The sequence below is a fragment of the Elephas maximus genome, chromosome 20 (assembly GCF_024166365.1).
Source record: "Elephas maximus indicus isolate mEleMax1 chromosome 20, mEleMax1 primary haplotype, whole genome shotgun sequence".
Lineage (NCBI taxonomy): Eukaryota > Metazoa > Chordata > Mammalia > Proboscidea > Elephantidae > Elephas > Elephas maximus.
In genome coordinates, this window is record NC_064838.1 from 43,520,971 (window position 1) to 43,593,059 (window position 72,089).

Here is a 72,089-nt window from a genome sequence, read left to right on the forward strand (position 1 = left end):
AGATCTGCTGCAAAAGACCTCTTTCAAGTGTTAAAAAGCAAAGATGCCACCTTGAGGACTAAGGTGTGCCTGACCCAAGACATAGTATTTTCAATGGCCTCATATGCATGCAAAAGCTTGACAATGAATAAGGAAGACTGAAGAATTGATACCTTTGAATTATGGTGTTGGGGAAGAATATTGAATATACCAGGGACTGACAGAAGAACAAACAAACCTGTCTTGGAAGACATACAGCCAGAATGCTCCTTAGAAGTGAGGATAATGAGACTTTGTCTCGCTTACTTTAAACATGTTATCAGGACGGACCAGTCCCTGGAGAAGGACAGCATGCTTGGTAAAGTAGAGGGTCAGCAAAAAAGAGGAAGACCCTCAATGAGTTGCAATGACATAGTGGCTACAACAATGGGTTGAAACATAACGGTGATTGTGAGGATGGCACAAGACCAGGCAGTGTTTCTTTCTTTTGTGCATGAGGTCGAGTCAGAACCTACTTGACATGAGAAGGGTTGAGTTTAGTTAAAATGGCATTTTTATTCCACAGTCATCATCGTCAGTCCGTCACAAAATAATCATTATAAGGACCCACAGGGTCAGGTACTGCTATCTAAAACACACACAATAGATACCTACGTGCAAAAAATGGATCTAAACAATCTCAGACTCTGCTGAGATTGGTTTTGAGTAGGTGAATCCAGAAGTAACTTCATATATTTATGTGTGTGTGTGTATATATATATATATTTATACACACACACACTTTGTTGTTATTAGGTACAGTTGACTTGATTCTGACTCATAGCGACCCTATGTACAACAGAACAAAACACTGCCAGGTCTTGCGCCATCCTCACAATCGATGTTATGCATATATATATACCCATGATTGTGAGGCTCGCAGATCCAAAGTCCATAGGTCAGGCAGCAGGCCAGAGACTCCACAGGTCAGGCGACAAGAAGCATACAGGATCAAAAGAAAGAGAGCTCTGTCAGAATCTTTATTTATATTCTGGAGGCAGACCACACCCCGAAGAAACTCTCCTTTCAACTGATTGGTTGATCATATCAGATCACATCATGGAAGGTGATTGATTACATTGTTACATTATGTTCATTACATTACATTACGCTGTGTAAGAGCAACCAGTCCGGTATCTGGCCAAACCACTGAGAATCGTAGCTTAGCCAAGTTGACATATAAAATTAACCATCACAAAGTGTTTTAAGTAGGGGATTAACATAATCACACTGTCATTCTAGAACCATCACTTGGGCAGCAATGCAGATGTGCGATCAAGGAGGGCAGAAGCGGAGGTAGGCAGTCTTGTTAGCAGCTTCAGAACAGACATGTGGAAAAGGATGGGTCAGACTTGCACTTTTGGAGGACCAGTCTGGTGGCCAACCTGGGCCATGGACCAGAGGGGAAGGAAAACCATGATCCCATGGTTTGGAGGGGTAAGGCAAATCCAGCCCCCAGACCCCCCATCACTACCCCTTCCTTGGGTCTGTAGTGTCAAAAATCTAAATTTTCAGGAAAACACCAAAAATTAGTGTAACAGAATATATTTACCATGAGTAGATAGGATTCGAATCAGGGAGCGTCAACCTGTATCAGGAAGGTGTTACAAAGACAGGACAGTGAAAGCGGGTTATATAGGTCATTGTTACATTAATTTCTCAAGAAGTAACATCAAAGCATGAGCGGGGTTTCAGGATCCGTGGGTTACAGAAACAATCTGCAAGGACATGCCATACATCCTAAAACACAGCCTCTAATCAGACCCTGGAGTTCCTATTTCTTGAAGATGGCTGCACGTAGATCATTTTCCAAAAGAATCCAACGCCTAGGCCCAAACGTCTCCACTAAGCTATTGTTGGATGTGAAGGTGACTCCAGGGAAGCAGTTCCTTCAAGGTTCAAAAGAACATCTAAAGGTGGATGGCCTGGGTGGGCCACCTCAACCCCATGAACCCAGAAATCTGGATTCCAGAAGAATCAAAATGATTTTGTCAGTAGCTTTATTTCCAAAGGTGCCTGGAAGCCAGCCTGACCCCTCCTGTGCACTATGGGGCCACCTGATTACAGATCTACTATCTGTCCCCACGGAAGAAGATACAAAACTCTTTTACCTCCATCTTTTACTTGATCTCCAGCCCCATCAACCCCAAAAGTATTTTACCCTTTCCCTTTTTTAGCTCAGAGAGGGGAAGTGGCTTTCCCAAGGTCACACAGCAAGAAGATGGCTGGGCTGTGGCTAGAATCTAGGTCTATGTCATTCTCAGGCCAGCGGTCTTTCCAGCAGCCTCCTTGGAATTGGATAGGAATTCCAATCCCAGGTGTGTTCCTTGCTCCACCTTTTGCAAGCTGTGTAGCCATGAGCAAGTTGCTGAATTTCCCTGTGCCTTAGTCTCCCCACCTGTACAATGATATGATAACATCTTTCACTCAGTATTGGTGAGATAATTAGATAATACCTAGTCCCACCTTCTCAGTCTAATAAGTAATTCAGACAAATAAAAGGCACTTGCCTTGGTGGCTAAACGCCCTGAGAGTTCCACAGTGAATTGGCCTCATCACCTCTCTTCTGTGGACTTCGTGTTTGAGGAAAAATGAGACATGTTGGGTGACTGCCTGTTGCCTCCACTGCAGAGGGTGCCCCATATCTGTCTTCTCACATCCACCCCCACAGGGTCAAGCCCCATCATCTCTTGCTTGCCTTGGTGCCCAAGCCACAAGGAGGGTGAGTCTGGCTGGAAGGTTGGGGCAGAGGTAGGAGGGAGCAGGAGATCCCTGCAGGGAGTGGTGGGTGAGATGGACAGGTGAGTGTTAGGGCGGGGGTCAGGGAGCACAGTGGACTGGCTGTAGTGAGCAAAGCAGGGCCCTGTCCCCATGGATTTGGGGCTTTTCAGGGCAGAACTGAGATCAGAGGGACAACAAACCCTTCCTGTTTCCTGCTCGTGCCTCTGGATAGCAAAGTAGAAGTTATAAAAATGAGCATGTACTGGTGCCATGGATCGCTGATGAAACACGAAATAAAAGCTGTCCCTCTGAGTTACGAAGATATCCAAGAAAGAAGCCGACAATAATCACCCAACTATGTGGTAGGGGAGGGGATGAGGATGGTGGGCAAGACCGGAGGGAGCAGGTCCTCCTGTCACAGAGCAATAGCTCAGTCTGCATCACTGGGGACACCCCAAGGCTGAAGGAATTAGGGGCTCCTCTGCAGGATGGGACATGGAGCAGAGTGGGGCCAACTACTCATAAGTCCTCTAACAATTTGAACTTATAGCTGTTTTACTTTGATAAAAACACTGAAGATTTTTTTTTTTAATGTTTTAGCAAATCATAATAAACAAAGGTGGAAAGGACTTTGTTTTAACATTTACTTCTCTCAAGCCCTGTCCTGCACCTGACAGCTCACCTTCTTTCTACTTTAACCCTCGGAAACCTCAGATTTGGGGAAGACCCACGGTACGGATGGGGAGACAGAGGCTCAGAGTACAGAAGCAGCTGCCTGAGGCACAGAGCTGGGAGGGACGGTCAGTTCCAGGGCCCAGTCCTCCTTCTACGCCCCAGATCCCTGGGAAGAAAAGAGCGATGACAGGGCCAGCAAGTCCATGGCCACATTCTCCAGGGATGTCAGCCCGAGGGGCAGGCCTCATCTGTCTCATCTCATTGTCCCCCAACACTCACAGCAGTGCCTGGATGCTGGGTAAAGATGAGCTGAGTGTCTGAGGGCCACCCTCTAAATCCGGCTTCGCCTGACGCTCCACCCCAGTCCTCCGTGCTGACCCTTCCAGCCACAGGAGGTCTCCCGTTTTCCAGCCTTCTCCCAGCTTTCCATGAGGCCACACAATTTACTGCTTTAATTACAGGCTGTCTGCCCAAGGTTTCATTCGCAGAAGCCTCACCTTCCCCAGGGAGAGTGGCATGTCTTTGGAGCCTGATGCTTCGTCTCCTCTCCTGTCTGGTGCACAGCAGGAAGCTAGGGCTCAACATCAGCTCCTTGACAGTGCAGGAACATTTTTGAGGTCCCCAGGCCAGCCAACAAGTCAACTGCTGAGGTAGAAGCAGGATTAGTACTCAGCTAGCCTTCAAAATCCCTGCTGGGCGGCACAATTGGGCCTTCAAACTCCTTCTTCAACACATGGAGTGGACAGCTCTGCAGCAGGCCTAGGCTGGGCTCTGCTCCTTTAAGAGAGGGAGTCAAGACCTCACCTCCCAGTGAGGAAGAGATTGGAAAGGAAAACCCAAGCTACCTTGCATTTCATTCTCTGAAATAGTTCTGTCCAACAGACATACGATTTTCTAGCAGTTCCATTAAAAAAGTAAAATGGAAGAGACGAAATTAATCTTAACAATATCATTCCAGTGTGTAATTAATACAAAAATTGTTAATGAGCTATTTTACATTCCTTTCTGTATACTTCAAAACCTGGTGTGTATTTACACTCAGTTCAAACCAGCTCCACATGCGCTTGGTGATGATACATCAGAGAACAGAACAGATAAAGTGTCCTCACGCTTTTGTAGGGGCAGACTCTCAAATATACAGACATGCAGAAAACTCTCAGGTGGTGATACATGCTTGTTGTTGTCAGTTGCCATCAGATCGGCTCTGCATTGAAGCCAACTCAACAGCAAACTTACATCTAACAGGACAAAACTTAGCCCAGGCCTGTGCCATCTTCATGACCAGTGGTATGTTTCGGTCCATCGCTGTGGCTATTGTGTCAATCCATTTCATTGAGACCTTCCTTCATTTTCACTGACCCTCCACTTTACCAAATATGATGTCCTCTTCTAGCCATCGGTCTTTCCTGATGATGTGTCCAGAGTATGTGAGCTGACATCTCACCATCCTCATATCTAAGGAGCATTCTAGTAATATTGCTTCTAAGACTGATTTGCTCATTCTCTGGCAGTCCATGGTCCATCCGACATTCTTCTCCAACACCACAATTTGAATGCGTCAGTTCTTTGGTCTTCCTTATTCATTGTCCAGCTTTTGCATGCGTATGAGGTGATTGAAGACCGTGGCTTGGGTCAGGTACACCTTAGTCCTCAAAGTGACATCTAGGGCTTTTTAGAACTTTAAAGAGGTCTTTTGCCACAGACTTGCCCAGTGGAATACATAATCTGATTTCTTGACGGCTGCTTCCATGGGTATTGATTGTTGATCCAGGTAGAATGAAATCCTTGAGTTCTTCTCCATTTATCATGATGATGTCCATCAGTCCAATGATACCTGGTATAAAGAAAAAATAACTAGAGTAGCTGGACAGTAAGCAAGAGGTGGAAGGGGATAGTAAGCATGTGGGTGGCCTCTAAGCAGAGATCTGAAGGGGACAAATGTGTGAGGAGGTGTGGAAAGGTCATTCCAGGCAGAGGGAAGAGCAAGTGCCAAGCTCCTGAGATAGACAAGCACTCAAGGACCCGTGTGACTGGGGCAGAGGAAACAAGTGGAGCGGGGTAGCAGGTGGGTACGAAGTTGCAGAGCCTAGCAGCACAAGGTTGGGTGGGTCCTTGAAGGCCAGGGAAGGACTTTCAGTTTCTTTTGATGAGATGGGAATCACAGGAGAGGCCTGAGCAGGGGTGGACAAGGGCATGGGCTGCCTGAAGTTCTGAAACTGTCACTTTGGCCACCAAGTGAAGAGTAGGCTGACAGGGCCAGGACGGAAGCAGGGAGGCCTATGAGGAGGAGGCTGCTGTAATAGTCAGGCTGGATCCCAGTCAGTAGAAGTGGAGGGGGTGAGGAGGTCAGTGCTCTGAAGATGGACTGGATGCAGGGAGAACGAGAAAGAGCAAAGCACATGACAGCTCCAGGAAGTGAGCTTGAGCTAGAGAAGGAGGACAACTGAGAGGAGCCGGCTGGGAAGGGAGGTGGTGCCCCACCAGGAGCTCAGTTTGGGCTGTGCTTACCCCCAAGTGGAGGTGACAGAGTCACCTGGGCACATAACTCCAGATTTCACGGGAGAACCGGGAGCTGGAGCAAGGCATCTGAGAGTCATCAGGTTAGAGGTGACAGTGAGCCTCAGGCTAGTTCCACCTTGTTGCTGTCAGAGCCAGGCTGGAAGGTAAGTCCCGTGAGAGAGAACAGGCCAGCAAAGCCTCAGACAGCCCAGCAGGGAGATGGAAGTGAATACCACCAGGTGATTCCTTGTCGGGCTGAAATGGCTGGGCCTTTATACCCCTCCTGGCTCAGCTACTGTACCCAGAAGGAGTTGACATCTGAAGGTTGCATGCTGACCACACCTGTAGCTGGGCAAAAAGTCCATCCTCTAAGATGGGGCAGGGGCACTGCCTGGCTATTGTCCTTGGGCAGAGCAGTGCCTTGGACACAAGTGAGTCCATCTTGTAGGTGGGAACAGACACAGAGAGGTTAAATGACCTTGCAAAGCCACCCAGGGCAGCACCACTCTCCACTCCAGCATCTGGAGCCATTGGCTGGGTAATGCCCCAGAGCGTTGCAGAGAAATGCCCAGCCCTGGGCTGAGTCCTCAAGATCCCCCGAGAATGGGATCTTGTCTGTATATTTTAAAAAATAAACAGATGCCTTTTAATAGCTAATATACATACCTGGTAAAATTTCAAACTACAATAATAATCATAAGTATTATTTTTATACCTAATATTTCCTGAATATGCAGCTAAGCTCTATTGCCAGTATTATCTCACGTAATGCTCACAACAACTCTGTGAACAAGGCACCACTCTTAGGCCCATTTTACAGATGAGGACACTGAGGAGAGAGAGATTAAGGTGCTTGTCTACAACTAATAAGGGCTGGAGCCGAGACTCAACGCAGGGCACCCTGCCTTAGAGCCTGCCCTGTAAGGAAGGTATACAGGGAGCATAACCCCAAGTCCCCACTAGCTCCTCCCACAGTTCCTGCCCTTTCTACTAGCTCCTCCCACAAAGACGCCCCCACCCCCATCTAAACAAAACACCTCTCACAGGTTCTTCCAGAGGTTCTATACACGTTGCAGCATCTCCTCAGGTCTTTTCTTTGTGTTTTGTCTCACACAAAAGAAGCATAGCACTCACTGCAAGCTGCCCCTGGTTCCTCCGCTTCCCTGTTTTGTCAATGAGAAAACCAGTGAAGCTATGGACACAGGTCCCAGGGCAGAGGGGGGCGGGCCAGGTCTGCAGGCTGCACTCCTGAAGCAAGGGGTCTCCGCCCCCACCTGCCCAGGCAGCGGCAGAATGACCAGCCCCCTCGCCTTCCCCGCCAGCCAGCTGCAGCCTGCCAGTCCCCTCCTCTCCCCCTCTTCCCAGTTCCCTTTTAGGGAATTAAGCACAGAAGTATTAAAAGGGATTGTTCAGGCCGGTTAATTAGCTCAGAAGAGGCCTCCATGGCGTCCGGGGTCGCAGCCATCCGCTACTCTTTATTAGCTGAATTGATGGCGACAGCAGGGCCCAGATGGGAATAAATTGAATCCAATGGCAAAGGGATTCTTGCGCGAGCCATTAACCAAAGACAGTAGCCTCATGCTTTACTCTCTGACTTTTTTATAGTCTTTCCCCAGCTCCTGCCAGACGTCCACTCAGCATGCCCATATGGGGGCAGCAGCCCCATCCATCCCAGGAGTGTTCCTACCTGTGCCGGAAAGCCCACCCCAAGGGCCCCAGGGCAGCGAGGGGCAGCCCTGATAAATGAGACCAGAATTCCTGACCCTGACACTTTGCCCCGAATCTGCAGCAAAGAACCCCCTGCACACAAGGACGCTACCTTGGCCCCCAACCCTGGTCTTTTCCTCCCAGCACCACCCTCGGAAGGCAATATTATCCCCACTTCTGTGTTAGGTGACAGATGGGGCCCACCGAGGGCAAGAGACCATCCACACAGCCTTGGACGGGCAGAGGAAGGGACCAACACAGCCTCAGCTGACTTTGTTGCAGGCCTACTGTGTGCCAGGTTCCACTCCACTTACACATTCGCTTGTTTAATCCTTTCAGCAGCCCTAGCAGATGGGCACTAACTGCCACCGCCGCTGCCCCCCTCCACCCTGTTACAGAGTAGAAAGTGGGGGCCACTGAGTTGCTGAGCAGCTAGCCCAGGGTGGCTCCACAAGTGAGCAGTGGAGCAAGTCCAAGCACAGATGGACCCTCTCAGCACCCTGGACAGGGCTGAGCTCTGCCCATGGCTGACACTGGGCAAAAGCCTGGGGTAGAACTTGCATTCTAGGCCACATGAGTGATGCCGCACCCCACCTGCCCCCACTACCTCCCCTGGCACACGGATCCTCCCCCATTCCAGGAACATGTCCGCACCCACCATTCCTATCTGGGGCTTTCACCTTTGCCAGCTCCCCTTCCTGCATTGCTTTGCCTCAAATCTTTGCCCTGCCACTCCCCCTCCTCACCTGGTCTCAGCACTGTCACCTCCTCAGAGAGGCCCTCCTGACCATCTCCCAAACTTGTGCCAACTGTCCTCGTTCCTGTTCTCCATGGTGCTTTCTGGACCAGTCTCACTTGTACAGTGTGTGTTTCCTGACTGAGGTGTCAGGTCCAGGAGGGTGGAACTTCATCTGTCTTGTCACTGTATCCCCCATGCCCAGCACTGTGGTAGATGGGCAGTAACCACGGCTTGAATGTTGAGCAAATGGGTTTACTGAGCCCCTTCTACATGCCCAGCTCTGTGGGGGTTGGGCCCACTAAACCCACACATGCCCATAGGAAAGAGGTTCTGTGGCCCCCATTCTGTGGACAGGGCTGTGAGGGCTCAGCTAGGAAGGTGACTTCCCCGAGTCACACAGCTAGTTGGACAGCAGCTGTCAGCTGCCCAGAATCTCCTCCCCCATCTCAGGGCTTCATGGACCTGGGAGAAGTGTGGGAGAGGCTGCCAGAGATGGGGGTGAGGGCCAAAGAGGACCTGGGAACTTTGGGGAGATGCCCCAACAGTAGTTGGACCCGGACAGCCTGGACAGGTGTAAGAGTGTCTATCAAAGAGTCCTCTGCACACTTGGAAAACCAGATGGTTCTCTGTGATCCACAGTGGGGAGTCAGCCCAGTGCTCTTGAGACTCCTACAACCAGACCCCGTCCACTGTCCCCAGTCTGGTCCTTCCCCTTACCTTCACATCCTGATCTCAAAGTCCTTGACCCTCACCAGAAGACTTTATGCTCTGCCACTTGCTGTTTCCTCAGCCTGTGATTTCCTCCCCTTTTTGGTACTGGTGAACTCCTACTCAACCTTCAAGGCCCTACTCTACCTACCCTTGGCCACCCTACCACCACCTTCCCTTACATCCTTCTTCCTCAATTACAGAGTCTGACTTCCACTGCTGAGGCTTTAAAATGCTGCATTCTCACTTTCCTAGCCTCCTTGGCAACTCATCAGGGCAGGGGTCAATCCCTGGGGTGGGGGGAGGTGGTAATGTGGTAAGGGCTTCCCCTCTAATTAAAAAAAAAAGAGCCTCCTGAGAAGTCATGATCCCTGTGATTCTTCACTGGGCACAGATGTACCTGAATGCCCTAGTAGAATGACTGGGAGGCTGTCTTTGACTACAAAGGAATCATCTCTGACAGGCAGAGGAGACAAATACCCTGGGTCAGGCAGGCGGTGCCAGGAAGAGCCCAGCTAGTCAGGGAGGCAGCAGGGACTTGGTTCCAGACCAGTGAGGGGCAGTCAGGGGGCTTTGCAGGGACAGCCAGCTCTGATGTGGGCTATTACAGTTGGTTGTGACTGCTGTGCAGAGCGTGGGCTCCAAGAAGGAAGGATAACGGTGGACCGCGGGAGCCTAGGAGGAGGGGACAGATAAGAGGGTGAGATAGGGCTGGACAAGGTGGTGGAATGGGAAAAAATGTCAGATATTTTAGGTAGTGCCAAAAATTCTGTGGCCATGGGAAGTTTACCACCTGGGCTTCCATGTCCTCATCTCTAAAATGGGACCACAACCAGTAAGGGAAGTTGTGTTCTGGCTACACAACAAGTGGCACACGAAAGGCCACAATACCCATCAGCACTAGTTGCCTATCCCTGCCCCATTCATTCCCCTTCACAGACTCAGTGGGGCACCAAGGGGTGACCTCAAAGGCTGCCCTTCCGAATCTCCCACAACCTCAAAAATCATGAAGAATCTGAACCACAAAAGGTTGGGGGAGTCCTCAAATGCAGGAGAACACCTCCCTTTGCAGCCCAAGGCCCACCATTCCCCACCCACCCCACCTGACACCTCCCAGGTGAGAGAGCAGAAGGGGAAATCACATGGGTGTCCTGGACCTGCTCCCAGGAAGGTGTAGTACAGCGGGAAGCAGCTGGGGGCTTCTCCGGGGCGCCAGGCCAGTGGGGTTAATTGCTCATACAATTTCAGAGCGCACAGGGGCCTCGTTCATTACTGAGAAACATTTCCTTGGGAGTGTTTACAAGCCACCTGGAAAACCAGCAACAGAACCAATTCTTCACCATTTTCTGACAGGCTTCCCACAGAAGACAGAACCAAGAAGTGAGGGCAGGTGGACCTCAGGGCTAGTGTGGGGCTGGGAGAGGCTTCCTGCCCCAAGTCAGGGCTGCATTTAGGATGATGGTTTGGCTGAGATGGAAAAATGCAGCCTGGCCAGCTCAGCTATGAGGGAGAGGCAAGCAGGGACAGGAGGCAGGGATGGAAGAGACAGACCTTGCGTAGAGACCCTCCCCTTTCTCAGAGGTCATGCTTGTTCCCACCGGGCCTTGACATGGCTGCTTTCTACTGGGCTTCCCCTGTCCTCAGCACCAGACTGTTCTGATGAGCCCAGCAGCACATAAACACCTCTTTGAACTCTATCTGATTAGTAAATGGGAAAGGAATTGAGGGGAGGGAGGCAGAAGAATATGGAAAATAGCCGGGGAGGGTCTTGGTCCCTGTTCGTGGCAGTGAACACTGGAGCAATCACTTTGGACCATGGATGACCATTCCATACCTGTGACCCTCCAATTTACCCCACATCCCAGAAAATGATGTGCCCTGGGAAGAAATGTGCATAAGGACATTCCCAGCAGCCGTGTTCTTGAACAGAAAAAGCAATCCTGGAAACAATCCATCCCTCTATCCGTCAACAATAGAATGAACAAATAAGCAGTGGCCTATGCTAACAATGGAATTCAGTATAGCATTGGGAATGATGGGTCTATAGGTACACATATCGTCCTGAGGGAGTCTTAGGGACACTGTTCAGAGTCATGTCACAGGAGGATACACATGGTCAGACTCCACTTATAAAACCCAACCAACCAACCAGCCCACTGGTGTCAAGTTGATTCTGACTCATAGCAACCCCATAGGGTTTGTAAGGCTGTAAATCTCTACAGAAGCAGACTGCCACATCTTTCTCCCGCAGAGTGGCTGGCGATTTCAAATTGCCAATCCTTCGGTTAGCAGCCAACCACTTTAACCACTGTGCCATCAGGGCTCCATCGACTTATATAAAGTTAAGAAAAAACAGAAGGCCTAAACAATATATTAATTAGGCTGCATCCATAGGTAGCGAGCTATAAGGTACAAGAGAATGATAAGCACACTTCACTGTAATTATTACAGCTGGGTGGTGGGAGACAGGAATGGCAGGAGCATGAAGGGGCTGCTAAAATCTGGAATGTTCTATATATGGTAAGTTCTTTTCATTATTCTTTAAACTGCACATGAACTTTGTATACACTTTTGAGTGCATAATCTATTTCACAATAAAAATTTTAAAATAAGAAAAAAGTGTACAAGCTGGCGGCTGTTTGAAGAAGACAGTTGGAGCAGAGGAGAGGGAGGGAGGAAACCAAAAACCCTGAGGAAGACACGCAGAGACAATGGTACAAAAGGCTGGCAGCTTGGCCAGTGAGCAGCAGCCTGGCCTTGCCCCTACCCTGATTGATGTCTGAAGAATGCCATCTCTCAGACAGGGGCCACAGGTGAGCGTGGCCAGGACCCCATTCCACTTCCCACCTCCCCCAGCATTGAGGCAGTTGGCTCACACTGCATCCTGCCCCAGCCCACCTCCAAGCAGGGCTCCTGTGCCCGAAACTTTCCCTTCATGAAACCCCTTAAAATACAGATGCCTGCCCTGATCAACTGGGCACTCAGTTCCCACTGGGTTAGTGCTCCCATACTGGCATGCATCACGATATTTTAGGAATGGGACTGTGCCAACAGAAAAACGAAGCAGTCTCTCCTGAAGCCACACGACCCCAAGGACCCACTGTACCCCTCTCAGCGTCAAGACGAACAAGGATGGGGAGCCCATGGGGTCTCCAGAAGGCCAGGGTGAAGGGCGGAACTCCTACCTGCAGCAAGCCTCCTCCTTGCCTGCCAGTTGGCCTGAAGTGCCCCTGCGGGCAGGTCTGCCACCAGTCTGAGGCCTTCAGGGCAACTGCTGACTGGCTCAGGTGGGGCCTGGGTGGGGAAGTCCCTTCCTGGGCACCCCCTCACCTAGTGCTGAGGGCTTATGGTGCCCAGGGCAGGTCAGGCTGGGCCCATCTGTGTGTGGGGAGATCCACACTTCACTTCCACCTCACTCTCACGTCCCACTCCCAGGAAGATGGCTGCAGCAAAGAGGAAATTTCGGGAAGCCCAGGGACTTCTGTCCACTTCCATGCCTGTGAGGATCACTTCTGTGACCCCTAACACTTTAAAAAGTCATTGAGATACGTCAAATGGTGGGAGTAGTAGTAGCAACCTCAGGACCTGTCTAACTTCTGGGGGGATAATGACCAGGATCAGAGTAAAGCTGATTCCCATGAGGTGGAGGTCAGACATACCTCCACCCTTCAACCTTTTTACCAATTCTGACACCAGCTGTCCCTTCTTCAGCACTCCCTACTCCTCTTCTGGGTTCAATAATCTGTCGCAATGGCCACACGGAACTCACAGACCATATTTACAGTTAAGAGGTTTATTGAGGAAGTAACAGGGTACAACTTGGGACCAGGATCAACAAGCTACAACTCGGGATCAGGACCAGGAAGCATGTAGGCAAAGCCTCCCTTCTTCAGTGCAGGACAGCTCTCTCAACTCCTCTGGGTCCTGCAGGCCTCCTTTCAGCCCCCTGAGGACAGACTTCTCTTGGCCTTGCCGTCTGTAGCCACTGGCTCTGAAACTGGGCACCTTCCAGGCCTGTCACTGTTTTCAGTGTCACAGCCCCTGACCCTTGTTACAACTTGCGTAGGAGGTTTGTTGCCTCATTTCCCTCTGTGTCTTCTCTCTTGCCTTTTCTCCTTTCTGCTTATTCCTGCTTCCTATCTGCCTCCTGTCTGAAAAACCTCTGTGGGGTTGGTTGCATATATACACAAACTCCTCACCAATTTCAAGGCATGACCCTCCCACCAGGGCCATGAGCTGACCAATCCCCTCTTGGTAGGCCACAAACACTTCATTTGCATAGTAAGCTATAGTAATTTCATTTGCATAATCTATAGTCACTTTATTTGCATAGCCTGTTGACCAATCCCTGCAAGGTGCATACCAATCACAGGGCAGCCTACAGCCCAGGACCAGATAAGAAGTATCAAACCAAGTTGTTCATAGCTTACCCAGGAACTGTCAGTCAACCTGGACAAAAGTAACAAATCTTCTGGGGTAGAAAACTAGGGCAAAGGTAACTCACCAGGACTTAGGGGGAAAAAATCTCTCAAGCTATTTTTCCAAAGAACCAAGGCAAAAGTTCTCATAAAGGAACTCATTTCACCACAAGGTATGACATGCATAGGTGCTCAAATCCTAAACTTTTGCTCGAATAAAAATTTACATATGTGTACATTCATATAACTGCCACCCAGATCAATATTTGAAACACCTCTGGGGCACCAGAAGGCTCCAGGCATCCTGTTCCAGTCAGTATCCCCAGATCCAGCCAAAGTCCTGACTTCTATTCCAACTTACTGGTTTTGCCAGCTCCTCAACATGGTACAAACGGACTCGTATCTATGACTTCTTGTGTCTGGAGTTTTCGCTCCTGATTGTGTCTGAGATTCATCTAAGTGGTACGTAGCATGACTTTCTTCTTCTTTTCCACTGCTGTGTGGTATAGCATTGTATTATTAGATCACAACTGATTTACCCATTTTGCTGTTTATGGACACTTGGGTTGCTCCCGTTTGGGAGCTATTATGAGCATTGCTGCTAAGCATATTCGTATCTGTGATTTTTGACGAAAAAGCGTGCTCGTTTCTTTTGGGAATAGTCTTGGGGTGGAATTGATAGGCCATATGGTAACCATATATTTAATTTTAACTGCTGAACAGTTTTCTCAAGTGACTTATCATTTTACATTGTCATCAACAATGTAAGAGATCCAGATGTTCCAGTCTTGTCAACACTTGGTGTTATCAGTCCTTTTTTTAAAATCAAAACATAATTTGCATACCATAAAATTTACCGTTTTAAAGTATGCAATTTAATGGCCTTTATTATATTCACAGTGCTGTGCAACTATCACAACTATCTAATTCTAGAACATTTCCATCATCTCAAAGAAAAAACCTCATACCCATTAACTATCACTCCTCATTCCATCATTCTTCCAGCCCCTGGCAACTACTAATCAACTTTTTGTTTCTATTCTGAGCATTTCATATGAATGGAATCATGCAATATGTGTCCTTTTGTGTCTGGCTTCTTTCACACAGTATAATGTTTTCAAGTTTCATCCATGTAGCATGTATCACAGTGTCATTTCCCTTTATGGGTGAATAACATTTCATTGTACGGATATATCGCATTTTATCTATCCATTCATCTGTTGATGGAAATTTGTTTCCATTTTTTTGCTGTTGTGAATAGCGCTGCTACGCACATTTGTGTACAAGTTGTTGAGTGGATATGTTTTCGTTTTACTTCGGTATGTACCTAGGAGTGGAATTGCTGGGTCATAGAAGAACTCTATGTTTACCTTTTTGAGGAACTTCTGACTGTTTTCCACAACACAACACCTTCATCATTTTGCTTTCCCATCAGCACAACAGAGGCTTAGACTCACCCCCCAAGATCTTTCTACAATATGATATTCACCCCTCCCATCAAGAGATAGGGTCTATGCTCCTCACCTTTAAGCAGGGAGGGCCTATGACTACAACAGAAGTGACATTATGTGTTGTCTGAGGCTTGGTCACAAGACAGTGCAGCACCAGCCTTATCCTCTTGAGATGTTTGCTCTTGAAACCCTGTCACCTTGACTTGAACAAGCAGAGACCCCACAGGAAAGTGTTGTGCAGTGGTTCTGGCCACAGCCCTGCTGAGGTTCCAGCTGAGAGCCAGCCCCAGTCACCAGACAGATGAGCAAGCCTCGCAGTGACTCCAGCCCTAGGCTTCAGCCCTAGCCACTGTCTAACTACAACTGTTTGAGAGAGGTTGACAGAAAACTGCCCAGCTGAGCCCAGCAGCCCTGGGAACCATGAAAGATAATGACAGGACAATTTTGTTGTTTTAAGCCCCTAAATGTTTGGATGGTTCACAGATGACCAGAACATTATGGGTAGATACTGGAGTATTGCTGCTTTGAGTATGGAGCATTCTGGCGATTTTGGAGTATGAACAAGGTCCAGGGTTTAGAATCCTAGTGGTACCACTTTCAAACACTTACCACTTGGGCAAGTAACTGAGTCTCAGTTTCCTCTTCTGCAAAAGAGGATAATAGCTCCTACCTCATAGCTTAGGAGTCCCTAGGTGGCATAAATGATTAAGTGCTCAACCACTAACTGAAAGTTTGGTGGTTTGAACCCACCCAGAAGCTCCTCAGAAGACAAGCCTGGTGATCTGCTTCTGAAAGGTCACAACCTTGAAAACCCTGTGAAGACATGAACAGACATGTGCACACCTATGTTCATCGCAGCACTATTTACAATAGCAAGAAGATGGAAACAACCCAAGTGCCCATCAATGGATGAATGGATAAGTAAAATGTGGTACATACATGTAATGAAATACCACTCAGCAATAAAGAAAAATGAGGTCCCAAATCATCTTGGAACATGGAAGAACCTAAAAGACATTATGTTGAGCGAAATAAGTCAAATCACACACACACAAAAAAATACTGTATGTTCTCGCTTTTATGAAATGACATGAACAAGTAAATATACAGAAACTAAGTTTCATTAGTGGTTACCGGGGATGGGGAGGGGGGAGATTCACTCTCTAGGTAGTAGACGCTTGTTATTTTTGGTGATGCGAAAGGTAACACTGAATGAGGGTGAAGTATGCACAGCTTGACAAAGGTAAACCACTTCACTAAAAAGTGCACAAGACAAAAGAACCTGTTGGTAACTGCTATAGAATACATTATTTTGAAACAACGGCAAAAAATACATGTGTGGGTATATATTTACTTATGTAGGCATATATATGTACAAACCCATTGGTGCTGAGTCGATTCCAACTCATAGCAACCCTATAGGACAGAGTAGAACTGTCCCATAGAGTTTCCAAGGATGTGTTCTTTACAGCTTAGTAAAGCAGAGGGTCAGTGAAAAAGAAGAAGACTCTCAATGAGATGGATGGACACAGTAGCTACAACAATGGATTCAAGCATAACAATGATTGTGAGGATGGCACAGGACCTGCCAGTGTTTTGTTCTGTTGTATGTAGGGTCACTGTGAGTCAGAAATGACTCGACAGCACCTAACAACAACAATCTTTATGGAAGAAGACTGCCACATCTTTCTCCCACAGAGCGGCTGGTGGGTTTGAACCACTGACCTTTCAGTTAGCAGCCAAGTGCTTAACAGTTGTGCCACCAGGACTCTCTCCCGTTTATGTATCATATATGTGTGTTCATATAGGTGTATGTATACGCATCTATGTGACTGTATGCACTATATGTATATCATATATATAATAAAGCTCATAGGGGGCATGGTTACGGATACTTCCTAGACCTAACCAAACACCTCAAGGGTTTGGATTTCTGGGTTTGAAGGTTTAGGACTACAGTCTTATGGGACACCTAGGTCAATTGGCATAATATAGTTCATAAAGTTAAATTTTACATCCTAGCTTGGTGAGTAGTGTCTGAGGTCTTAAAAGCTTGTGAGCGGCTATCTAAGGTACAACCATTGGTCTCTACTCATCCAGAGCAAAAAAGAAAGAAGGTAACCAAAGACTCAAAGAAGAAGCTAGTCTATAGAATTGTTCTATAGGCTACACGAACCACGGCCTTATCTACTCTGAGACCAGAACTGGATGGTGCCCAGCTCCCACTACTGACCATTTTAATCAGGGCCACAATAGTTGGATGCTGATAGAATGGGAAAAAATGTGGAACAGAACCCAAATTCCTAAATTAAAAAAAAAAAAGACCTACTAGAGTAGTTGAGACTGGAGGACTCCCTGAGACTGTTGACCTGAGATACTCTTCAAACCTTGAACAGAAACTAACCCCTGATGTCATCTTGTAGCTAAATAACGAATTGACTAAAAAATAATGAATATCACCTATAAGTACTGTGCTTCTTTAAAAAATCACCTATGTAAGACCAAACAGTCAACAATTACTTTAAAACAAAGATGAGAATGTAAGAGGTCAGGGAAACTAGGTTAATGGAAATGAAACAACCAGAATGGAAATAATGAGAATGTTCATTCATTGTGAAGAATGTAGCCAATGTCGTGAACAACTTGTATAGAAATTGTTGAATAGGAACCTAAACTGCTGTGTAAACCTTCACTGAAAACGCACACACACACACACACAAAATATATGTGTATATATATATATATAAGTCCTATGGAGAATTCTACTGTGCACACATGGGGTCATTATGAGTAAGAATGGACTTAACAACAACTAACAATGACAACCACCTCATAGCTTGACAGAGTCAACCTTAATGATGAGAATGGAGTCAAGCTTTCAGGATCTTTATTTGCTGATGTGGCATGACTCAAAATGAGAAGAAACAGATGCAAACATCCATTAATAATTGGAACGTGGAATGTCTGAAGTCTGAATCTAGGAAAATTAGAAGTCATCAAAAATGAAATGGAAGACATTAGTGAGCTGAAATGGACTTGTATTGGCCATTTTGAATCAGACAATCATATGGTCTACTATGCTGGGAGTGACAAATTGAAGAGGAATGGCATTGCATTCATCATCAAAAAGAGCATTTCAAGATCTGTACTGAAGTACAACTGCTGCCAGTGATAATATCCATATGCCTATAAGGAAGACCAGTTAAAACAACTATTATTCTAATTTATGCACCAACTACTAAGCCCAAAGATAAATTGAAGATTTTTATCAACTTCTGCAGTCTGAAATTGATCAAACATGAAATCAGGATACATTGATAATTACTGGTGATTGGAATGCAAAAGTTGAAAACAAAGAAGAAGGATCAGTAGTTGGAAGATATGGCCTTGGTGATAAAAAATGATGCCAGAGATCACATGATAGAATTTTGCAAGACCAATGACTTCTTCATTGCAAATACCTTTTTTCAACAACACAAATGGCATCTATACACATGGACCTCACCAGATGGAATACACAGGAATCAACTTGACTACATCTGTGGAAAGAGATGATGGAGGCTCAATATTATCAGTCCGAACAGGCCAGGGGCCGACTGTGAAACAGACCATCAGTTGCTCATATGCAAGTTCAAATTGAAACTTAAGAAAATTAGAACAAGTCCAGGAGAACCAAAGTACGACCTTGAGCAAATCCCACCTGGATTTAGAGACCATCTGAAGAATAGATCTGATGCGTTAAACACTAAGGACCAAAGACAAGATGAGTTATGGAATGACATCAAGGGCACCATACATGAAGAAAGCAAGAGGTCACTTAAAAGACAGGAAAGAAAAGACCAAAATGGATGGCAGAAGAGACTCTGAAGCTTATTGTTGAACATCAAGTAGCTAAAGCGAATGGAAGAAATGATGAAGTGAAAGAGTTGAACAGAATATTTCAAAGGGCGGCTCAAGAAGACAAAGTATTATAATGACATGTGCAAAGGCCTAGAGTTAGAAAGCCAAAAGAGAAGAACACGCTCAGTATTTCCCAAGCCTCAAGTTGCAATAGTGAAAATTCTGTGGGCAAAATACTGAGAGACACAGGAAGCATCAAAAGAAGGTGGAAGGAATACACAGAGTCACTGTATCAGAAAGAATTGGTCAACGTTCAATCACTTTAGGAGGTAGCATATGATAAGAACCAATGGTACTGAAGGAAGAAGTCCACGCTGCACTGAAGGCATAACAGAAAACTCCTCGAAGTTCAAGCCAAATTCAGAAGAGGACCTGGAACAAAGGATAGCATTCATTGTTGATGTCACATGGATCCTGGCTGAAAGCAGAGAATACCAGAAGGATGTTTATCTGTGTTTTGTCCACTATGCGAAGGCATTAGACTGTGTGGATCGTAACAAATTATGGATAACATTGCAAAGAATGGGAATTCCAGAACACTTAATTGTGCTTATGCAGAACCTGTATATAGATCAAGAGACAGTCGTTTGAACAGAACAAGGGGATCCTGCATGGTTCAAAATCAGGAAAGGTATGCTTCAGCGTTGTATCCTTTCACCATACTTATTCAATCTGTACGCTGAGCAAATAACTCAAGAAGCTGGACTATATGAAGAAGAATGGGGCATCAGGATTGGAGGAAGATTCATTAACAACCTGAGATATCTAGATGACACAAACTTGCTTGCTGAAAATGAAAGAGGACTTGAAACACGTATTGATGAAGATCAAAGACTTCAGTATGAATTACACCCCAACATAAAGAAAACAAAAATCCTCACAACTGGACCAATAAGCAACATCAAAACAAACAGAGAAAATATTGAAGTTGTCAAGGATTTCATTTTACCTTGATCCACAATCAACACCTGTGGAAGCAGCAGTCAAGAAATCAAACGATGCGTTGCATTGGGCAAATCTGCTGCAAAAGACCTCTTGAAAGTGTTGAAAAACAAAGATGTCACTTTAAGGACTAAGTTGCGCCTGCCCCAAGCCGTGGCATTTTCCTCAAAGCTAGACAATGAATAAGGAAGACCAATGCCTTCAGATTATGGTGTTGAGGAAGAATATTGAATATTCCATGGACTGTCAGAAGAACGAACGAATCTGTCTTGGAAGAAGTACAGTCAGAATGCTCTTTAGAAACCGAGATGGCGAGACTTCTCACATACTTTGGACATGTTATCAGGAGGGATTAGTCCCTGGAGAAGGACATCATGCTTGGTAGAGGGTCAGCAAAAAAGAGAAAGACCCTCATTGAGATGGATTGACTCACTGGCTACAACAATGGACTCAAGGAAATCAACAATCGTGAGGACGGCACAGGACCGGGCAGTGTTTCATTCTGTTGTACATAGGGCTGCCTTGAGTCAGAACCCACTGGACGTCACCTAACAACAACATAGCTTCGTGGCGAGGATGAAATGAACAAGTATGTGAGGTGCTTAGAATGAAGCCAGTCATGCTTGAATAATGTTAGATCGTAATAGTAGGCAGTGACAGTGGTGAAGGTGGTTGGGGTAGCGGCAGCTGCTTCACACAGATGACTTGTGTCATGGATTGAATATGTCCCCTGCAAAATATATGCATTAACTTGGTTAGGTCTTGATTTCCAGTATTCTGTGGTTGTCCTCCATTTTGTGATTTTAATTTTATGTTAAAGAGGATTAGGGTGGGACTGAGACACTCTTACCCAGCTCACATTCCTGATCCAATGTAAAGGGAGCTTCCCTGGGGTGTGGCCTGCACCACCTTTCGTCTTTCAAAAGGTAAAAAGGAAAGGGAAGAAAGCAGAGAGTTGGGGACCTTGTACCATCAAGAGAGCAGTGCTGGGAGCAGAGTGCGTCCTTTGGACTTGCGGTTACTGCACTGAGATGCTCCAGGACCAGGGGAAGACTGATGACAGGGACCTTCCTCCAGAGCCAACAGAGAGAGAAAGCCTTCCCCTGAAGCTGGTGCCCTGAATTTGGACTTCTAGCCTACCAGACTGTAAGAAAATAAATTTCTCTTTGTTAAAGCCATCCACTTGTGGTATTTCTGTTATAGCAGCACTAGATGACCCAAGACGGGTAGGTATGTGAAGTTCTTCGAAACTGGTAAGAGCTTGCTGACCTGTGGGGACTTGGCACAGATGATGGGGTTTGTGCTGTGAGCAGCCACCAGAGAAGGGGACAGGCTTGTGGAGCAGGAGTCTCAGCTCAGAGAGGAAGCTGGCTGGTGGGCCTGGGCCCCAGAGGACCTGCCCCGTTGTCATGGTTGCCCCTGGCCTCCTGCTGACCCTGGAAGGGGTCTCACCTGCCCCAGGCTGAGCATGGACTCGGCTCCACGCAGGCCCCCAGCCCTGTGCCCCCAAATCTGAGGCCTGGAGGCCTGAGCAGGGCCTGGGCTGCTCTCAGGACCCCCGCATCACAGCAAGTCTGGGGCGGGGTGTGGAGGGGCAGGACAGGGAGGAGAGGAGCAGGCTTCCCAGGATGCTGCCAAAACCTGGAGGACACAGGTGGTCTCAGGAGGGGCTGGGGAGCAGAGAGTATTTCTAAACGTGCAGGTAATTTACTATGTTTATTAAATGGTTATTGTAGGTTAAATAAGTAACACTGGCTTATTAAAAATACTTTGCAATGATAATCTCCAGTCTCTGCTTGCTCCCGGCCAAGAAGCCAGCGTCCTGCTGGGAGCACCTTGTAATGAATGGGCGCTGAGCAGCGAGCAGTGAGAGACTCTGGGATCTCAGGCTTCTTCTGCCTGACAGCTTTATGCTCCATAAATACTCAGAGATTATTAAAAACATATTTATTTAAGATGAACAGCTCTCCTGCAGATACAAATCTAAGCCGATAAGGCTCATAAGCCCGCTTACAATAATCAATGATAGTATTTAAATACCCGGATAGCTTTGCTTAAACTCGAGACTCCTGAGAGGGGTCTGAGGCTAGGTTCCTACTTGCTGGGCACACTGGGGTTAGGGAGGCTTGGCCTGGGATTATCCAGACACCTGAGGACGTAGGGGGGACCAGCCACAGGCTTTGTAGGATCTCTTCTCTCACCTCACCAGCAAGTTGATTTATCTCTTGGGGCCTCAGTTTCCTTGTCTGGAGTACAGGCCCTTCTAGCTCTGAAGCTGTAGGAGGTTATGATTCTGAGAGGCAGCAAAGGAAAATAAAGGTCACCCCCCAGAGTGGTCAGGGATTAAATGATGCAACACAGGAGGTTAAGCCCTGCAGGGGTTCTCCGGGGTCTTCTGCCTCTGAGCAAGACCCTGTACCACCCTCTCCTGCCTAGAAACTGCCCCCCACCGCAATTCTGCCCTCACCTTTAGGGTTTGATGGAATGCTGCCTCTCCAAGGAAGCCTTCTTGACCACCTCCCACCACCACCCCACCTCTGCCCAGTATCTGCTATCACAGCATGAAAATGACCATATGATTCTCTTACTCCTGCCTCTCTCTCCCCTGGCCTGGGGGCAACATGAATTCCAATGGCTGTTGTATTCACCATCCCACCCTTAGCTCAAGCAAGTAGGTGCTGGATAGATATTCACTACAAGCTCTAGGAGGGCCGAGGTTGCTGAGCATGGGAAAGACAGCCACGGTCCACAGGAACACCTGGGCCAGGCCAGTGAATATTTGGGCCCCATGTCTGTCCCAGTGTCTGTCGTCTCTCTTGACGGTGGCTCTGCAGCAAGGGTGAAAATCTAGTATAGCAACTGGGGCCTCTTTGCTCAGATTTTTCAAAAAATGCTCTTACCAAAACCAAACCCACTGCCATCAAGTCAATTCCGACTCCTAGCAACCCCATAGGGTTTCCAAGGCTGTAAAACTCTACGGAAGCGCACAGCCACATCTTTCTCCCCCAGAGCTGCTGGTGGTTTCACATCTTCAAGCTTTCGGTTAGCAGCCGATCATTTTAACCGCTGCACCACCATGGCTCCTTAAAATGGGCTTCACTGCTTAAATAATTTTATTCTTACATTTAAATTTTAGAATAAGTATATTAGGTTCCTAAAAAATACCTCCTGCAATTTTTGAGGAGGGGGGAAGATGAGGGGGCTTCTGGATTTCTGGTTTGTGCCATCATCCCACTCTAGTTTTTCATTTTTTATTGTTGTGGAAGTATACACAGCAAAAATACAGCATTTCAACAATTTCTACACACAGGCAAAAACTAGACAACGAATAAGACAGAAGAAAAATTGATGCCTTTGAATTATGGTGTTGGTGAAGAATATCAAATATACCATGGACTGCCAGAAGAACGAACAAGTCTGTCTTGGAAGAAATACAGTCAGAGTGCTCCTTGGAAGCAAGAATGGCAACACTTTGTCTCACACGTACTTTGGACATGTTATCAGGAGGGACCGTCCCTGGAAAAGGACATCATGCTTGGTAGAGTAGAAAACCCAAACTGGTAGAGTAGTGGGACAGCAAAAGAGAGGAAGACCCTCAATGAGACGGATTGACACAGTGACTGCAACAATGGGCTCAAACATAGCAACAGTAGCGAAGATAGTACAGGACAGACCCGGCAGTGTTTTGTTCTGTTGTACACAGGGTCTCTATGAGTTGGAACTGACTTGACAGCACGTACCAACAGCAACAATGCAGTAACATTGATTACATTTTTACGGTTGTGCTACCATTCTCACTCTTTTCCAGATCATTCTACCACCACTACCTTAAACTCACTGCCCCCAAGCGTCTCACCCAACCTCGAGTTGCCGTTGTCAATTTGATCTCACGTAGATAATTCTTTAAAACAGCACAATTCTCAAAGCACACGATCTTTAATTTTGATTGTGATTGATTTTTTTTATAAATTGGACCTCAGATGTGGACGGTTGAGTTAACCACACCACAGGTTTATAGCTAATTAGCAGATTTTAGCATCACTGACCCTGCGCAGTTCTTTTTTTAGCTGTAAATCATCGTTCCCTCTTCCCGCTCCCCCTCTCCCACTACCCAAAGGCCACCATCCTGTGGTTAACGGGTATGCTTTGTAGGTTTTCTTTTAAAATAAACATTGCTCTTTTGTTTGTATTTTTCATTTACATAAATAGCAATATGTTTAAAACTCCTCTCTTTTTTCCCACCCAGCACTGTTTTTAGACTGCCTTGCATTGTCAGGTAGCCATTTCCTCTGTTGCAACTGACAGCTACAGAGTCTCTGGGGGTCACCTGTCACATCTCATCCCCCTCCATTGCCTCCAGCTCCCCATCCTATAAAGGACCCTCCCTGGCATGGCCCCTTAGGCGCGCACAGGAGCAGACTTACTGGTCTGCGGAGCCTGCATATATTTAATTCGACTCAGTACTGGTAGATTTCTCTCCAAAGTGGCTGCACTCACCTGCATTCCCATGAGCAGGGCTGAAGGTCCCTCTGTCCCCGAACCCCATCACACTTGACAATATCCAGTTTTCTCGGGTTTTTTTTTTTTTTTTTTTTTTGCCAGTTTAGCAGGTGAAAGTGATCTCATTGTTTGATTTGCATTTCTCTGATTGGTAATGACTTTGAGGCTGTTAGCTTCTGGGTTCCTCTTCTGTAATTTCCTGTTCACTGCCTTTGCCTGTTTTCCTCTTAGAGTTCCTCCGCTGAAATTATTGATCTGCAGAAGGTTCTCCCACAGATACTACGTGTTCTGTATAGACGGTATAGATGTTAGTCCCTCGTCAGTTTGGGACATTTTCTTCCAATCATCCATCTGTCTGTTAACTTCCTTCAGTGCCCTTCAATGCATAGAAATCTGTAATGCTGATGTCCACACGTTCATTCACTTGTGTACCTTATGGTCTGTGCTCTTGGCATTGGGTGTAAGAAGCCCTTTCTCAACCCTCAATCACAATGCTGTGCAACAAGATGGCTTTGAATTTATAGGTTTGGAGATAACTGTCATCATCACAACATGAATGGATCCAATCCATGCCTAAAATCCAGAAAAAAGAAAACAATAGCTTTAATTGAAGTTATTGAATGAATAAATGATCCGGCAGCTAGCCCATCTGCGACCACACTCCTGTCCTCCCCCTGCCCTGAGACAGCCCAGCTGAGGTTAGGAAAACACAGCCTGTCCCCCAAGGGAGCTTCTTAATTTTAAGCTTCACTCAAATACTATTAACTAAGTGCCACCTCAGAGGAGGCCAGATGCCCCCCCTAGGTAACAGGGACAGCATGGGGAGGAAGAGAGCCAGCTCAGCTGTTAACAGAGGAGAGGCCATGTTTAAAAATAATGACCACAATAAAAATATTACTGCAAGTTTTGTTCTCCATCTTAAGCATATACTGAAGTCTATACCTATAAAAATTCCCACTGGGCCACTTGAAATGTGTGTAATTTCTACATGTGTGTAATACCTCCACTATGAAAATGTTAAAACTAAAAATGAAGCATTCCCTCCCCCCACCCTCAGAGAACTGATTGGAGGGGGCAAGGAGGGAAGTGGGTAGTGTTGCAACACAACTACCAAGCCGGGTGAGAGGTGGAAGTGGGCTTTGGAGGGGCCGGGGGTAGTGGACAGACTGAGCTCAGGCTGGACTCGTTGTGGGAATGGTAAATGGTGGACTTCAGCACTGGGTAGATGGTGGGCCATTGCTGGAAAGGGAAGATAAAGGTTTACTGAGCACTTCCTCTGTAGATTAAGTTGATGCCTTATGTTTATTTAATATCTTTGGCCTGTCTGTGAGCTGATTCCCTGTGGTCAGGCAGGGAAGCTGGTGACACAGGAGGTGAAGGGAACAATGAGGGGTGTGGCCTTCTGTGGCTGTGTTGTTACAGTTCTGGACAGAGTCCTCAACACCCTCAGAGGAGACTCGGTCCAGTCCCCAGTGAGGGAGATGGCATCAGCCCATTTCGTGAATGGGGACGTTGAGACTCCCAGGGGTTACACAACTTGGGAACGGACAGATGTGAAGAGAAGTCAGGAGCTTGGTGAGGACATGGTAAGCGTGAAGATGCCTGTGAGCCATGGGTCTGCCCTGGCCCTTTGAGAGCCAGAAAGCCTCCCCTACCCCCACTCTGGGTGGCTGGGTTTGGCACTCTCTGGCTTGTCTGTGTCCCCACTCATTGGCTAAACTTCAGGGACATTCTCATCTGAGTGGGGGAGGGTCCTACCTGTCCTTGCAGTCCCTCCCCTCCCCCCCACCAGGGCTATCCTCCATCAGAGATGTCTGGAAGCAGCTGATGTCAAAGGAAGGTTGCAGGTCCCCAGGTGCAGACAGCTTTGTGGAGTCAACCATGCAGAAGCAATTCATTCTCTCTCTCTCTCTCTTTCTCTCTCCCTCCCTCCCTCCCTCCCAGCAAGGGGTAAGCAAAGGGAAGACAAGTCAACCCAGACTTTCAGGAGAAAGATTCTCAGGTACCAGAGCTAAGGATGGTGTGGGGTCCCAGAGATGGAAGGCCTTGACATCTTGAACCAGGGGCAGCAAATATGCGGCAGGGGAGTTGAGCTGGGAAGGCAGGAGGGCCTGGACCCCAAACCCAGCCCTTCCCCTCCCCAGGTCTCAGGAAGATGTGTAATCCCTTGTAGTCTCAATGTCCCCATTCACAAAATGGGTTGAGGCCATCTCCCTCACTGGGGACTGGACCGAGTCTCCTCTGAGGGTGTTGAGGACTCTGTCCAGAACTGTAACAACACAGCCACAGAAGGCCACACCCCTCATTGTTCCCTTCACCTCCTGTGTCACCAGCTTCCCTGCCTGACCACAGGGAATCAGCTCACAGACAGGCCAAAGATATTAAATAAACATAAGGCATCAACTTAATCTACAGAGGAAGTGCTCAGTAAACCTTTATCTTCCTTTTCCAGAAACTTTCCCCTCATATCCTCAGACTGTATGGAGATGGGGTCTCCAACTCACGCCCTGCCAGGGTCACATATGGGTGATAGGGACCAGGTGGGAGCTGGAGGCCTAGAAGCGTCTGCCCCACTGGCAAGGGGCGCCTAAGCTCACTCCAGCCAAGCTCTGCATTGGTGATGGAATAAGAGAACCATGTTTCCTTCACAGTAGCTAGCATCTGGACCTTCATGTAAAATCTCCCTATCTTTGAAGTCACTGAAGTTGTTTAAAACACTGTGTGGCTTAAACCAAAAATATTCCCTTGAAGTCTTCTTAAAACCAAACAATAATTTAGCTTAACTAGTAAAAATGTCTGCCTTGAGGCTTATGCTCTTTCAAGAACTATCTATATGGAATCAAAGTGAAAACAGCAACACGAAAGACAAGATAGGAACCTTGGGGGGCAGTAAGTTTATATGTTAATGGGGGAGGAACAACTCGGAAAAGGAAGGTGAGAATGGTTGCACAACTTGAAGAACGCACTCAATGTCACTGAACTATACATGTGGAAACAGATGAATCAGTGTGGTTTGCTGTGCATACTCTCAACAACAACAAGATAAACTTGAAAAATAAAATAAAATATTACAAATAAATAAATAAAACACTGCGTGGCCAAATGAAACCCACCTCTGGGTGCCAGGCAGCCAAAGTGAAGCCCATCCCCACCACTCTCACTTTGCAAGGGCCCAGCCCTTCAGCTCTGCCAGCCCTGGCCGGTACGCTCCCCAGTGTTGGAGCTGAGTGGGTACCCAGCCCGGCAGGCAGAAGATGGTCTCAGAGGTCAGGAGCAGGTGAGAAGGGACTGCCCAGAGGTCAGACATCACCAGGAAGGGTCAGAGGGATGGTGAATGGACATTTAGGGACTATGGGTGCCAATCATGGAGAAGTGGTATTGAGAGGACCAGGGAGTGAACCTGGATTCAAGGTCTCCAAAGCTGCATTTGCTACATCCTAGTGACGGTCCCATCAGCCCTTCCAATGCAATTACGTCCTAAATCGAATTCACCCATACCCCCTCCTACCTCTCCCCTGACTTCCATCATTTCATGAGACCTGTTTCTCACTCTCTTCCCCCCATGTCCTGTGCAATGTAATTTTGCAGCTCCTCCCATCAAAAAGTGCTGTCCACTTCCCCACCCATTTGGCTAATAGAAAGTAGTGGAAACAACACTGCACCAGCTCAGAGCCAAGGCCTCAGAGGCTCTGCATGTTTATGATCTGGCTCCTGGGCCCCCCGGTTCTGTGTGAAAAAATCAGGATGGATTCCTGGGGGCTGCAGGGCCACGTGGAGAGGCCCAGCCACCCCAGCTGAAGCCCAGGCACATGTCCTGTGACCCCGCAGAACAGCCCAGCCTTCCCAGCCCAAATTGCCACCCCATAGAACCATGAGCTAAATAAATGGTATTGATTTAAACCACAAAGTTCTGGGTGGTATGTTACGCAGCAAAAGCTGACGGATACAGCCTCCTACTTCTCTGTGTTTCTCAGCCTCAAAAACTTCAGACTCCTCTTTGATCATCACATCCCACTGGCTCCACCTCTCTGTTACCAGTGTCTCCTCTCCACTCCCAGGCCCACAGCTCCTTTTCTGAGCCCAGCCAAGATCCGCCAGCTTCTTCAGTAGTCCTGTACTCCTGACTGGCCTCGGCACCTACCACGCTGCGGCATTTCCATGGCTCTCCAGTCACCCCTAGACCAGGAGTTCCTTGGGTCAGAACTTTGTCCTGGTGCTCTCTGCCTTCCCAGGGCAAGTTCAGGGCCGGCTGGGCTGTGAGGAAGGTTTGTTAAAGGACACACACAGAATGACAGTGGTTAAGAGCAGGGCTCTGGGACCAGCTGCCTCGAGGTCAAATCCTGGCTCCATACTTCAAAATTGCATGCATCAGATAATCAAATCCCAGGGCTTGATTTCTCTATCTGTAAAATTGGAAGGATAATAGTTCCTTCATCATACAGTGGTTGGTAAGGATTAAATAAGTGAATACTGAAAATGGTGCTATCATATAGCACTCAGTGTCAGCTATTAGTGTTCAATAAACAACTCTGTGGAGGGTGAAGCTGAGGAGCTTGTCCATGGTCACCTGGCCAGTGACTGAAGGTACATGCTCCTCATAGGCCTGACTCTCCCCAGGTGGCATTCTGAAATTTGGAGTCCCACTTCAGAATCCCAGCTAATTGGTTCTAGGCAAGGCTCTGAATCATGGTTCCTCTCCCCTAAGAGCCAGCCCCTGGCTTCCTCCCTACCTCACCCCCACCCCACCCCAGGCCTAGAGCCCTCTTCCCTGCTCCCTCCACCTGTCAGCCTCCCTCTGACATCCTTTCCCCCACCCATTCTCACCTCCTCCCAGAAAATGTCACTGCAGCAACATTGATAAATATTTATAAAGGCAGCCGAGGAGATAGCAAGCAAACAAGCCAAATAAATAAGCACATTTTAAAACAATGCGCTTGACAGTTGACTTCTCCTGAGTGCACGTGTGAGTGTGTATGTGTGTGCATGAGTGCGTTCATGCTCATGTGGGTACTGCGTGTCACCACATGTCAATTCAGGATGCCAGCACCCTCTAGATCTTCAAACCCAAACTGCTCGTTTTACAGATGGGGAAACTGAGGTCCAGAGAGGCGAGGGGCTTGCTCGGGATGGCCCAGCTGGACATGGCAGACGGGACGCGTCCCTGCTGTGTCTGCTGCAGACTCGCCTGGCCTGGTGTCCGTAAACAGAGAACAGCTGTTAGCAAAGGCATTAAAGGATTTCATGTTTACTCGGCACTTATCCGTGGAAATGACTGTTGGTTTAGAAGAGAGATTACAGGCCTGTTTCACAGGCTTGCCCGTCAGCGGGAGGGCGGCCACATCTCAGCAGCAGAGGTGTCTGCAGCATCCTGGCCGGGTTTCAGGGAAGAATAGTTCCCAGCAGGACTTAAGACCAGGACTATTCTTCTCATGGGAGCTGCAAACAGACTGCCTGTCTCAGGGGAGAAGCAGCGCTGCCAGCTACTAGAAGCTTCAGTTTCTCCATTAGCCCAAGGGTCCCTGGTTTCTAAGGGGCTCCCAAACCTGACATCTCTGTGTGGGTTCCTTAGTCGTCATTCTACTCATGCAGGAAGATGAACCCCACACTGAATCTAAATCGCATAAGCCAGCTTGATGTCAAGTCTGTAGAGTCCCCTCCAAGGCCCAGCCCAGGACCAGCCCCTACTGGCTCCACAGAGAGGCCATCAGCAGGGGAAAAAGGGGTCGCAACAGTGGCTGATATTAACCACTTACCCATGCCAAGTGCTCATGGGTAACTCATTCACCTCAAAAGCCCATGCCAAGAGCCTTATTGTCAGACTTCACAGGTGAAAAAACTGGGACCCTGAAAAGCTTAGCATGAGCCAAGGGAACCCACCAGCGAGCAGTGGAGCCGGAATTTGAGCATGGCCCAGGCAGCTGCTGGGATGGAGCCTCCTTGTACCCAGCTACATGCTGCTATCTGATCTAGGGACCTGCATCAACGAGGGGGCCATGTCCTTGTCATTGTCCACAATTTGTGGAAGAAAGCACTGGAGCTCAGGGGTCTGAGTTATGCAGAGTAGGGTCGGGGTGGGATTTCTCCTTGGGCCTGCTGACCTCCAAGCTCAGGCTTCCCCGGGGCAGGGGCAGGGGGTGAAGAGCTGTGAGCTGTGACCTGGGCCTCTGAGAACCATTCTTCTGCCCTGAAGTTTCAGAGCTTCCTTCACCCTTGGCCCCACCCAAAGTCACCTCCAGGACCCCCAGCTCCTTCTTGCAGGATCTCTCCAGGGCTGAATCTACCATGGCCACCCCATCACTTCTCCTCAGACTTGGCCCCAGTGGCACCCTGCAAGTGGGCACCCCCCACTGCACCCTGCAAGTGGTCTCCCCTCCAGGGCCCCGACCCCCCACCTTGTGAGTGGTCTCCCCTCCAGGGCTCCCACCCACCACCCCTACCCATGCACATATGTTGTCACCCTGGCAGCTCTCAAATGGCTAACTGTAGAACAGGAAGGACACTCAGGGCTTCAGGATCTCCTTGGTGCCCCTACATGCTGACCCCACACCTGCCTTGACTCCAGGGCAGTGCCAGCCCCCGGAACTGTATCCCTCAGCCCACTGACCCCTGGACCTGATGGTTATCTCTGATCTTCACAGCCAGCCTCAGCCCAGCCTTACTGTTCCCATTTTATAAACATGAGGTGTCCTGAGCCAGTGGTTCACGTCAGGGCCCCATTTTATAAACATGAGGCATCCTGAGCCAGTGGCTCACGTCAGGGCCCAGCCTGGAAACCAGAGCCCATATTGTCTCCACACACTTGTGGAGATGCTGTGGGGATCAGGGAGGTATGGGGGGAGGGCAGGAGCAGTGGGCAGGCCCTGAAGAGAGGCATGGACCAGGGGCTGCAGAAGCCCTCCAGTGGGAAACTTCCACAGTAGGCTTGCCTGCAGGTGTCACCTGGCTGCAGGGGCTGGAGGCAGGGGTGCGCAGAATTACATGTTGCTTGGGCCTTTAACTAGGATGTTCCCAAAGGCAGTCCCAGCACAGGCAGCCTGAAACTGGGAGTGGGGGAGAGGAGGAAAGGAGGAAGGAGGGGGAGGCAGGAAAAGGAAGGAGGAGCAGGAGGAAGAAGAGGGTGGGAGAAGGGAAGGAGGATGAAGGGCATATTTTTTGGCCACCCTGTCAGCAGGGCCCTGTTTCTGCCCTTGCTTTGCTGGCCCTGGCCCAACCCCTTCTGCCTCTCCCCATCCCCGGTCTCCTTTTTCCAGCCCCCTACTACATTCCAGAGATGTCCTCCCTCCCCCAGGATGCACTAGGCTCCAAAATGGCCCACCTCCCCTCACAAGAACCTACATTTCCTTCCTCCAGGCTACTTTGGGTTTAGCTAACTTGGGAAGAAAACAAGGCCAATCGCTCATGGATTCATCCGTTCATCCCGCACATACTGAGGCCAGTTCCAGGCCCAGCCTGTGGGGACGCAGGCATAGAGGAGTCACAGCATGCCCAGGTCCATGTCTCCAATACGGGGATAAGGTAGGGGAGAAAACACATGCCCCTGGGTAGTGGAGAGTGTCCTGGATTTCAGAACCCTGGAGAGCTTCTCCATCCCACCCATGTCTCCCCTCTGAGCACCCCAGTCACTGGAGGAATCCTGCCCCTCACCAGAGTGCCCACTGGGGTTCAGGACCTCAGCCCTTCAACCTTCACTGCAGTGTACATTCATGCGGCACCTCCTCTTAGAGGGATCACACCACAGGCTTCTCTGAACTCTCTTCCTCTCTCTTCTCTCTGCTTTTTTTTTTAATCTCTGATCTGGGAAATGATTTTCTTTTTAATAAAGAAGTTATTTTGAAAGGAAAAAAAGAAGTGCTAAGACCAGGGTTTGCCTCACTGGGACCTAGGATGGGCCTCTCACCCTCCCGAGCAGACTTTCCTCATCTGTGCAATGGGAGATGTGAGTCGCTATGAGTTGGAATCAACTTGACGGTACTGGGTTTTTTTGTTTGTTTGTGCAATGGGAGATTTGGTCACAGGCCCATGCAGCTCTGCTCCCAGGCTGCGTGACTGTAGAGCATTCTGCCCAGCCTGCCATCAGTCCTATATCTCTTATTCAGCACATGGGTTGGACCTGGTGGGGCAGGCTTCCCAGAAATCCCTGGGGGGTTCCTCTGTAGGTGATTTGTGGGAGGAAAGCACCGGGACAGGAAAAGCAGCTGAGAAGGATAGGCTCAGCTCTGTCACCCAAGACTGATCTCAGGGGAGCTGTCTCAGGTGAATAGCCATCCTTGTGGCAAGGGGCCAGCCTTCTGAACTCCCATGTCAGTCAATCATAGGTGATAGGTGACCCACCCACCAGGGAGGGGGAAACCGCAGCCTCCACGAGATCACCTGGCAAGGGGCCCCCCAGCCAGGGCCAGCCTCCAGAGGCGGGGCAGCTGTGCGCTCTTAGCAGTCCGCACTCCTGGCACCTGGGGACAGTGTGTGCCTCTTCCTCGGGCCTGCCGTTGTTAAGGGCCGAGTTTCCTGTCAGCCACACAAGGGAACTAGACCCAACCCTGGGCCCCTCGGGGACCCAGAGTCCTAAGTACTGAGGCTATAGTGGGTGGGCATGGGCCATGGAGTGGGAGACTGACCCTCCTCTATAACATTGAGCTCTCCAGAGTGGCTAAAAGCTTGCTGACTGAGCCGCACTCCACTGGGCATCTCTGCTGGGAATGTGTGACCCAGTTCTGTCAGCTCCTCCCAGCACAACCCGCCCACATCCTGGTCCCCTTCCCTCCATCAGGGAGAAGAAAATCAGGCTATGACTCCAAGGCACCACACACAGCTGCCCAACTCACTGCCCAGAGTGCCAACCACTGAGCCCTCAAGGGCTGGAGCAACTCAGGTTAGGCTGCCGGGCAGGCTTGTGTAGCCCTGGGGAGGGAACGATTCCCTCTCTGGCTACTCATGAAGCCTCTGGAAAGAGAAAGCACAAAGAGGACAATCTTACCTCTCCCTGAGAACATGGCCAGCAGGATCTGGTCCTGGCAGCTGGTGGCCAGGCAGGTCTGAACCTTCCATGCTTCCTCTGTGCCTCTTTGGATGAAAGTCATCTTCTGCCAACCACACACAGGACGCTTCCTCACAGGCCCTCCCCACATAGCCCCTCCTCACACAGGCCCTCCCCACACAGGCCCTCCCCTCACAGGCCCTCCTCACACAGGACCCTCCCCTCACAGGCCCTCCCCACACAGGCCCTCCACTCACATTACCCTCCTCACACAGGCCCTCCCCTCGAAGGCCCTCCCTTTCAGGCTCTTCTCTTCCAGGATCCTTGGTGCACAGGCCCTCCTCTCACAGGCGCTCCCCTCATATGCCCCTGCCTTCACAAGCCCCATCCATCACAAGCCCTCCCCTCACAGTACCCTCCCTTCACAGACCCCCCTTCCCTCATTGAGCCCTCCCCTCATAGGCTTCTCCCCTCACAGACCCCCTTATTTCATAGGCTTCTCCTCTCACAGGACCCCCCTTCATATGTCCTTTCACATGCCACCCTGACTGGAGCAGCCTGCCCTACCCTTCTCAAGTTCACACTTTCTCACTCTCGAATTCTGGCTCGAGCTCCCTGAGGGCATGTGCTCTCCCTTTAAAAGCACTCACCACAGTTATGATTTTACATGGGTCTCTGTTGCTGTGTGTTTGGAGTCTATTTTCTTTCTCTGGATACCCCATTAGAGAATAAACTCCAGGAGGGTAGGAACTGCAGCTTTCCCACTTTCCAGCATAGATCCAATACAGAGTAGATGCTCAAAAACTATGTCCATGCTTTAGATTGTAGGTACTTGCTATTTTTGTTGATGGGAAAAAGGGGCACTGAACGTGGGTGTAGTGAGCACAGCACGACCAAAGTAAATGATGTTGCTGAGAAGCACTCATGAGAAAAGGATGTCTATACTGAGGAATTTGACAAGTATAAAATGGTAGCAACTCCCACAAAGACAAGTCTAGGATCACGTATGGATGAGCATAGTCATATAGGTATACAGGTAGATTCAGGTGTATATATATGTGAGAACAGATAGAAGGATCTATATGTACACGTAAATACAAATATGTATGGGCAGGCACATATATTTGTTGAAGACACACCTATAGCTACTCCTCAGATATAACCAAATACCTTCTGAGATTGGTTTTCTAAGTTTGAAAGCTTAGGACCAGAGTCTCACGTGACAACTCAGTCAGTTGGCATAATATAGTTCACAAAGTTCATGTTCTGCTTCTGGAGTCTTAAAAGCTTAAGAGTGGCCAGCTAAGGTACAACTATTGGTCTCTACTCACCGGGAACGAAAGAATAAGAAGGTAACCAAAATCTCAGAGAAGAAGCAAATCTACAAGGCTAGTAGCCTACACAAGCCACAACTTCCACTACCCTGAGACCAGAACTAGATGGTGCCCAGCTACCACCACTGACTGATCTGACCAGAGTCACAATAAATGATCCCAGGTAGACTGCCAGGGGGAGGGGAGATGGAATGTAGAACAAAGCTCAAATTCTTTTAAAAGGCCAGACTAACTGGACCACCTGAGACTAGAAGACTCCCTGAGACTATCACCCTGAGACACTCTTTAACCTTGAGCCCAAACTATCCTTTGAGATCACCTTTTAGCAGAAAAGCAGAGTTGACACACAAAATAAAGGATATTACCCATTGGATCAGTGCTCTACCAAAAAACAATCTGTATGAGTCCAAAAGGTCAACATTTAATCTAAAGCAAAGATGAGAAGGTAAGGGGTCAGGGAAATTAGAGTACTGGAAATGAAACAACCAGAACACAATTAGAGACCATTGACACACTGTGAAAAACAAAACAAAAAACAACTGTGTCCAGCAGCTTAATGCATGTGCAACTCTCTATACAGGTAGACAGGAAACCAAGGCTCTAAGGCAGACAGGGCCTGGCCGAGGCCTCACAACTGCCTCCACTTCCTGGTCTGTATCAAGACAAAGATCACATTGATGGGGACAGCGTGGCCCAAGTAGCACCAGATGGTACTAGACAGGACTGAGCACTGGGCTAGGTGGCTGCAGTTGAACAAGTGGGCTAGAGCTAAGGTGCCCTTTTCATCCCATGTGCCTGGACAGTCCTGGCTTGGGCCAGTTGTCCCAAAGATTATCAATTGTGCCTCTTTTCACACACAAAAGTGACCTGGTTTGGAGATATAAGATACTACCACTCTAGAAGGACCCTGGGCCTGTAGGGTCCTTGAATGAAATGAAGCCCAAAGTGAAGGGTGCCCAGAGGTCCTAGTAGGAGGACTGGGTGTGTCAATGGGGTCCAGTGGGTAGCCCTTGCCATCAAGGCTGCTAGTGTTGGCAGAGCTGGGAATGTGCCCAGGATGTGGGCACTGGGCTCCAGGCCTGGGGGGCCGGCAGACTGCCCCATAAGGCACTGGGAGGAGACCGGTCTCAGGTAGACCAGGATGCAGTCCATGCCTCCACGGGTCTCGTCCTTCACCGAAGGATTCAGGTGAATGGGACAGGAGGGGTTCAAGCTGCCACCGGGTCCATGGTGGAAAGTGACTAACCCTCCACCTCTGTGTAGAAATGGGGTGCTCTCAGACCAGGCAATAAATCCACAGTGCTCCCCCCGACACACACCCAAACACATAACTTCAATCACTGCTCATTAAGTGTCTCTCACACATACACACACAGATCCAAATACACACTCATTCAGACACACACGTACACAAAGACACAAGAGCACGCACACATGTGCAAATGCACATATTAAACTCAGTCACAAACTGAGGCAGACCGACACACATGTAATCCATCTCTCTCTCCCTATCTGTCTCTCTGTCTCTCTCTGTCTCTGTCTCTCTCTCTCTCACACACACACGCACAGGCATACACACAGGCCCAGTATTCTCATGAGAAAGCCTTGCCTTGTTGTCTGGTCTAAGCCCAGAATAGAGCTTCTTCCACCTCTGGCCCCCCTCTCCATTCCAGCTCTCCTTCCCTAATTAGCCAAGGAAACAGGCTGCTGGAACAGCCAATTCAGCCTGGGCCCAGAGCGTGCCTGGAGCTAAGAAGCACCTGTCACTTCGAGGCTCCCTCTCAGCTGGCTGACATCTCCTGCCCCTGGCAGAGCCCAGAAGTTCCCTCAGCACAGCACAGCGATGTTCACTGGGCAGAGCAGCCAGCAAAAAAAGCCAGACCAGGAATGTAACTGCAGGAGCCTGCCCCAGTCCTGCAGTGGCCCAGCCCTCCGTGCAACCGTCCACCCACCCGACCAATGGCTATCGAATGCCTACTGTGTGACAGGCACTGCCAAGCTAGGGGACACATGGTGCGTAGAGAAAGAGAACCCAGCCCTCACGAAGTGGATGGTCCAGTAGGAGAGGAACACGTGCATCACACCGTCACAAATGATTGTCAAATTCCAACTCCACTGAGTACAACCAAGGAGAGGGGCATGGTGCCGTGAGAGCCCCCACCTGGGCCAGCTGCCCCATCTGGAAGGCTGGAGAAACTTTTTCAGCAGGTGTCATCTGGTGAGGAGGGTGGAGAGGAGCCCAGGGAGGGTTGATAGCACATGCCAAGGCCTGGAGTGGTCTAGGTTAAATAACAGAGCCTGGCTCCACCCTTCACTCCCTGCCACTTAGAGCTGCAGGAAGGCAAGCATTATTTATTACTACCCCTACTTCCCAAGACCCTCACCACTCAGACCCCCAGCTCTGGTCCTCTGCAGTCCAGGATGCAGCATACCAGTTCTGTGAGCTGAGACAGACACTCGTAGCAGAGACAGGAAACTGAGGCTCAAGAACCAGAGTGCCTTAGCACCAAGTTGTAGCGAGAGTCTGTTGAGCAAATGACAAGGGGGAGGTGCCCAAGACAATGCAGCCAGTTACCAGAAGTGCCTTTAGACCAGCCAGTCCAATCTCCTCAACGTGCAGATGGGGAAGATGAGGCCACACCTACTCGTCTACCCCAAAGGAGAGGTGGGCAGCAAGGCAGGAGTTAGATTGGCCTGTGGAACTGAAGGAGTCGGAATAGGGCTGCAGGCCCAAGACTGCAAGTATGTGTGCATTTGTGTGTTGTGTTGGCACACGTGTGTACACTGTACGTGTGTGTGCATGTATATGTGTTTGTATACATGTGGGGGGGTGAGAGCATGTGCTGTGGGTGGGGTGGCAGAGCTAGGGACATGAACTGGCTGGTAGTTGACACTCACGGGGTCTGCTCTGACTGATCAGTGTTCATCCCACACTGGTTGTGAAATATTTAGAAAGGTGCCCCTAGTCATGAGTCTGATGGGGGCTTGGAGGGCTCGCCCAGGCATCTGAAAGTCAGACCAGCTGGAGCAGGGAGCAATGGGCCCACAGCAGGCCATGGTGTGAGCTTACAATGGGCCACCACATTTAAGGCCAATGTCCAGCAGGTGTCAACTGTGGGAAGGGTGGGCAATGCTTCCTTAAAGAGCCCTTGGTGGGCTTCTGAGCACCCAAGGAGGGTTATGAGAGGCACAGCAGAGAGATCCTGGTGGCACATGTCCCAGATACCTCCCAAGAGTCTGTCCTGCAGAACCAGGGGAGTTCTGAGGTTCCTGGCACAGCCTTGGGGCAGGCCTGCTGTGGAAAGTGTGGAGGGGCTGCACAGTCCCATGGCAGCAGTGCTGTGGGGAAGGGGACCACTTGCCTTGAGAGGAGTTGCAGAGATTTCTCCAGAGTCCTCTGGAGGCATCTACCTTCTCACTGGGCACACACATGATGTGTCGGTCAGCTTTTGCTGTGTAACAAACCATCCCAAAATGTGATGACTAAAAAAGTGACCATTGCATTGAGCACACCATTCAGCTGGATGGTGGTCTGGCCAGGTCTGTTGGTTCCCTCACGCACCCTGTCAGCTGGCAGCTGGAGGATCTAGAATGGCTCCCTAATACCTCTGCAGTTGGCAGTTATCTTGGCTGCGGCACCTTGGTCCTCCACTTGGCTCCTTACCTTCCACAGGTTGGCCTGGGCTTGCTTACTCGGTGGTCGGCTTCCAAGTGTAGCCGGAGAGAGCAAGGCTAGCACACAGTGATTGTCAAGGTTCTCCTTGCATCCTGTTTGTAAACATCCCATGAGCCGGAGCAAGTCACATAACCAAGGCCCATTCTAGAATAGACCCTGCTTCTTGATGGGAGGAGCTGCAAGGTCCCCTTGTGAAGGAGGCAGTATAATTTGTGGCCATTTTTCAACCAATCAATCTACCACACTGGAGGAGGGGGGAGGGAGAAAAGGTTAATTAGCTCCTTCTACACCAGCAGCCACTCCTCATTGGACTCCAGTGGGGCCAGGCTGATGATGCGCGTGAGGAAGAGGGCCAAGGTGTGGTCCACAGTAGAAGTGGAGGGGACTGTGGGTCATCTAAATGGGGCAGCCCTGCTGAACACCAGCCAGCTCCTTCACACAGGAATGTGGGCCCAGAGCTGCCAGGGTTTCCAGAGAAGTCAGATATCTGTGTTTTATGTGAAATTCCTTGATCCCCTGTCTTAGTCATCTAGTGCTGCTTTAACACAAATACCACAAGCAGATAGTTTTAACAAAGAGAAGTTTATTCTTTCACAGTCTAGTAGGCTACAAGTCCAAATTCAGGGCGCCGGCTCCAGGGGAAGACTTTCTCTCTCTGTCGGCTCTGGAGGAAGGTCCTCATCATCCGTCTTCCCTTGGTCTGGGAGCAACTCAGCACAGGAACCTCAGGTCCAAAGGATGCGCTCTGCTTCTGGAACTACTTTCTTGCTAGTATGAGATCCCCAACTCTCTGCTTGCTTCCCTTTCCTTTTATCTCTTAAGAGATAAAATGTGGTGCAGGCCAAACCGCAGGGAAATTCCCTTTACATTGGATCCGGGATGTGACCTGGTATGGGTGTTACAATCCCACCCTAATCCTCTTTAACATAAAATTACAATCACAACATGGAGGACAACCACAGACTACTGGGAATCATGGCCTAACCAAGTTGATACACACATTTTGCGGGGGACATAATTCAATCCATAATACCTCCTAATTATAATCAACTAATTGCAAAATTTCCAAATGCTACAGAGAATATTCACACATTAGAATACCATATAAAATGAAATAGAACAAACAATTGATCCACCAACAATGTCAGTGAGTTTCACAAACACAATATTTAATGAAAGGACCCAGACACTAATGACTGCATACTGACCGATTCCTTTTACGCAAAGTTCAAGAACAGGTACCATCAATCTCTGGTCGTAGAGATCATGCTGCTGGCTAGCTCCATAGGAACAGGTACTTCCTGAGAGGGCTCAAGGTCCCCTGGGAGGTGCAAAAATTCTCCCCACCCCATTTGGGCCCTGGGTACCTGAGTGTGTGCGTGTGTAAAGGGCTGGTCATAAATTCACTGGACGGATCTTACATCTCAGTGGAAATGTTCTTACCATCTGCTATATGCAGGAAAGTAAACACACCTGTAGGCTGGACAGTTGTTCTTCCGCTCTAACTTTAGGGCAGGCACCGGGGCTGGTACTGAAGGCCCTGGAGGGGAGTTCCTTCATGAGCACGTGGTGGCACCTAGTGAGCACAAGGTACGGGACAGAGGTGCACATCACCCTCTACTGGCATGCTTCCTGCAAGTGGCTTATGCTTATTAACTCATGTAATCCTCACAATAGCCTGGTGAGGGGGGAACTATTATTATTATCGCCTCGTTTTATAAACGAGGAAACTGAAGAACAAGGAGGTGAAAGGATGTGCCCACCGACACTCAGCTGCTTGTCCGGCTTAAGCATGATGTCATTCTGTCCCCCACAGCTCTTGTGGGATGAGACTGTGAGCACTCCACCTGGTTCTGGGTCCACGGCACTGAGCAGGCCCCACCCTCTCCTGGGCTCTAAGTGTGCTCAAGGTTTCCGGAGCCCAGCACCTCCAGGATGGTGAGTGTCCAGCCCATGCCTCTGGCAATGGGGGGAGCTTCAGTTGAGGGAGAGGGCAAGCCTGCTCTAGATGCAGGGCAGAGTGGAGTGAGGGTCCTAGGGAGCAGAGGGAGTCCTCCTGGAAGAGTAAGAGGTTCAGAGGCCACATGGGGGTAGGAAGGGTCAAGGGGTGCAGCAGGTCCCCAGAGACCAACCTGCCAACTTTAGACACTCTGGCAGAGGGAGTGCATCAGCGTATGCTCCTCTGGGGGACTGTGAGGGCCCCAGGAACCAGAGAGCCCCATCCTCCCTGAGAAGGAGCCAGCCCTGGGGAGGATGACCAAGTTGTTTAAGTTCACTGTCACCTGGAGGCCCAAGTCAACCCTGGTTTCTGACTGGAAGCAGCAGGGGAGAGGGACAGGAATTCGCCTGTGGGCAACCCAACTACAGGCAGGCCCCAAGCCAGGCGCTCTCCCTGTCATCTGTGAATACCTCACGACAAACTCCAGCAGCTTCAGCAGGGACACGGAGTTGGAGAGGCTATGTGATTGGCCCCAGGCCCAGCAGGGAGGGCCTTGTTGGGCCAGGGCCTTCCCGGGACTCCTGCTCTCCTTAGCTCCAGATGCCTGGTCTGGGTGGCTGCTCATAAAAAGGGCAGCCCTCTCTGGCTGAGGAAACAGTTTGGTGGGAATTGAAGCTCAGAGGAACTCCGAAAGAAACCCAGTGCCAAGTTTGGGAGGAAATGACAAAGAGTGGAAATTAGGTCAGCTTCTTCGGGGGAGGAAAAGAAAACGCGTGATTGCAAAGGGCCGCTTATCGGAGACAGCGAGGTGATGGGAACTGCTCTTCAATTACACACCAAGAGCAGGGACAGAGCCCTGATAACAGCCGTCAGGGAGAGGTGCCGCTTAATGGCTTTTCCCTGAGATCAGTTAACCTGGCACTTATGACAGGCCAGGGGCAGGCAGCACCGTGCTCAAGGGCCCCTCAGGCAGCCCGTGCCCCACCTGGCCTGGGGCAGGGGCAGGGGACAGAACAGAGATGCTCCAGAGCCCCAGCTGCCCACCCTGTGGATACATCTGGCAGACACAAGGGGACTGATGGGCACGAGGGAACCTGTGTGCCTGCCCAGCAGGGGTCACGTGGACACACATACATGACCACAGTCCCATGTGATCACCAAATCACACCCAGATGCCCAGACACACAGACACACAGCTGGACAAGCAGACCAACATGTGCTCCCACACATCATTCACAGACACACACTCTCATCAGAGACACACAGCACATAAACCCACACACTCAAGACCAGATACTCAACACCCTTGCACATCGATACTTATACATATGCTCACAAGACACACCCAGACACTCACGTGCAGATACACACATGCACGTAGGCACACTCTCAAATACACACATGGACACAGATCACACGCCCAGGTGCCCACACAGATGCTCACACTCTCAGACTCACATAAACACACTCAGATACTCACACTTTCATGCTTACATGTACTCATGCACAGACACGTCATGTGTAAATACACAAGCACACGTGCACAGACACACACCAATCATACCCTCTGATGCACACTTGCACACACAGACACAGTGCCCAAACAGGGGCACTTTGTTGCAGCCACGCTCACACCCCCTCACACACCCAGTCGGCAAGGCACAGCTCTGTGGGGGAACCCCTGTTCCCAGCCTTCCAGAACCACAGCCAGGCTCTTATGATGCTCCGTAGCTGCTTCATCCCTCTCCCCTCCTGCCTGCACCTCTCACTGGGACAGCACCATCCCATTCTGGGCAGCCTCCCATTCCCTGGATCCCTCTCCTCCTGACTCCCCTCTCCAGTCCAGACCCCACCCATCTGAAAGGAAGAGGCTGCTGGAGCACAGCTCTTACAGCCAGCCCCACAGGCCCCTACTTGAAGCCCCTTCCTCTCAACTAGCCAGGCAGGCTTCAACCTCAGCGTGCTCCTTGCCTTGAGCCTGGGCTGATTTCCACTCCTCAGTCAATAGAGTTTTCCAAAAACCTATGACAGCTTGTGATGAGTAAGCAGATGGGTGTGAAAAGGAACTACATGCTGTAGACAAGAAGGGTAGGGCAGGCAAGGGCTGGAACCAGCAGGTATGGGGAATGGCCTCAATGAAGAAGAGGCCAGAGTGAGCCCCATGACTAGGGAGGCTGCCTGGGCAGAGGGAGCCACAGTCATACCATAGCCAGAAGGCCATAAGGAGGGGGAGCAGCCAGAAACACAGCCAGAATGGTGAGGTGGACAAACAGGTCTGGCTTTCAATCTGAGCAAATGGGGAACCTGAAAGCAGGGACTAGTTGCCAGCTTTTGCCCTGACCTAGGCAAAAGTCTCCATGGTGGCAGCAGCAATGGGGAAAGTGGATGGGTTCTGGGTGTACTTCAGAGGGGAAGCAGGAAATTTTTCTGAAGGGTTGGACCTGTGAGCATGAGAGAGGAGAGGTGGTAAGGCTGATGGGGGCCTTCCTCTGAGATGCGGAAGACTGTGGCAGGAGCTGGCTGGGGGAGAAGGCCAGGGGTTCCATTTTGGACATTGTAGCAGACAAAACAATGGTCCCCAAAGATGTTCACAATGAATCCCCAGAATGTTATTTTACATGATAAAGGGAACTGAGCAGATGTGATGTAGTTAAGAATCTTGAGATGAGGTGATTACCCTGGTTATCTAGGTGGGTGCAATATAATCACATCAGTTAACTATTGCGATTCATGGTGACCCTATGTGTGTCACAAGGGTCCTTATAAAAGGGAGGCAGGAGGGCTAGAGTCAGAAAAGGCAATGTGGCAATGGAAGCTGAGAGAAAGAGATTAAAGATGCCACACTGCTGGCTTTTAAGAGCCAAGGAATGCCGACAGCTTCTGGAAGCTGGAAAAGTGAAGGAGTAGATTCTCCCCTAGAGTCTCCAGAATGAATGCAGCCCTGCCAACACCTTGATTTTAGAACCCTGACCCCAGGACTGCAAGGAAATAAATTTTCACTGTTTAAGCCACTAAGTGTGTGGTAATCTGTTACAGCAGCCATACGAAATTAAACAGGCACGTTCAGCTGGAGATGCTAAGCAGACAGCTGTACATCAAGTCTGTCGTTCCCAAGAGCAGCTGGCTGGGAGATGTGGGTTTGGGAGTTGGTGTCCTCTTGGTGGTATTTGAAGCCCTGACACTGGATGAGGCCACCATGGGTCCAAGGAATAGATCCAAGAAGACCAAGCCTGAGATCTGGAGCCCCTGACTCTTGGAGGTAGGGAAGATGAAAGACACCAGAAACGGAGGCTGAGAAGGCAGATATCTCCTGGAAGCCAAGTGGAGAAAGCACTTCAAAAAGGAAAGAGTGACTAAACAACATGTGGAAAAGCACTGTGCAATATCTTTGGGTATGAACCAGTAACGTGAAATTTGCCTCCAAAAACGGAGGGCGCTGAGATGGAAGAAAGAGGTGGGCAACTCCAGGTTGGCAGTAAAGAAGTTTATCAGGGAGACTTACATACAAAGCAAGTCCTGAGACTTACATACAAAGCAGATCTCCTCGCCCTGCTGTGGGAGGGCAGAGGTTTTATAGTGGTGATGGACAATAGTGGCTCCATGCCCAAGAGCTTACATAAGAATGCAAACTGTAGTGAAGTGGTGGACCTCATGAGGGTTCCCACATTTACCTTCGCAAAGCTTGTTTCCCCTTCTGTCCACCCCCTGAAGCCAGCTCTTACCATCTCACATGTCCCCCCTCTTATGCTGTAGCCTGAGAGACCCCATTCTCTCCCCCAGGAACAGATATACAAGTGGGATTGGCCAGGTGTCATATGGTGCCCACGCATGTGCAAGAGACAGAGAAAGTTACTGTGTGCCCAGAACAGGGGGAAGGCTTCTTTGATAAGAAGAAGTAGCTGGGAGAGAGAAGGTGTCCCAATCTCTAGCCTCCTTATGAGAGAATGCTCTGGACCCAAGGCCTGTACTTAAAAAAAGGCAGCCCAAAAGGGAGGTGTAGAGACAGACCATCTCCCCAACACACAAAAAGTAATTAGCTACCAAAACAAGAAGCAACATGGGGAATCTCAAAACCCGCATGATGAGCAAAAGAATCCTTACACAAAAGAGCAAACGATGTATAATTCCATTAATATACAGCTTTAGAAAATGCAAAATAATCCTTAGTGACAGAAAGCAGATGAGCAGATGCCTAGGGCTGTGGTTGGGATTGGGAATTGACTGTAAATGGGCAAGAAGGAAATTTTTGGGGTGAGGGAAGTACCTTGATTGTGGTGGTGGTTACAAGAAGGAATACAATTTGTAAAGACTCAATGAATTGTACATGTTAAATGGGTGCATTTTATTAAAGTAAGTTATACCTCAATAAAGTTGATTTAAAAAATAACAGATGGAGGGGTCAACTTCAATTTTTCTAGAAGGAGTAGGATGAGGTTGTCCTTTCCTCACAGAACTGGCTGTTGGATTCAACAATGCAGTGCACTTTAGGTGGAAGGGTGGGTGGACACATGGCAGCCTGCAGAGGCTAAGAGGGCTCAGCGTATTTAGTCACAGAGGCTCAGTAATGAATAATCTGAGGCAATCACAGAAGTCTATCCACCTTCACCTGTAAAGGTCAAGGGGTGGGCATCTGACTGGCTATGCCCGATGCTGCGGCCCTGCTGGAATTCTCTAGGAAAGCTTCTCCCATACAAGAAACCTTGGCCCCGAAAGGCCTTTTTGCTTCACCTTCTCCCTTCCTGGCCAGGTGGGAGGTGCCAGAAAGAGATTGGGGAAAGGGTAAAGGTAGGTTGGAGTATCTCTTTCCCTCCCTCCCTTCTCTGGGCTACGTTTTCTGGCCTCCTGCACCCCCCTAAGACTATATTCACTGATGAGGGTCTCTCCTCACAGCCCCACCTCCCCTAGATTCTGGTATTTCCACCCTCATCCTCCAAGTCTACACAGTAACAGCTCCCAGTGCTTGCTAACTTGTAGGTACCTTGACATCCCTTGTTGGTTTCTTTAACCCTGTCCATGCCTCTGTAACTAGTCCTTTTGTTCAAGTCTATTCAACTGCCAATCTCTCGACTGATACATTTATGCCTTAAACCACTATTAGTCAGCCAAAACCATTCCTAAGAGACTAGCCAATAAGCTCCCCAGCCAGGGGGAGACAGACATTTAAGCACAAAGCCAAAGTTGTCCCATCAGAGAGCCCTGGATCTGGCCCTGTCAGGAGCCAGGACTACCTGGACCTGGCAGTAAGTGGGCCAACACACCCCACTTGGAATTAAGGAAGTTTGATTTGGGTTTCTGTCTCCGGCAACCCAAAAAAGTTCTGATACTGTCTCACTTAGGGGGGGATCCCAAAAATACTGTGTTTCACTCTTAAATCTGATAGCTAGGAAAAAGGGACTAAAGAACATACCTGAAAAGCTGCAATTAGGCAAACTAAGATTAAAAAAAAAAAAACCCCAGTGCCGTTGAGTCGATTCCAACTCATAGCAGCCCTATAGGACAGAGTAGAACTGCCCCATAGAGTATCCAAGGAGCACCTGGTGGATTTGAACTGCTGACCCTTTGGTTCACAGCCATAGCACTTAACTACTACGCCACCAGGGTTCCCAAACTAAGGTTGGAATAGATGAACTCTTCAAAACCTCGAAGTACATAGAAAGCAAATTAAGATGGTAATAGAGCCTTAAGAGAGAAAAAAAAAAAAACCAGAAACCAGGAAACAAGATGACAGAGTAAGCGTAGAATTATTAATTACAACACTAAGTGCTAAACTTGCTGTTTTGCCCTAAGTATAAAGCATACCCTATTAAAGAGTCAACTTTTTCATATTGAGTAAAAGAAACTACAGCTAAATTTTTTTTTTTTTTTTTGGAAGCACTGCTCATAAGAGACACTTCTAAAGCAAGTTACAAAAGATAAAATATCCCAGGATGTAAAACCAGAAGGAAAGCATCGGTCGAATATTCATCTCGGACTCAGTAGCATTACATGGGGTAAGGAGAACCAAACTGACACGAAATTTTATGCACCAAATTACACTGCATTTAAATATAACCCGAAAACCACTGCCATCAAGTCGATGCCAACTCACAGTGACCCTACAGGACAGAGCAGAACTGCCCCACAGGGCTCCCAAGGCTATAATCTTTACCAAAACAGACTGCCACATCTTTCTCCCGAGGAGCAGCTGGTGGATTTAAACCGCCGACCTTTCAGTTGGCAGCCGAGTGCTGTCATCACTGTGTCACCAGAGCACCTGCATTTAAATATAGAAAGTAAAAATTCTTAGAAATATGAGGGAATTTTGTAAAAATACTAATGGTGGGCTATGACTCATTTCTCACAGTCTTGACAAATCCAGTAGGCAAAGCAATAAAGATTCTAAATATTTTATATATATTGGTAAAGCCCTGGCGATGCCGTGGCTAAGAGCTACGGCAATCTGCGGCTGCTAACCAAAAAGTCGGCAGTTCAGATCCACCAGCCGCTCCTTGGAAACCCTATGGAGCAGTTCTACTCTGTCCTATAGGGTCGCTATGAGTTGGAATCGACTCGACAGCGACAAATTTCAGTTTATATTTGTATATATATATATATGTCCGCAGAGAGAAATAAACAGATACACACATAAAACTTTGAACCTTACAAACAGAAAATATACCTTCCGTTTCCACATCCCTGGAATAAACTAGACAAATATTAGACCATCAAAAAATCTAAATAAACTCTGACAATAAAATGGAAGGAGAGAGAGGAATTATACAAACCGCGTACTCTGACCTTAATTCAATGCAACTAAAAATTAGCAGGAAAAGTTTTCATTTTTAATTACAAAGATTTCCAGAAAGATCTTTCAGGGAAGTACAAAAAAGACTTGAACAGAGTCGCGTGTCTTATCTTGTTTGGCAAGACTTATTATTACATTTATAGAAATTCAACCCAGACTGGCCTCTAAATATAATACAACTCAATTCGAAATCCCAATGAGGATTTTATCTTTTCAACTTGGAAAAACTTTTTGCAAAATTCATCAGGAAGAATGAGTTCACTCATGAGCAGAATATTGGAGAAAAGTCAACAGAGGAGGGACTTGCTCTCTCAGATATGAAAACATGTTATAAAGCTATCATCTCCAAAAGTGTGCAAATACAGATGGTCCATGGGGCAGAAGCGAGTGTGTAGACACAGCGCCGAGTATGTACACGCTGTTCCTTAGTAAGGAAGGTACAGTTCACAGTGGTCAGGAAAGTTTCTTTTGTTCAAATAATGAGGTAAGACAACCAACGAACCATTTCTGGAGAAAATAAAGTTAGATCCCTATGTTATCTAATCAAAATAAAATCCAGGTAAAGAAAGCAAAACTAACTTGAAATGAACCTTAAAATATTGATGAGCACATATAAAGCTTGAGAGAGAGAGTGCTTTTCTTGGCATGAACAAAAAGCTAAAACCACAAAAGAACCGAGTCATAAATTTACCTACATGAGCATCTTTAACTTCTGTATGTTTGAACAGATGAAACAAACAAAAGGCAAACCAAAAACAACGTGAAATCGAGATGACGAGGGGCTTGGGGAAAGACTTGCGACATATGCATCCAGGTAAAGGGTTAATATCCTTCAGATAGAAATAATCAAGGGGATATTAACATGCAAATAGGAAAATGAGCAAAGAATATGAACAGACAATTCTCAATAGAAGAAGTACAAATACCAGAAAGCATTTGGAAAAATGTTCAACTTCATCAGCATTCAAGTAAATGCAAATTAAAACAACAAGTTACCATTTTTCACCTATAAAATCGGCGTAGCTTTATTATTATTATTATTATATTCAGTATTAGCAAAAGTATGGAAATATAAGCACTTATACTTCCTCTGTGGAAATCTAAAGTGGTACAGCTTTAGGGAGGGCAATTTAATTTTCCACATTCATTTTGCATACTTTTGACCTACCCATTCTTCTTGTAGAAATTTGTCCTAAAAAAATAATTAGTTACAAAGGTGTTTATTGCAGTGTTTTGGGGAACAGCAGAAAAAGAAACTTAAACATCAACTAATAGGCAATCATTGGTTACCTAAATCACGTGTTTGCATACAACGCAATTCTATTCCAATGCCAACAATGGCGTTATATGAGTATGTGTTTGGGTGTTGTATTGTAAGCGAAAAGAACAAGTGCTAAAGTAATACCTACCAAAAAAAATCATTTTTGTAAGAAAGTTAAGAAAGAAGGTACACTAAACTATTAACACTGTTTACCCATAGCTGGTGCGATGGTGGGTGATTTTTACATCCTATAGGGTTTTTTTTTTTTTTATAAGGTTGCTATGAATCAGAATTGACTCGACGACAATGGGTTTGAGGGTTTTTTTTGTTGTTGTTTATATGGTGTTTTTTTTAATTTACAATTTTTCTACAATAAATATGCATTAATTTCATAATAAAAAAATACCTTTCGAGAGCAATAGGGGATTGAGTAAATTATGATACGATTATAGTCACAGTCTACAGCCGGTAAAATTTGTGTTATAGAATCATATTCATCAATATGAAAAGATGGTCATCATCCATTGTTAAATGAAAAAAACACATTACAAAATAGTGTGTGCACTATAAGCTTTTTTGTTTAAAAATAGAAAATATGCCTATTTATATGCATAGAAAAATGACATAAGATTATAAAACAAAATATTAGAAATGATTATCTCTGGGTGGTGGGATTGAGTGATTTTTGTTTCGTGTGTGTGTGTGCGTGTGTATGCATTTCTGCATTTTCCAAGTTTCCTGTAGCTGTATGAATGTTGTAGTTAGAAATAGATGTATTTTTAAGAAATTGCGTTCTATAATTCTACTTCTAAGATTTCGTCCTGAGGAAATAATCCATCTCCGTACTTAATTCCTTAAACCAGTAGTTCTCAACCAGGGTGATTTTGTCCTCCAGGGGAATTGTCCACATCTGAGGTATTTCTGGTTGTTGCAACCAGGGGATGAGGTGCTTCTGGCATTTATTCTACAATGCACAGGACAGTCCCCACAACAAAGAATCGTCCAGTACCCAAATGTCAATAGTGCTCAGGTTGAGAGACCAACCTTAACCCACCATTGTTTTTCCTCGTGTACTATTAACGGAAACCCTGGTGGTGTAGTGGTTAAGTGCTACAGCTGCTAACCTAAAGGACTGGCAGTTTGAATGCACCAGGCGCTCCTTGGAAACTCTATGGGGCAGTTCTACTCTGTCCTATAGGGTCGCTATGAGTCAGAATCAACTCGACGGCACTGGGTTTGGTTTGGGTTTTTGGACCATTTAAAACAGCAATGCCCTCTCCATCCTCACCCTGCGTTTCCAGAGCTTCACACTCAGAAAAGCCCAGAAGCTGAATTACCTAAAAAGCAGATCCAAGCCTGACCCCCAACCACACAGAACCTCTGGGACTGTGGTTCGTAACTCAGGGAGAGTCTTAGAATCACCACCCCTGCCCACTCGGCACAGCTTAGAAATCTCACATAGGCTGACTCCCTTACCCACCTTCTCCAGGTCTCTCTCCCCCTTCTCTCCAGACAGAAGAAACCCCACTTCAACCCATGCTCTGGATCCTACATCACAAAGACAAGGAAGGGGAAGCAAAGAAAAACCTTTTTACCTGAAGGCAGGGGGAGCCACCTGTGGGTGCCAAAGAAAATACCTAGCTTTCTATTTATATGTTGTTAACTAATGGGTAAGAAAGAAATTAAGCTGTGCTAATATTTATTATTGGAAACCCTGGTGGCGTAGTGGTTAAGTGCTACAGCTGCTAACCAAAAAGTTAGCAGTTCAAATCCACCAGGCGCTCTTTGGAAACCCTATGGGGCAGGTCTACTCTGTCCTCTAGGGTCCCTATGAGTCAGAATTGACTCGAGGGCAATGGGTTTGGTTTTTTTCTAATGTTTATCATGAGCCCCTAGGTGGTGTAAATGGCTCATGTGCTCAGCTGCTAACGGAAAGCTTGGAGGATTAAGTCCACCCAGAGGCACCTTGGAAGAAAGTCCTGGCTATTTGGGTCTGAAAAATCAGCCATTGAAAACCCTGTGGAGCACAGTCCCACTGTGACACACATGGGGTCACCGTGAGTCAGAATTGACTCCATGGCATCTGGTTTGGTTTAATATTTATTATGCGGATTGGCTGAATATATATATACTAAAGCCAATTCATATAATCATAACACATATACACAAACGTCGGCAAGCACACTGCAGCTGCTCTTCCTCCCAGGCCCCTTCCAGCACCTTCTGTTTGCTGGGGTGAGGTGCTGTGCTTAGAAAACAATCTCTGTAGCTCGTACCACACAAATGCCTTGAAGATGACTGGCTTAGAAAATCAGAGGAAAGAGCCTCTCTCTGGAGCATGGACCAGCCCTCAAACAATAACTCTTGCCCCATCACAATCTGAGTATAGGGGTAACCCTGAAAAGTGGACCACCTGGCAACAGCAGGGCTGTAGAACTCTGCTCAGTTTGCCATTCAGAAATTCCCGCCTCTTGCCCCAAAGCCATCCTGGAACTGAGACCACAACAGAGGTGTTCATCTTCAGCTCTGGGCCATGACTTGACCCTCCCCGAGGCTGTGCATGGGGTAGGAACGAGTGGCTTCTGAATGTAGAAACGGCCAAGTCTAGTTTTTGCTATTCACCTTATTCCTAGCGCTGAACATAGCACCTGACACTTGAGCATTCAAAACATAGTTGTCAACTGGATGGATAGACACACGAATGAGCGCATGAACAGACAGCAGATGGGCGGATGGATGAAGGATGGATGGAAGCCAGTGCCTGTCCTAGGCTCTGAGTTCAAGTTGTGATTCAAGCAGCCTCTCTGGGATCATCTACCTCTGGGGTGTACCATTGGACTGGAGAGAGGCAGTGGGTCCTGTTAGAGTCAGGCCTACCCTTGCCCCTAATGGTGAGCTAGCCAACAACAGCTGCTATGAGGAACATGAAGGTAAAGAGATTGGTAACTAAAAGCTATGGCGATGAACCTCAGTTTCCTCATCTCTACTAGTACTACTACTACTTCTAGGATTGGTTGTGAATATTAAGTGATATAGGTGCAGCCCCTAACACAGTATCTGGCACATGGTAGGGCCACAATAAATGGTATCTATAACGTAAATGGGCTGTAAAAATATAGAGGAGGCCCCTAACTCAGCTACAAGTATGGGTGAGGGTCATCTGGAGATAGTGATGGCTGAAGAATGAGAAGTGTCCTCCAGGATACTGGGGTACGTGGGGGTTAGGATCCCAGGCAGAAGGAGAGCCTGTGGGACCTAGAGAGGGCAAGGAAAGGGATGATAGAGCCAGAAAGGTCTGAGGGGGTTTGGAATACCAGGTGACTTTTTTGGGATAGAACATATGACCCAAATCTGACAGGTAAGACTTGAGATATCTGTCAGAGGATAGAGGCATTGTTGAAACGGTTTCTTCTCTCATGAGGGGCACCTCCATAAGAAATGACATCTTCCTCAGTCTACCCTTGAGCGTGGACACAATGCCCAGAACTGCAGCAGCATCTTGGGACCACAAGGAAGCCACTCAGAGGGAAGGGAAAGCCAAGAAAGGGAAGCCCTGAGTCCTGAGGGACATCACTGGGCTGCAAAATTAACTGATCTCAAACCACCTAGCCCCCAGACTTCTTTTCATGTAAGATAATAAATTCCCACTTTGTACAAGCCACCGTGAGCTAGATTTTCTGTCATTTGCAGCCCAAGACATGCTGGCTTAGGCTGGGTTCTCTAGAGAAGCAAAACCAGTAAAGTATATAAATGCATATATAGAGAGATTTATATCAAAGAAATGGCTCACATGATTGTAGAGCCTGGAAAGTCCAAAATCTGTAGGTCAGGATGGAGGCTTCCCCTGATTCACGTAGCTGCAGGAGCTGGTGAACCCAAGATCTGCAGGTCAGGGAGCAGGGCTCTTGTTCACAGGCTATGAAAATAATGAATCCCAAGATCAACAGGCAAGACCACAAGTAAGATGCTAGTTCAAGTCTCAAGAACCAGAGGTCAGATGAACAGGAGCCAGCTGCAGGATCCAGAGCAGGCAAAAGCCGAACATCTGCTTATACTTGGATGCAGACCACACGCCCAAGGAAACTCCCTTTTAACTGGCTGCCTACTCACAGCAGATCCCATCATGGAGGTGATCACATTATATCAAATCTTGAGTAAGTGTGGATTCACACCTCTGGCCATCTCTCCATCCAATCAAAAAGGACGGGTTCAAAGCAGTGCTGCAGCCATCCAGTTCTGGCCAGGACACCAAGTCATGCAAAAATGTATATAAATTAGAGCCAACTTTTTCTTCCTCTATCAACTGGTCATACGAAAACCCCATGAAGTCACAAATTATTTTCTCCTGGGTCAGATTTTGTACCTATTTCCTAGGGTATGCTAGGCTCTAGACAATAAGGGGTGAGTGTGAGTCTCGAAGAGAATTGGCCTCCCCTTGCAAGGAAACTGACTCATGTGAGGTCATTACAGGATTTTCAAGAAAAGAAACACTTGCTTTTCATGTGGAAGAAGAAGCTGTTTCCATACTCATCTGAGCCCAGCAACATGCCCCCTGCCAGTTCCCAGAGCTCCTCTTCTTTCCAACCAATGCCCTAACATTATATAATAGATCTGTCATGGCTGTGAATTCAATTTCTGTTGTAATTCTGCAATCTCGTGATCAAATCTGAGGTCTGATTTTCAACTATATCTACCATCGTGATCAAATTTGGGGTCTGATTTTCAGCTATATTTGCCCTGTAGCTATAAAGGAAAAAAGATTATTTTAGGGCCATCACAGATGCTCTCTAGTTCTTTGACTATATCTGAGGCTGAGATTTTAAAACCTGTACTTGTCACTCTCTTTCTGTAAACCTTCCTACATATTCAAAAGCAACCAGTCTGTTGCAAAATTCTTGTAGTCATCATTCTCCCATGTGGCCAATTGCAACAGCAATTTAGTCTCCCAAAGTTTTGCCTTCAGTTCAGACATTACCACGGGAAACATCTCATTATCTGAAGGTTATTTGATTATTCATTTACTTATGGATTTCTTCCTCTACCTCTAAGATAATATCTCTTCCATTACCGCAGTGACCTTGCTCTGTCACTTCTACCTAAAATAGTACCAAACCAAAAAAACCAAACCCGTTGCCATCAAGTCGATTCCAATTCATAGCAAACCTGTAAGACAGAGTATAACTGCCCAACAGGGTTTCCAAGGAGCAGCTGGTGAATTTGAACTGCCAATCTTTTGGTTAGCTGCAGAGCTCTCAACCACTATACCACCAGAGTACCACTAGGTACATAAAAAACCAAAAAACCCAGTTGCCGTCAAGTCAATTCTGATTCATGGCTACCCTGTATGTAGAACTGGACTCCATAGGGTTTCCGATGGCTGATTTTTTGGAACTAGATCACCAGGCCTTTCTTCCGACTTGCCTCTGGGTACATGTTGTTGCTGGGTGCCATTTAGTCAATTCTGACTCACCGGGTAGAACTGCCTTATGGGCTTTTCAAGGTTGTAATTCTTTGTGGAAGCAGACTGCCACATTTTCCTCCCACAGAGTGGCTGTTGGGTTCGAACTGCTGACCTTTCAGTTAGCAGCTGAGCACTTTAACCACTGCACCGTCAGGGCTCTTTCTGGGTGCATAAATAAAACCCATTGCCATCGAGTCAATTCCAACTCATAGAGGCTCTATAAGACAGAGTAGAACTGCCCCATGGGGTTTCTAAGGAGCAGCTGGCGGATTCGAACTGCCAACCTTTTGGTTAGCAGATGTAGCTCTTAAGCACTTCAGCACCAGGGCTCCTCTGGGTACATCAACAAACCAAACAACCCTCTGTGGTGGAGTTGATACCAACTCATAGTGACCCTATAGAACACAGTAGAACTGCCCCACAGGGTTTCCAAGGAGTGCCTGGTAGATTTGAACTGCTGACCTTTTGGTTATCAGCCATAGCTCTTAACCACTGCGCCAGCAGGCTTTCCTCTAGGTATGTAAAAAACCAAAACAAACCCATCGCCGTTGAGTTGATTCCGACTCCTAGCGACCTTGTACATAAACCAAAAAATAAACAAACCCAGTGCCCTCAAGTCGATTCTGACTCATAGCGACCCTATAGGACAGAGTAGAACTGCCCCATAGAGTTTCCAAGGAGCGCCTGGTGGATTTGAACCGCCGACCCTTTGGTCAGCAGCCGTAACACTTAACCACTACCCCACCAGGTTTCCACTCTGTACGTAGTAGGCACTAAATAAGTGCAGAGACCTACCCTAGCTTATGGAGGAAAGGACGTGTGTGTGCGCTCATAACTGGGAGGGCATGTGGAGCTGTCCTTGTGAACAGTCAGGTCCAGGTTGAGAAGCACAAAGTACTTTCTTTGACCACCACCTCGTCTCCACAACTGACCCCCTCGCAAGGTGGGAGACAGGCAGCTGGCAGTCCTGGGATCCCTCCTAGCAAGCCGTGAGTTCACTTCCATAAGTCTAGTTTCAGAAAGGACTCGTTGGCCCAGCTGGAGCAGTTCCACCCTCCTGGAGCCTTTTATGGTGGAGAAGGGAACGAAGGAGTCCACTGGGCCAGGTCTAACCCAAATGCCCTCCCCATCTGAGGCCGGCCAGGCAGCGCAGGTCTGCGGCCAGAGGGTGGGGGAACAGGGTGGGGGGAAAGGGAATCTGGGAAAGGGGCCTGGCTCCTGAGGAGGGGCACCTGTTTCATTAGAGGAAGAAAGGGGAAGGGCTGAGCACACACAAAAAGGGACTGGCATCTTTTACTGAAAAGAGAATAGGAGACAGCATACCTCTCCATGGATTAGGAAGTTATAGTATATTATTCAAAAGAATTTGATGAAGATACATTGAGATTTAGAAAGAACCTCCGAGGCACATTGTCAAGTGAAAAAAAAAATCAAATTATGGATTAATAGTTTCTCATTATCCCATTAATTTTTTTGTAACTACAATTATACATGTGTATGTATGTGCATTAAAAGAAGGTCAGAATGAAAACAGAGATCTTAAAAAAAAAAAAAAAAAGAGTAACCCTGGGGGGAGTACATAATGGCAGAGGGAGGATAAAGAGGACTTTCACTTTTATTCTAAAACTCCTCTGTCACCTGAGAGGGCACAGTAAGCCAATCTCATGTACTGCTTTTAAACACAGAGCAACTTCAAGACAGCAGGGTGTCTGGACACCTCCTTCCTCTCTGCATTCCAGCATCGGCTCACCCTTGGCTTCTACCTCTGCCCCTCCCTCTCCTTTCCCACCTTCCCCCATAACCCACATTTTTCTTGTGGGATTGGCCAGAACAATGGAGTAGAAGTACCTTTTGTGTGATTTATTGCACCAACTGCAGAGAGGTCTGCGTTTGCCCTTCCTCCTGCCGAAAGCAGACAATTGGCCCTTTTTCTAGCTCTTGAAATCAGCACCAGTAAAAAGACAGAATTGTAGCTTTTGCCTGGTGTGGCCCGGGAGGCACACCCACACCCCCCCCATACCCCGCCACCTGCCTTTGCTCTCTGGTCCTGGGGGAGGAGAGACCCTCCAATGACCGCAGCCTCAGTGAAGCAGGGACCATCCCCAGTGGACAGGGGAGGGGCCTCCAGGAAGGGGCCTGGGGTGGCTCTGAGCAGGGAAAGAGGGTGGCTGGACTTTGGGAGCCTTAGAGATGTGTCCATGTATCACAAGCCTTAGAAAAGGGAAGGGACAGGGTTGGTCCACATGAACAGTAGAGACAGAAGCCCAGAGTATCTTTCTTGGCCTCAACCCCAGCCTCATCCCAACACTGAACGTGTGAGAAACTGAGGAGCAGGGAGGGAAGGGGATTGCCCAGAGCCACAGCCCATGAGAGATCTTTTCAAAGGATCATTCGAACCCCATCTTTCTCCTGCTCAAAGCCCTTCACTGTCCATGGTCAGCAAGGCCTCCTCCCATCTTCTCCCTTGCCTTGCCCCACCTCTGTCCCCACGCTCCAGGCCCACTGCCTTCCTGACCCTGGCTCCTGCTCCCTCTGCCTGGCACAGCCTCCTCCATAACCCTCACCCAACTGCTCCTTCTTGCCTGGCAGGTCTCAGCTTTCATGCCAGCAATCCCTGACCACCCCATCTGAAGCAGCACCCCGGCATCACTGGACCACATCCCCTGGCTTAATTTCCATTACGGCGCCTCACATATCTTCTGGCGGGCAGGGACCTCATCCGCCTTAGTCACTGCTCTATTTCCTGCACCTGGAACAGGGACCAGCACAGAGCAGGTGCTTAATCATTGTTTGTGGATTAGTGAACAGCTCTGCAGTGCACCAAACAGAATTAACTAAGCACTGACTGTGGGCCAGGCTGGAGCACTGGGAATCAGCAATGGGTCGGAACCAGCCCCGGGCTCACGGGGTTCACAGTCAGCACCCATTCCTCACAGGAGTGCGATGAGGTGTGGGCGGTACAGGTGCTACATGTAGAGGGACCACCACGTGGCTGCATGCACACTTTGTGCATATGTGCGCGTGCACATGCATGTGTACGTATGTGCACATGTGTGCCTGCATTTGTGTGCATATGTGTCGTGAGAGACTTCCCAGGAAAAGAAACACTGGATATGGTCTGTGAAGAAGGAACAGACATTCAGGTGTCAAAGGGAACCAGAGTAGTCAAGTGTCTGCACTCCCAGGGACCAGGTGGCTGCAAACACCCCAATTAACCCTTACAACCTACAAGCTTCTTTGTACTTTGTGCAATCAAGAAAGCTGACACTCAAGGAGATACAGGACGTGCCCAAGCCCCACTTTAATGTGCAGATACACCAACCCGTAACCAGTGTGCTGAGCATGTGCTGAGCATGGCCTGGGACCAGGCAGCCTGTGTCCAGGTCCTGGTCTGCTCTTGCCAGCTAGACAATCTATGGAAACTCACTCGGCTTCCTCGTCTGTGGAACGAGGATGTCAACAGCATCTGCTCAGAGGGCTACGGTGAGGATTAAGTAGGGGGACAAGTATAATGTGCTTAGGGCCGGCCTGGCACCCGGAAGCATCACTTGGGTGTTCTTTACCATAACTGTGTCCCTTACTCGGAGCAGGCACAGGTGCAGGTCAGTGATGGGGCAGTATTTGTGCCTGAGCTGGCCTGACTCCAGAGGCCATGCTCTCCTCCTTCACTGATCAGCTTCTCCAGGAGAATGGGAAAGACTTCAGCATGGAGACGTGCACAGCTAGGCAAGAACTCACCTGGAGGGTTAGTAAGCCAGTGGGGTATAGGCAAGTTTTGTAGGCCTTGGCCTTGACCCTAGAGGCAATGGAGGTGAGGGGCAGCCACCAACAGGATCTCAGCTGGGAGATGAGGTATGTGATCTTCAACACTGGATGCAGTGACATAGCCTGACAGTCTAGCTCCCCAGCTCTCAGTTTAGCCCTTTCTCCAGCCCAAGAAGCCTCTCCAGCATTCTCTGGTGCTTTTCCTCCCATCACAGCTATGGACTTACACTGTTCTTCCTCTCTCCTACCTGAGCCAGGCTAGACATACACATGGACCAAATCAGGATGACTTTGAGGAGGCGACAGGGCCTCAGGGGTGGACACCGGCCCAGCATCCTTTCCCTTTCCTCTGGCACGAGCCCCCCCCCCAGCCATTTTCCTTGCAGAGACCCTTTCCCCTGTTAGTTCCTGTGGTTCAGGTGGAGCTGACCCTCCCTAAGGTCCAAGGTGGGACCTCACCCAAACACAGCCATTCAACATTTTTGTCCTCCTGCTTATGATGATTGGTTCAAGGAGGGTACATAACCCAGCTCATCCCCAAAGACTTTTCTCAATCTCTGGAGGAGAAAAATCTCTTCTTCCCTCTAACTGTGGGCCTGAGCTTCTGCCAGCCAACTTGGCCAGGCCATGTGAGAGGATGAAGCCAAGCTGAGCCATGAAGAGGGACTGATGATTAACAACATCTTCTAAACACTTGCACATCTTTTGAGCCTGAAGCCTGACAAGATCACCCTTGGACTTGAAGTAAGTAACTCAAATCAAATCAAATCCCATAAGTTGTTTTGAGCTGGGTTTCTTTCACTTGCCACCAAATTCACTGATAAAGTTCCAAATGGTGGCCTGGAATATGTTCCTGAAACCTGAGAATCCAGAACACCGGAACCAGTGAATGTGGTCCTGATGATGCACTTATCTTCCCAAATCACTCATAAAGAAAGAGAAACGCCTGAGCCATGACAGCCAAAGCTTTGGGTGGGGAGTACGTGCAGCCTAGGACTCCTAGCTGCAGCCACAGGGGAGCAAATGTCCAAAGACCAGGCCATAGGAGAGGAGCAAGGAGGACAGCAGAGAAGAAAGGAAGATGGAGGAAAAGCATGCCTGGGTTCTGGACAAAACAAAGGACCACACCAGACTTGAGCTGGGCAGAACCTCAGAACACAGGACATCCATCTCAGCAGGTTTCCCCCACAACCAGCAAAGATCATTGCTTTCTTTGGGCCCCCAAGGTGACACCAAAAAAACCCCAAAAACCCATTGCTGTCAAGTTGATTCTGACTCACAGCGACCCTATAGGACAGAATAGAACTGCTCCCCACAGGGTTTCCAAGGAGCGCCTGGTGGATTCAAACTGCCAGCCTTTTGGTTAGCAGCCAGGCTCTTAACCACTCCACCACCAGGGTTTCCCAAGCGGGCACAGAGACCAGCAATTCACCACAAGCACCTTTTGTATTACATGAGAATAGATTGATAGCTGCTGTTGAGTTGACTGCAACTCATGGTGACCCCACGTACAACAGAATAAAACAATGCCCAGTCCTGCCTCACCCTCACAATCGTCGGCATGTTCAAGTCCATCGTTGCAGCTATTATACCAGTCCATCTCACTGAGGGCCTCTTCTTTACCAAACATGATGTTCTTCTCCAGCAATTGATCCCTCCTGATGACATGTCCAAAGCAAACAAGTTGAACAATATTCTGTTCTGATCAATAAGGTTTTCATTGACTAATTTTCAGAAGTAGATCACCAGGCCTTTTTTCTAGTCTGAAACCTGTTTATCATGGATGACCCTGCTGGTATTTGAAATACTGGTGGCATAGCTTCCGGCATCACAGCAACATGAAAGCCCACCATGGTACGACAAACTGACAGACAGATGGTGGTAGATGAGAATAACTGGGCTCAAAGAGGAGATGGTACTTTCCAAGTCACACAGCAAGTTAGCATCAAACCTGTGGCTAGAACCTGAGTCCCCATCCAATACCTTTTCCACTATACCATGTCCTCACGCCGGTATCCAAACTACAGCTCCTCCATAGTGTGGGCTGAGGTTCCTCAATCTTTCTCTGCAAACACTTCCAACTTCCACTCCCAGATCCCTAGAGTTGAGGACTCACTTCTCCATTGTGACTGTTCAGCAACGCACACTGCAGGTCCAAATACCCACTGAGGACTACCCCGGGGTACAGGTGGCCAGTGCCACACCTGACCTGGGTACTTCCTATAACTCCCCCCGACACTGGGCATCCAGGTCATGGCACAAGGTCTGGCATATGCAGGCCATGGATTGTAAACTCAGATGTCTGCAGGAGACAGGCAAGGATCCTGAGCCAGTCAGTGTTTGCTGCACAGTGAACCACCCCAGAACCTAGTGGCTGAAAGCAAACATCATTTATTTAGCTTGTGACTTTGGGGGTCAACAATTTGGGCTAGGCTGCGCTGGGCTTGGCTCAGTGGCCCTTCTCTGGGTTTACTCATTCCTTTGCAGGCAACAGCACATTGGCTGAGAGCAGTCCAGTTGAGGATGACCTCAGCAGGCACCACTTGTCTCTGTTCCATGTGCCTCCACCCTCCATCAGGTTAGCACAAGCTTGTTCACATGGCCCTGGGCAAGGTTCCAGGAGCAAGAGTGGGAGTGTGCAGGGACTCTTGAGGCCTGGACTGGGAACCAGCATAGTGTCACTTCCACCCCATTCTATTAGCCAAAGAGTCACGTGACCAAGGGGTGGGAACTGCATTCTGCCCTTTGGTAGGAGGAGCCACACAGGGATGACACACAGGTGTGTGGATAGAGATAGGAGAATAGTGATAGATATTTTTGCAAACAACCTACCACAAATTCCAAATATTTGTTGAGTCATAGAGGACATGCTCTAAAAAACAGAAATGTAAACAAATCATTTTCAGTTTAATTTTGAACAAAAATGTGTCTGGGGTCCAACCTTGCCCAGAGCTGCCAGCGTGGCCCTCAGCAAGATGCAGCTAATGAATTTTTCTGAGTGGAACATAAATGAAAAAGCTTCCCGTTTTAAAAGATGCTTGGAGACTTCTGAGAGTGGCAAGTTGGCAGGCTACATAACAAAAATCTCTCTGCTGCAAATGCACAGAAATAATAGAAAAAATATAACAAATATTCCTTTAAAGGCAAGGAGAGCTGGCAAAAAAGGAGGTGAGGGGGGGAATCATCAAGATCTGGAAATCAAAAGAAATTGAGAACCAGCACAACAAAGGAGCGACACTGAAGCTACTTTTGGTGGGGAGGTTTTGATGTGTGAGGGGGAGGATTTTTGTCTCAGAAGAGTAGGGGATAGCATTTTAATGTCCTGCAGGTGTAAGAGTAAAAGCCCTGGCCTTGGGTGAATATGAAGTTGAGACTGAGATCCGTTTCAAAGGACAAAGCCCTCGATAAAGGCTGGACCACTTCCAGATATTTACCTGCAAGTATGTGAGCGAGTATAGGGTCGCGATGAGTCGGAATCGACTCGAGGGCAGTGGGTTTATGTGAGCGAAATGACTCTCTTTCAGCTTTGCAAGGTTTACTTACACAGAAACTACTATTAGCACATTGCTTCTCAATAGACTAAAGGGAAAAAAAAAAGGCCATCTGAATAGATGCAGAATAAGCACTTAACATGATCTAATGCCTGTTTGGGCAGCTTTTGTTACATTATGCATGGGGTAGTCATGAGTCGGGTGCTGACTTGGGAGCAGCCAACAATAGAATAAAAACTTTTAACAAAACAGGAATAAAAGGAAACTCCTTAGTGTGATACAGGGTATCTATGAAAACTCTACCACAAAGTCATAATTAATTATGAAATATTAGAAGCATTCCAATAAAAGTCAGAACATAACAAGGACACCCACTATCACCATATCTACTCAAAGTTGTGCTAAAAGTCTTAGCGTGTGCTGTAAGACAAGAAAAACAAATTAAACGTATAAGGATTTGGAAAGAAGAAACAAACAAAAATTGTCATTATTCACAAATTATCAGATTCTCTACATTGAAAATCTTACAGAATCTACAGGCAGCCTAATAAAAGGGTTGAGCAAAATTGTTGGATACAAGATCAAAATACAAAACCAAACTGTATCTCTTACTACAGTGACAAACAGAAATTTTAATTTAAAAAATAAGACATCAATAACAATAAAATTTACAGGAAAAGGGAAAAATCTAACAAAAGATATGTATAATCTTCATGGAGAAAATTATTTTATTGAAAAATATAAAAGAAGGTTAAAGTTAATTAGACAGGTATGCCATGTTTATGAGTGAGAAGACTCCATATCATAAAAATTACAATCCTCTGAAATTCATCTATAAATTTAATTTAATCTCAGTTAAAATCTCAATAAGGAATACTGCAGAACATGACAAACTCATCCTAAAATTTGTATAGATGAATAAAGGACTAAGAATAGCTATGATACTCATAAGCAAAAAGATATGGATTGAATTGTGTCCCCCCAAAATGTGTAGCAACTTGACTAGGCTAAGACACCTGGTTTTGTGTGATTGTCCAACATTTTGTGATCTGATGTAATTATCCTATGTGTTGTAAATCCTAACTTCTGTTGTTAATGAGGTAGGCTTACAGGCAGTTTTTTTCATGAGGCAGGACAAAATCTACAGGATTAGGCTGTATCTTGAGCCAATCTCTTTTAAGATATAAGAAAGAATCAAGCAGAGAGGAGAGGGACTTCATACCACCAAGAAAGAAGAGCCAGGAGCAAAGCATATGCTTTAGATCTGCGGTCCCTGCACTGAGAAGCTCCTAGGCCAGGGGAAGACTGATGACAAGGACCTTCCGCCACAGCCAACAGAGAGAGAAAGCCTTGCCCTGGAGCTGGCTCCCTGAATTTGGACTTTTATCCTCCTAAACTGTGAGGGAATAAATTTCTCTTTGTTAAAGCCATCCACTTGTGGTACTCCTGTTTTAGCAGCACTAGTTAGCTAAAATAAGGACCCACCAAAACAGTTATCACCATTGGCTACAAAGCTGTAGTAATTAAACCAGTGAAGTGTTGGTCCAGCAAGACGAATAAGGCAAAAGAATAGAATAGAGAGCTCAGATGAAGACATGAAAGAACTAGCATGTCGGATCAGTGATAAAGGTGATAGAAAAGAAAAAGGTTATCCCTACAGAGAAAAATAAAACACTTAATTCATGTCATACCTAAAAAATACCACGTAGACCACAGAATTAAGTGGGAAAGAAAAACTATAAAGCTTATAGAAAAACACAAGAGACTATGATTTCAGATGGCAAAAGATTTATTAAATAAGACACAAAAGCACAAACTATGAAGGAAAGGATTGAGAATTCTGAGTACATTAAAATTTAAAACTTCTGTAAGACAAAAGGTACAATAATCAAAATGAAGAAAATAACTATGAACTTAGAAAGGGTGTTTGTTTTGGATGTAACTGACAAAAGATTATTATTCCTAATAAATAAAGAACTGCTACAAATCAGAAACAAGATGCCAAACAACCCAACAAAAGAATGGGCAAAAGGTATAAGAAAGCAATTCACAGAAAAGGAAAGTGGAATGGCCAGTTAACAGGTGGAAAGATGCTCACTGTCGGAGGTAATCAGGGAAGTGTAAATTACATACAGCATTGCATGTAATTCAGTGCGTATTTATTGAGCACCTACTACGAGCCAGACATTTTTCTATCATCTAAAAAGTCTGGCAACACCAAATGTTGGTGATAATATAGAGCAATTGGAACTCTATTACAAAACAGTATAAATTGGTGCCACCCTTCTGACAATATCTAAGTAAATTGCCGATGGCCCTACCCCATGACCAAGCATTCCATTCCTACTCTCACACACGTGACGAGGAGAGATACACAAAAATATTCCTTGCAGCTTTGTTTATAACAGAAAAATGAGAAGCAGCCTAAAGGTCAATCAACAAGCCAATGGGGCATAAATTGCTGCGTATTCACTCAGTGGAATGGTACACAGCACTCTCAACAAATGAACAATAGTTAAATCTCAGAAACAGGTGGAGTTAAAAAATAATCATAATAATAAGTAGCAGGATTTTACACACAGTACATTATTTATGAAATTTTAAAATATGCAACAAAATACTCTATATTACTTGTAAGTGTCGTTGAGTCAGTTCCGACTCATAGCAACCCCACACACAACAGAATGAAACGCTGCCTGGTCCTGTGCCATGCACATAATCATTGCTATGTTTGAGCCCATTGTTGCAGCCACTGTGTCAATCCATCTTGTTGAGGGTCTTCCTCTTTTTCGCCGACCCTCTACCTCTCCAAGCGTGACATCTTTCTCCAAGGACTTGTCCTTCCTGATAACACGTCCCAAGTACCTGAGATGAAGTCTCACCATCCTCAATTCTAATGAGCACTCTGGCTGTACTTCTTCCAAGACAGATTTGTTCATTCTTCTGGCAGTTCATAGTATATTCAATTTTCTTCGCCAATACCATAATTCGAAGACATCATTTCTTCTTCAGCCTTCCTTATTCATCGCCAACTTATGCGTGCATATGAGGCATTTGAAAATACCATGGCTTTTATAAAATACCAGGTCAGGTGAACCTTAGTCCTCAAAGTGACATATTTGCTTTTTAACACTTTAAAGAGGTGCTTTGCAGCAGATTTGCCCGACGCAATGTGTCATTTGATTTCTTGACTGCTGCTTCCATGGGTCTTGACTGGATCCAAGTAAAATGAAATCCTTGACAACTTCGATCTTTTCTCCATTTATCATGATGTTGTTTATTGGTCCAGTTGTGGGAATTTTTGTTTTCTTTGTGTTGAGATATAATCCATACGGAAGGCTGTAGTCTTTGATCTTCATCATTAAGTGCTTCAAGTCCTTTCACTTTCAGCAAGCAAGGTTGTGTCATCTGCATAACACAGGTTGTTAATGAGTCTTTCTGCAATCTTGATGCCCCATCTTCTTCATATAGTCCAGCTTCTCAGATTATTTGCTCAGCATACAGATTGAATAGGTATGGTGAAAGGATACAACCCTGACACACACAGCTTTCCTGACTCTAAACCACACAGTATCCCCCATATTACTTAGAGATGCAAAGTTATATGTAGTAAAAGAAAAAAAAATGCATGGAAATGGGAAACCCCAAATTCAAGGTAATGGTTTCTGCTAGGAGTGGGAGATTCTCCAGGGCTTTAACAGTGTCTGTGATGTTTTACTTCTTCACATGACAAAAGAAAATAACTCTGAGACGCAAATGGCAGAATGCCAAGACCTGACAAACCTGCGTTTTGTTTGCATGTTTGCTGTTTTATTCTCAGCACTTCTCTGTGTATTTGAAACACTTTATAATTTAAAAAATTGTAAACTATTTGTGACTCACAGGAAATCCACTGGTGGAATGTCATGAAATGATACATTTGAGAGTGCTCATGCCTCTCTGATGTGCCCACAGCACCACAGTCCACTGCAGCATTCGCCACACTGCCTTCCACGAGAGAGTTACAGCCATCACTGGTGAGAGGGGGTGGTGTGGTAAAATCAGCTTATCAGGCATTGGGTTTTCCTTACTGCAGGGCTTTTCAGAGTCTTTAATAAGCTAACATATGGAGCCCGGCAGCTAATCAAAAGGTCAGCAGTTCAAATCCACCAGCCGTTCCTTGGAAACCGTATGGGTCAGTTCTACTCTGCCCTGTAGGGTCACTATGAGTCAGAATTGACTTGACGGCAACGGGTTTTAATAAGCTAACACAGATTGTGAGTCTCCAAGAAGAGAGGGCATTTTCCAAACCTTTTAAAGCAGAACCCCTTTCATACAGAACACAGCTGGGAAGTGTTGTCCTACATACAAGCATGTTCTCACACTTGCCGGATGCCCAGCCCTTCGGCTTCTGTGTGTGCTGGAATTCAGGATCCTTCAATCACAAATCCTGGAGTTATCAGGTTTCTACCCTGTACCCTCACCAACCTGACTTGTATGTGGATATTCTCTTCATTTTTTTCATGTAATAAGAAAAGGTTGGAAACCCAAATATCCATCAACAGGTGAAAGGATGAACTTTGATGCATTCACACAAGGAAATACTACCGAGCAGTCGAAAGGCATGAACTACTGACACATACAACAACGTGGGTGAGTCTCAAAGTAATCATGCTGAGTGGAAGAAGTCAGACAAAAAAAAGAGTACATAATATATAGACGTAAGGTTCCATTTATATACAGTTTTATACAATGTAAGCTCATCTAGCGTGACAAAAAGCCGATCAGTGTTTGCCTGTGAATGGTGAGGGGGGACAGGATTATAAAGGGGCATATGGAAACTTTGGGGTGACGGATTTGTTTATTGTCTTGATTGTGGTGACAGTATATGCCAATACTTACTGAATTGTACACTTTAACTGCATGCAATTTATTGTAAGGCAATTATACTTCAATAAAAATATTTTTAAACTAATTAATCTGAAGCCTGACAAGGAGAAAGGAGCCTCCCTTGACTTTCGGCCAGGGGAGACCAATTTATCGAAAATTCTCCATTCCTTAGGCTGACGCCTGACTCATATTAGTTATCAGTAAATAGCTGTTGAATGAGTGAATGGATAAACAAATGAATAAATGAACACTTTAATGAATCAGCCAAAGTATGAGCAAGAAATAGCAGACTGACTCTCAGCTGAGGGCTCTGTTTTGGTCTAGATGGGGCAGATATTGAGGGTGGGGTCCAGGAATTCTGGGACTTGGAACTGTTCTGGAATATGACAGTTTGGAGTAGGGGTGGAGTCTGGCTGGACAGGGATGGGTCAGTGAGGAGAAAAGCACAGACCCCCAAGCAAAGCCAAGAATCAAATGTGGGGACAGGGAGAATACAAAGCTTCTCCAGGACGTAGCCCTGGCCATGGAGTCTAGCCACCGGAACAGAGAGGGTGCCTGCCCAGAATCCATTCCTCTTCCCTCCAGTAATAGCATCCTGATCTTTGGGCGGACATCATCCCCCTGTTTTCATTTATGTGCTGTAAAGAAGTAAGACCCTTCCCCCAGCCCTACCCCCTCTCAGTCCAAGGATAGCACATGATCTAGGTCTGAACTTTCAGAGCCACATGACTGGTCCAGCGATGGGATGGGCACACTACCCAGTTTGGACCAATGATAGTCAGGCTGGGGTTTCAGATACCCTCCTCTCTTGGGGTGGGTGTGCTGGTAGAGTAGACACAAGGTGAGGTAAATCTATTGAGCAGGAAATTGGCACAAAGAAAAGCAGAGACGAGGAGTTAGGAGAGGCTGATTCCAGACAGCTCCGTGAGAGAGCTGGATCCAAGCAGGCTTGATCAGACATTTTGAGACTTTTCGGCTACACGTGCCATAAATTCTTTCCTGTGCTTAAGCAAAGTTAAACTTCTTTCTTTTCCTGCCAGAGGACCCTCTAACAAGAACTGGAATCCACGGCATTGTAGAGTCGCTGTGGAGCAGCCAGTGTTCCCTCTGCAGCATTTCACCTACATGTGCTCCCTGTTTGGAGTTTCTGACCCTGCTTCCAAAAAAGGAATGTGTCCCCTCCTATCCTGAGTTTCATACAGGTGAAGGATCACTACTTTTACCTCAAAGATGAGAAGACTGAGGCCCAAAGAGAGAAAGGACACATGTCCAAGCTTAGACAGAGGTATAAACAACCTTACTCCCATCCTAGGTGATAAATGCCCTCTAAGAAGCTTTCCATGACCTTCTCTGCTGAGACATTTTCTTAGACTACCTCCTGCACTCACCTCTGAGCCTTCTCAGTCCTCTTCTCTAATGAACTCTCCCTCTGCCCTTCCTGACGGATAAGTACCCAGGAGTGTGGTCAGAGGTCCTACACCTCCTAGATGGAAGCCTTTGGGGTACATGAGCCCTCATCCTAGACCCCTTTCCAGGTCTCTGGATGCTGATTAGCCCCAAATCCCAGACTTCGCCTATTTCAGAATCGAATCCCACACCACACAGGAGGTAGAGGGGGAACTGGAATCAGAACCCACATGCTTCACTCACTGGCCTCCCTCTGGGATCAGCCCCTCCAGGCCTGCAGAATCAGGCAGACCAGAAAAGCAGCCAGTGTGCATCTTCCTGGAGCCCCCATCCAGGTCTAGACAGATGAGACTAAACCAGCTGCTGGTGGCAGATTTAGTCTTTCCTAACAGACTGACATCCTTGGGGAATTAAGTGTAGGATGTGCTTAATAAAGTCATTATTCTGCCACCCAGCTGTGCAGGATGGGAAGATGACAGGGAGAAACAGCGTGTTTACTCTGGGAGGTCTCCAGAGCAGGGACAGAAACTGAGCCAGCTAATTGCCAAAGCCACAGACTCTTCAAACCTCCTAATGGAGGGGGTCCAGGCCTGCAGAAGGGGGGGCCTCAGAGCACAGGACTTATTAAATTGGAGCAGGTACAGAAAATGAGGGTCTGGGAAGCAGGTCTTCCCTGGCTTTCTCTACTTAGCACTGTTAGAATCCTGTCCTAATATCAAAACAGGCCTCTATAGCCTGAAAAGAAATGGAGAGAAGGAACAATCACTGTGGTAAAGAATGCATAGCTATAGTGCCCCTTCCCTTTCCTTCTGACTTGCTACTACTAGGAATGGGATACCAAACTGATGACAACTGTTTGTAAAGTTAGAATCATATGATGTCACTCAGAGGTGACATCAGCAAAATGGCTGAGTAAGGACCTCCAAAAATGCCCTCCTCCATAAAAGCAATGAGAAAACTGGTAAAATTTGACAGAATCAACTCTTTTACAACTCTGGAAATTGACCAAATTCTTGCAGCTATCCAGGGAGTGTTTAACTTAAAAAAAAAAAAGATTGAATTTGAGTAAGAACAGTGAGCTGTGTGCCATTTTAAATTGTCCCATTCCCATCCGCTCCTCAGCTCCACTGTAGCCTTGAAAACCAACAGCCCACAATCACAATGACAGGCACTGGAGGTGGCAAAATGGGGTTGGAGATCATTCAAAGCCCCATTCCCACAGAATTGTCATTATTTGACCTGTCTGTAGTTCCTTGAAAGACCATACTTGCAAGAGTGTTTTTATTTGAACCAACCTAGAGCTTACCCAGTGCAAAAGACCTTTTCCATTGGAGCATTTGTCAAAACAATCAGAGATGCCCTTTATCACCACTCTTATTCAACATTGTGCTGGAGGTCCTAGCCAGAGCAATTAGGCTAGAAAAAGAAATAAAGGGCATCCAGAATGGCAAGAAAGAAGTAAAAGCATCTCTATTTGCAGATGACATGATCTTATACACAGAAAACCCTAAGGGATCCTCCAGAAAACTACTGAAACTAATAGAAGAGTTCAGCAGAGTATCGGGGTACAAGATAAACACACAAAAATCAGTTGGATTCCTCTACACCAACAAAAAGAACATCGAAGAGGAAATCACCAAATCAATGCCATTTACAGTAGCTCTCAAGAAGATAAAATACTTAAGAATAAATCTTACCAGAGATGTAAAAGACTTATACAAAGAAAACTACAGTATACTTCTGCAAGAAACCAAAAGAGACTTACATAAGTGGAAGAACATACCTTGTTCGTGTATAGGAAGATTTAACATTATACAAATGTCTATTCTACCAAAAGCAGTCTATACATTTAATGCAATTCCAATCCAAATCCCAACGACATTCTTCAATGAGATGGAGAAACAAATCACCAACTTCATATGGAAGGGAAAGAGGCCCCGGATAAATAAGGCATTACTGAAAAAGAAGAACAAAGTGGGAGGCCTTAATTTACCTGATTTTAGAACCTATTATACCGCCACAGTAGTCAAAACAGCCTGGTACTGGTACAACACCAGATACATGGACCAATGGAACAGAATTGAGAATCCAGACATAAATCCATCTACATATGAGCAGTTGATATTTGACAAAGGCCCCAAAACAGTTAAATGGGGAAAAGACAGTCTTTTAACAAATGGTGCGGGCATAACTGGATATCCATCTACAAAAATATGAAACAAGACCCATACCTCACTCCAGGCACAAAAACTAACTCAAAATGGATCAAAGACCTAAATATAAAATCTAAAACAATAAAGATCATGAAAGAAAAAATAGGGACAATGTTAGGAGCCCTAATACATGGCATAAACAGTATAGAAAACATTATAAAGATGGTAGAAGAAAAACTAGATTAAAAATCAAACACCTATGCTCATCCAAAGACTTCACCGAAAGAGTAAAAAGACTACCTACAGACTGGGAAAAAGTTTTTAGCTATGACATTTCTGATCAGTGCCTGATCTCTAAAATCTACATGATACTGCAAAAATTCAACTGCAAAAAGACAACCCAATTAAAAAATGGGCAAAAGATATGAATAGGCACTTCACTAAAGTAGACATTCAGGTAGCTAACAGATATATGAGGAAATGCTCATGATCATTAGCCATTAGAGAAATGCAAATCAAAATTACAATGAGATTTCATCTCACTCCAACAAGGCTGGCATTAATCCAAAAAACACAAAAGAATAAATGTTGAAGAGGCTGTGGAGAGATTGGAACACTTCTACACTGCTGGTGGGAATGTCAAATGGTACAACCACTTTGGAAATCGATTTGGCACTTCCTTAAAAAGCTAGAAATAGAACTACCATATGATCCAGCAATCCCACTCTTTGGAATATATCCTAGAGAAATAAGAGCCTTTACACGAACAGATATATGCACACCCATGTTTACTGCAGCACTGTTTACAACAGCAAAAAGATGGAGGCAACCAAGGTGCCCATCAACGGATGAATGGATAAATGAATTATGGTATATTCACACAATGGAATACTACACATCGATAAAGAACAGTGAGGAATCTGTGAAACATTTCATAACATGGAAGAACCTAAAGCATTATGCTGAGTTGCAAAAGGACAAATATTGTATAAAACTACTATTATAAGAACTTGAGAAATAGTTTAAACTGAGAAGAAAACACTCTTTTGTGGTTACGAGAGGGGGGAGAGAGGGAAGGTGGGAGAGGGGCATTCACTAATTAGATAGTAGATAAGAACTGCTTTAGGTGAAGAGAAAGACAGCACACAATACAGGGGAGGTCAGCACAATTGGACTAAACCAAAAGCAAAGAAGTTTCCTGAAGAAACTGAATGCTTCGAAGCCCAGCATAGCAGGGGCAGGGGTCTGGGGACCATGGTTTCAGGGGACATCTAAGTCAATTGGCGTAATAAAATCTATTAAGAAAACATTCTGCGTCCCACTTTGAAGAGTGGTGTCTGGGGTCTTAATTGCTAGCAAGCAGCCACGTAAGATGCATCAATTGCACCTAAGATGCATCAATTGGTCTCGACCCACCTGGATCAAAGGAGAATGAAGAACACCAAGGACACAAGGTGATTATGAGCCCAAGAGACAGAAAGGGCCACATGGACCAGAGACTACATCATCCTGAGACCAGAAGAACTAGATGGTGCCTGACTACAACCGATGACTACCCTGACAGGGAACACAACAGAGAACCCCTGAGGGAACAGGAGACCAGTGGGATGCAGACCCCAAATTCTCATAAGACCAGACTTAATGGTCTGACTGAGACTTGAAGGACCCCAGTAGTCATGGCCCCCAGACCTTCTGTTGGCCCAGGACAGGAACCATTCCTGAAGCCAACTCTTCAGACATAGATTGGACTGGACAATGGGTTGGAGAGGGATGCTGGTGAGTAGTGAGCTTCTTGGATCAGGTGGACACTTAAGACTATGTTGGCGTCTCCTCCCTGGAGGGGAGATGAGAGAGTGGAGGGGGTAAGAATGTGAAGAAGTTGGAGCCGCCTTTTATGCTGGTGAGAATGTAAAATGGTACAGCCATTTTGGAAAACAGTCTGGCAGTTCCTCAAAAGATTAAACGCAGTAATTACACTCCTAGGCATACACCCAAGGTAAATGAAAAAGCACATCCACACAAAAATTTGCACCAAATGTTCACAGCAGCATTAGTCATAATAACTAAAATGTGTAAGTAATCCAAATATCCATCAACTGATTAATGAATAAACAAAATGTAGTGTATACATACAATGAAATATTATTCAGCCATAAGAAGTAATGAAGTACGGATACATGGTTGAAAACATTATGCTAAGTGAAAGAAACCAGAGACAAAAGGCCACTTATTATGATTCCATTTATATGAAATGTCCATAATAGGCAAATTCATAGAGACAGAAAGTAGATTAGTGGTTGCCAAGGGCTGGGAGAAAAAGGAAATTTTAGGACTGCTAATGGCTATGGGATTCCTTTTGGGAGTTGTCATGGATAGAACTGTGTTCCCCCAAAATATGTGTCAATTTGGCTAGGCCATGATTCCCAGTACTGTGTGATTGTCCTCCATTTCATGATCTAATTTTCCTATGTGTTGTAAATCTTTATCTCTGCCTGTGGTTAATGAGGTAAGATTAAGTTATGTTAAAGAGGGTTAGGGTAGAATGCCACACTCTTACTCAGGTCACAGTCCTGATCCAACATAAGGGGAGTTTCCCTGATGTATGGCCTGCATCACCTTTTATCTTATAAGAGAAGCGAGCAGAAAGAGAGGGACCTTCTAATCACCAAAAAAGAAGAGCCAGGAGCTGAGAGCAAC